The sequence below is a fragment of the Borostomias antarcticus genome (assembly GCF_949987555.1).
Source record: "Borostomias antarcticus genome assembly, chromosome: 9".
NCBI lineage: Eukaryota > Metazoa > Chordata > Actinopteri > Stomiiformes > Stomiidae > Borostomias > Borostomias antarcticus.
The window spans coordinates 19,066,031-19,138,119 of NC_140242.1; the positions used below are offsets into that span (position 1 = coordinate 19,066,031).

The following is a 72,089-nucleotide window of genomic DNA, read 5'->3' on the forward strand; positions in this document are numbered from 1 at the left end:
GCACTAACAACATCATCGGCGAGGAAGCTAGCACCAGCAGGCAGTTGCAGTTGCAGTTTGATGGCCTAGTGCTCGGTCATAAAGTCTTATTGACATGCTCGTGGTGTCTGGATGAAGTTTGATGCGTTGTGCATATTGAATTGTCATACGGATTTATTATTAGCATACTGTTCAGAACTGGCATTCTTTGTAAATAGATGGGACAGTTCTGCGCAGAACTGTTTTTTTTTCTCACGTCAAAATGTTGCCCCAGATATCAGATATCAACTTAGATATCAACTTTATTTACAGTACCTGACCCAGCAAAGACCATTCCTGTCCCGTGGCTGTTAGCTGATTGTATTGACGCAATTTATCCAGGTTATTGATCAGTGACAGGTCTTATCCTGATATCGATCTGTAACAGTTCCTGCGCTAATGTCATCAGGGAAGGTGAGGCCGTAGCTCTAAAGAAACACGCTGGTCAGGTGATTTATTCTGCCTTATAAATCTAGCCTGGTGACTGGACAACAGTTCACCTCAGGAGCTGACCAGCCAAGACTCCCCTCTCTGCATGGAATTATAGAGTATATTCCTGAAGATTGATGTGTAGGGTTGAAAAGGGAAGGTATTTCATCAAGAGGTCATTGGCAAAATTATATTCAGACCGTAAACACTGCATCTTTGCTAATGTAACCAAGTGATGCGTGAGAGTAGCTGGTGAAACTCACTCCTCAAAGGAGCGCTGATAGTCCCTCCAAGAGGGACGCAACTGTTAACATGTCCGACTCACTAGCAGGAGAGTTTGTCGAACGTGGGTTTGAATCCCGCCCTGAGCAAGCCGTCAGCATGGGTCAGATTGAACACAACACAGATGAGTTAGGGTAGATGAGTACAACGGTTACACTAAGCAGAGGTAGAAAGAGCTAAATTGGGGTGTTTGTAATCGTAGGGACCCCTGACCAATGCCTGCTGCTGTGAGGTGTTACACTGTAGGCTAGAATGTGTTTTGCGTTGTGAGCCTTTAGGCATTATCATGTCATTCTATAAGGAGCGGAAGGGCAAGAGAGGAATGGAGGAGGGGATGGAGAGGAAGATAGGGTGGAAAGGCCTCTAGCACGCCATCTGTGCAAGCTACGCTAGCGCGAGCTACGCAAGGTGACGTTGACGCGTCCTTGCTTAGCAACGTGTGTCATGCCAAAAATTTTAACTTTACGAGAGTGCAAGTGCTATTTGTACCAGGATTGTACCAAAATACTTGCGTTCACAGCTGCGTCAGCGTAGTATAAATCAGGCCTTGGATAAACATGTTTCTGTCAGCAGGTCGCTATCTCAGACTCATGATGATAAAAAAAAAAGTGTGTGTGTATGTTTGTGTGTGTGTGTGTGTGTGTATGTTTGTGTGTGTGTGTGTATGTTTGTGTGTGTGTGTCCTGTGAGAACAGGAGCAGGTGTGGGATAGATAGGCTGTCCTCTGCACACACATCATTATGCGTCTATTTAGACATATTTAGTCCAGGTGAGCCGGGGGCCCAGCGGACAGAGCGGTGGCCAGCCTATCAGGAAGGAGATAAGGGAGATCAGGCTAAGTGGCGTATCAGCAGACATATTAACAGACCCAGACCTGCGACCGGGCTTCGTTTAGAGACTGGGAACGCTGGTATTTCAGTGTGTGTGTGTGTGTGTGTGTGACCTTGGCAGGTTTGACTCCTGAGTGGGAGGAACCTCTTGTGTCTGTTCCTCTATGAATCATCCATCTTAATCAGCACCACTGACACCCCCCCCCCCCCCTTCTCCATCCCTCTACCTCCCCACTCCTCCTCATTAGCTCAGGGACTCTGTCCCACCACTGTTTAACAATGAGTCTAATAGAACCATTTACTTCTATCAGGCCGTATTGTCTTCACTGCTGTTAGCCTGGGGGGGAAGGGGGGGGCAGTGGGAGGCAATTCAGGTTGGGGGGGGTGGGGTGAGGAAGAGGCAGGTTGATGTAGGGTGAGTGAAGGGGCGCACAGACTTTCTAAACCCCCTGGTTAGGTTAGTGCATGTTAAGCACACATGTTAATCTGCTGAGTGGCTGTGTGGAGGAGGGGGGCAGAAGGTGGGGGCTTCTGATTAAAATCAGACGATTCTACTGGTGGGTGTGTTTGATTGTTAGCCCCGGCAGGGGTAGAAGGACGGGGTCAAACTGAGGGAGCTAATAGAACTGTCACATTTAATGTATCCTCTCTTTCTCTCTCTCTCTCTCTCTCTCTCTCTCTCTACACCAGACAGAGGAAGGGAGAGAGGGAGGAGAGGAGCAGAGGAAGGACAGATAAATGGTCAATTCAGGGGGAGAATGATGAGGCCTAAATTAAAAAGCTGGATAAGTAGGTGGGGTGGCACGGATGCTATGGATGATGAACAGAGCAGCTGATTGGATGAGGAGCAATTGGATCAGTCGCCTTTCAGATTGTTCTAGATCCTCACTAGGATTATATGTATAAATCACATGTGACACCCCACGCCCCTCCCCCAGCCCCATCCTGAGCCCCAGAACCAGTCCCAGATCCCAGCCCCAGAACCAGCCCCAGAACCATTCCCAGTCCCAGTCCCAGCTCCAGCCCCCAGCCCCAGCCCCAGCCCTAGCCCTAGCCCTAGCCCTAGCCCTAGCCCCAGCCCCAGCCCCATCCTGAGCCCCAGACCTACCTTCAGACACAGCCCCAGCCCTAGCCCCAGCCCCAGCACCAGGACCAGGACCAGGACCAGGACCAGGACCAGGACCAGGACCAGCACCAGCACCAGCACCAGCACCAGTCCCAGTCCCAGTCCCAGCTCCAGCTCCAGCTCCAGCCCCAGCCCCAGCCCCAGCCCCAGACCTACCTTCAGACCCATCCCCAGCCCCTAGCCCCAGCTCCAGCTCCAGTCCCTGCCCCAGATCCTAACCTGATACAGCCCCTCTGTGGTTTCCCTGACCTGGAGCAACAGATGTGAGCTCCATCCCTCCAACCCCGACGGTCCCCACTCCTCCCCCTCCTGTCTGTGTGGCCTGGGCAGAGCCGGCCTGCCTGCGTGTGTCTGTCCCATCAGGCTCATTCACAGAGACGCCGTTTAGCAGTAATTATCCCGGGCCACGCCCCCTCCTGTCCCCTTCATTGTGCCGGCGTGTCAGGGCGGCGGCCATCATTAATCAGCTCTTTGAGAACACTGCTGAACCCTGGGACCCTGAACGCCCACCGCTGGTCCGGACATGCTCTGTGCTCTATTCCCCCCGGTCAGTCGAATTAATACAGGAACACAATGCAGGAGGAGACAGGCTGGAGAAAGAGACATCTATGTGATGACATGGAGAGATCTGGCATCTGATTGGCCTTTCTTTTCTGTTTGGTACTGCTGGGACTTTGGGTCCTTGTCCTCGCAGACAAATGTCCAGACCGTTGTGGTTGGACCAGAAGTTCTGGTTGGAATGTTCAGACTGGTCAGGTTCTGATTGGAATGTTCAGACTGGCCAGGTTTGATTGGAATGTTCAGACTGGTCAGATTTTGATTGGAATGTTCAGACTGGCCAGATTCTGATTGGAATGTTGACACTGGTCAGATTCTGATTGGAATGTTCGGACTGGCCAGATTCTGATTGGAATGTTCAGACTGATCAGATTCTGATTGGAATGTTCAGACTGATCAGGTTCTGATTGGAATGTTGACACTGGTCAGGTTCTGATTGGAATGTTCAGACTGGTCAGGTTCTGATTGGATTGTTCAGACTGGTCAGGTTCTGATTGGAATGTTGACACTGGTCAGGTTCTGATTGGAATGTTCAGACTGGTCAGGTTCTGATTGGATTGTTCAGACTGGTCAGGTTCTGATTGGAATGTTCAGACTGGTCAGATTCTGATTGGAATGTTCAGACTGGTCAGGTTCTGATTGGAATGTTCAGACTGGTCAGGTTCGAGTATAAATGTCCAAACTGCGGTCTGGTAGTCTCATCCAAAGGGGTGTGTTCCAGTGCTTCTCAAGGATTCAAAGGTCTTTAGGATTTGTGGCAAATACATGGTCTGCTGTCTGCAGAATTCATCTGTAGGATATTTAATTTGTCATATGTTGTCATATTACCGGGGTACCATGTACAATGAAATGTTTAACCACCTTCTCAACCACCTTTCTTCAATCTATGAAAGGTTTCCACCTTGGTCATGTCATGATTCCACCTCAGAGGAGAAATGCTCCCCTGAAAACACGTCAGTCAACTCCGACATCTGATGGAGCAGCCAGCAGCCTCCTCCCAAGGAGGAGTTTGATGTCTTTAGCCCTAGTGGTGAAGGCATCTGACACAAAACAATTTCAGCCAATGTTACAATAAAGCTGTGTTTGTCCCACATTGGGAGACTGTAGCGACGGAGTAACCGAGAGAGTGTTCCCTGGTACGGTAGACCACCAGATCCTCCTCTCCACCCTCGAGGAGAAAGGCATCGATGGCTCTGCACACTCCCTGTTTGCATCCTACCTGACGGGCCGCTCCTACCAGGTGACATGGAGAGGGTCGACGTCGGAATCGCGTAGTCTGACTACGGGGGTTCCACAAGGGTCTGTCCTGGGTCCTCTCCTGTTTTCCCTCTACACTACATCTCTGGGCTCTGTCATTCGCTCGCATGGCTTCTCCTATCACTGCTATGCCGATGACACCCAACTGGTTCTGTCATTTCCCCCTTCTGATACAGAAGTGGAGACACGCATAGCTGGGTGCTTGGCTGACATTTCGGAGTGGATGACGACACATCACCTCAAGCTCAATCTGGACAAGACTGAGCTGTTGTTCCTCCCGGGGAAGGGCTGTCCGCACCGGGACCTGGCCATCACCATTGAAGACACAGTGGTGACCCCGACTCGGACTGCGAGGAATCTGGGTGTGACCCTGGATGACCAACTGTCATTTTCCTCACATGTCACATCCGTCACACGTTCCTGCAGATTCATGCTCTACAACATCAGGAGGATTCGCCCTTTCCTCACTAATGAAACGGCGCAGGTACTCATCCAGGCCCTGGTCATCTCCCGCCTGGACTACTGCAACTCCCTCCTCGCGGGGGCACCGGCGTCAGCCATTAAACCTCTGGAACTTGTCCAGAAAGCTGCTGCTCGCCTGGTGTTCAACCACCCCAAGTTCTCCCACACAACTTCCCTTCTCCGTTCCCTACACTGGCTCCCTGTAGCGGCTCGCATCCAGTTTAAAACTCTGGCGCTAACCTACAGGGCAATGAAAGGAACAGCCCCCTCCTACCTCCAGGCCATGGTCAAACCCTACATCCCCTCCCGACCACTACGCTCTGCTACCTCAGGGCGACTGGTTGCCCCGTCACTCCGAGGCTCCTGCGGTCGATCGACACGGTCACGGCTCTTCTCTGTCCTGGCCCCGCAGTGGTGGAATGAGCTGCCCACTGATGTCAGGACAGCAGAGTCGCTGCCCATCTTTCGTCGCAGGCTCAAAACTCATCTCTTCAAGAAGTACTACAACAATCCTCCCACCTAAGCACTTATTATATTATATTGCACTGTACTTTAGATTGTGATTCTTGCACTTTGCTTCAGCACTAGATTATGCTCTTAGTCACTTGTTTGTTTTAGAAAGAAGATGCACTTGTGAGTTCTGGCAAGTAGTAGTACATTGGCTCTTCCTACGTTAAATGCAATTATTGTTAGTCGCTTTGGATAAAAGCGTCTGCTAAATGACTGTAATGTAATGTAATGTAATGGTCCGCTGTCGCACTAACGAGGGTCAGACGCTAGCAGTCAGAAGGTTAACCTTTGTGTCACATTTGTGTATGAATGGCTGCCGGCTCAATGGCTGTTTTACTGCCCGGTGAATAGGGGAACACACCAGCCTGTCCAGCCTGTCAGCACTCTGGGACTCGCTGAGCATCTGTGGCGCTCTCTGTCTGAGTGGTGCTACACACCGGGAGGACTAAGCTAACAAAAGACGGACCTTTCGAGGATCTCCTCAGCCTCACCAGTGCACAGCTCTTCAGTGATGGAGCTCCCCTACTCATCTTAATGGACATGTTATCATCTAAACATTGGGGATCTTTATTTATCTGCATAGTTTACAACACAAACATCAAAAGATAAATGCAGTTATCGTTAAAGTAGCTCTGACTGACAGAATGTTCATAATGGTGGTAGGCCTATTATTGAACATATTGTATCTTATTAGTCAGATATTGTCTGTCAGGCAGAGGGTAGAGGTTTTTATTATAATGAGTACAGGTGTGTATGTTTGTCTTTGATGTGGGAAGCCTTCTCCAACGCTCCAGATAGGCAGCTTATCAGCTCTGTAGCCCCATGGAAAAATCACCTGGAGAAGGCCTTCGACTGACGGAAAGCTAGAGCTGCTGGGAAACCTGACGTTTATATCTGGGTTATCAGTTCACAGTGTGATAATGAATGATTATGACGCTCGTAGAGGGTGATGGGCCTATGATGTTGTGTACACTCAACAACCAATAAGGTTTATTGAACAACGATCAACTGATAAACGTCATAGATTTTATAACTTTGACAGTGTTTGTGTGTGTGTGTGTATCTTGGCATCTTAAAGGGCCGGGGGGGGTATGATTCAGGGGGAGCCTGGTTGAATATGGCTTTCATGGCCCAAATCGTGTCATTATAATGGAATTAAGAACAATCAAGTCATCAATTTTACTGGCAAATCTATACCACCTCAACATAAACCTAGCATTTATGACACCAGCTAAACCTGTTCCTCCATGCATTTCTTTTGACTTTGCTTTGTTTGGTTTTTTGAGGCACTGTGCAAGAGTGTCAGGAGCAGGAGAAAATGGACATTTCTTTACTTTTTTTTTAAGGGGCCCAGTGATCAATCAATCAATTAAAGCTTTATTTGTATAGCGCATTTCATACCCAGAGGCAACACAATGCGCTTTACAGAGAACAAGGTAGGTGGGCATACGACCCACCCCTACATATTCCAGAGGGAAGCAAAAAACCAGTAGACCTATCACCCGGGTGCCAGATAAGTGAGCTGTAAAAATTCTTCCCTGACCCCTCTCAACAAGGCGATCGAGCAAGCTCCTGGAGTATGTTTGTCTACCGGCTAAGAACATTTATAAAGCAATAAATTACATTAAATTACATTTTCAGAGTAAGAGAGGCTAAAAACATCATAGGAGAGACATGGCAAACACTGGTGTATGTCTGTGTGTGCGTGAATGTGCCTGGGCCCAGATAGAGGCAGGGGTAGGGGTAGAGCCGCGGTAGGAACATACATCATGATACATCTTTTCATGGGGCCCAAAATCCTGGGTGATGCCCTGTGTGCGTGTGTGTGTGAGAGAGAGAGAGAGTGACATTGAGAGAGATGGAGAGAAAAGAGGGAGAGAGAGAGTGTGTGTGTGGTATAGATAGTGAGGCCATGGGAAAAGTGTACCTCAGCCTCACCTGCTGCAACACAGGAGGCCTGGCTGTGCCAGTCAGATGCCACCGGACAAGGTCAGACAGCCAGCAGCAATCCCTCTGTCCCACACCCAGGATTCAGGATTGAAGAAAATGTTAACTGAACAGACAGTTGGCCTATAAAAGGTACAAGTAATAAAGTCAAATTACATTTAATCTTACTTTCAGTACCATCGTGTTTGCAAACCGGACAAAACATAATACCAGTGTCAATAAAAAATAGCTGGTTGAGATACGGGGCAGTGCCTTCTGTTATCACTTATCTTTTTCGGTATGCTTTTTTGTGCACCGGGTGCACGTGCCTGCCTGGCTGGAAAGTGGAGTGGTTCTTGGCGAGCCGGCGCGCACGCGGGCGGGGGGAGAGGTGAACGGGAGTGTTAGTTGATTAGCACCGAGGAGGTTCTATAAATGATTGCTGTCCAGCTGTCTGGGCTCCCTAGACTGCGCGTTGAAGATCAGCCAATCAGAGCTCGGCGAGAGAGGAGAATTCCTGAACTGGATGGTGGAGAAAAGTTTGAGCAGTAGCAGGTGGCCGCGCATTGCGCACGGGAGCAGGGAGCAGAGGGACCGAAGATATTTTAAAACAGATGAAAAGAAAAATTATGGAAAATAACTTGTTAATGAAGTGTCGATTGTAATGCTCAGCTAGTTAACCTAAACCACCATTAGACGATACTGGTTTTAAAAGGAGTTTCTCTAGATCAGACTCGTTTTAACAAATTGATAACAAGTCGGTTTTAGTTTATATACCATCTGAAGGACACTTGCTTCAATAGAGATTCTATAAAAATGACAGCGTTGGAGAAATCCAACAATTTTCGGATTGATGCCCTGCTGGCGCACGAGCTGCGCAGGGGTGACGACCGTGACGGGTCCCCGGGGCTTTACAGCGGGAACGCAGAGGACAGTCCCGTGTCGTGTGAGCGCTCGGAAACACCGTCCCCCCAGAGGACATCGAACACCGCTGTACATATCCAGGCTGGTATTATTATCCCCAAACCGGGTCCTCTGACCCTCCTCCATCCGGGCCTCACGGCGCTGTCTCAAGGCTGCTTCCCCGGTGTGTACCCGGCCCCACTGTACTCCCTGGCCACTCTGGGAGGGCATCATCCAGCCCTCACACGCCCCGGCTTTACGCAGATGGCACAACCGTATCCAGAGCACCTGAAGGCGGCCGTCATGGCCGGCTGCTTCCCCTTGGAACACTGGATTCGGGCTGGAATGATGAGATTCGGGGAGTATGGTGGTGGTGAGTAGCCGGCTTCACCTTGATCACTCTTTGTATTTTATTCAAATTCATAATTAATCATAATAATCGTCAAGTCACCCTATGCTACCATATAATTGTGTTATAACAGCTAGAGTCGGAAATTATATCACTCACCCTCCCTCTATAATATTGAATTTACCCTACAATATGAACTAGAATTATGTCCCTATCAGTCTAGGCCAAACAAAAGATTGAATAAACACCTGATATAGGCTTTGTCAATACAGTGCTAATGACTTTGATAGCTTTTTAATTAAGTTAATGGCCCAGTTATAGAGTCCCCTGCCGATTTAATATCTCCCTGTCACCTGTGTGGGTTACAGCACTTGAACCCTCCCATAAATCCGTATGACTCTGCTCGTTCCTGTCTGTCCTCCGCTGTCTCCCTGCCCCTCTTGTCTCTCCTCCTGTCTCCCTGCCCCTCTTGTCTCCCCCCCTGTCTCCCTGCACTGCGTCTCTGTCCCCAGCCTCTCCCCAGATGGGCCTGATGGGGAAGTGTCGTCGACCGCGTACAGCCTTCACCAGCCAACAGCTGCTGGAGCTGGAGAACCAATTCAAAGTCAACAAGTACCTGTCCAGACCCAAGCGCTTTGAGGTGGCCACCTCACTCCTGCTGACCGAGACACAGGTACGAACTGTGGGTCACAGACTGCAGTCAGGGAGAGGGCTTCCTATTGGGTAATAGCTAGGGGTTCTATCGTCTAATAGCTAGGGGTTCTAACCTTTGTGTGTGTGTGTGTGTGTATGCGTGTGTGTGCGTGTGTGTGTGTGTGTGTGTGTGTGCGTGTGTGTGTGTGTGTGTGCCTGTGCGAGCATGTGTGTGTATATGTGTGCGTGTGTGTGTGTGTGTGCATGCGCGTGTGTGTGTGTGCATGTGTACGTGTGTGTGCATGTGTGTGCATGCGTGTGTGTGTGCATGTGTGCGCATGCATGTGTGTGCGTGCGTGTAAACAGGTGAAGATCTGGTTCCAGAACAGGCGTATGAAGTGGAAGCGAAGCCGCAAGGCCAGGGAGCAGCCGGCGAGCCAGCCCGACTCAGAGAGCCTGACTGTGGGGAGAGAAGACGCCAAGCCCGGGGGGGGCAGCCGGAGCTCCAACCTGCAGGAGGAGGAGGATGAGGAGGAAGGGGAGGATGAGGAGGAAGTGATGAGAGTCGGCGTGGGCTTGTCTCGCCCTGTGGACTTCCTGAGGCACACAGCAGCGCTGAGCTATGGTTACTCTGAGGACGAACTGGAGCAGGAAGAGGCTGCAGGCCAGAGGACTGGGGCAGGGCGATGAGACAGGGGGCGGGGGCAGAGGAGGACTGGGGCGGGTCTATGAGACAAGGGGTGGGACCATAAGGGTGTGGCTATGAGAATGGATGCGCCAATGTGAGGGTGTTCAGGAGCCGTGTGTTCAGGAGCCATGTGCAAACCATAACCACCTGTCCAGCCCTGTCAGTATTGAGTCATTACAAATATGTACTTCCATAATTGTTACAAATACTTTGGGTAATGCCACCTCTAGTGTGCCATTATTTTGTTTTTAATCATACTTTTGTCATACTCTAAAGACTAGTTGTAGTTATCTGTGACGAGTACCTAAAACAACTCCTGTTAAAGTTACCACAAATGAAATATAGTTTTATTACTCATACAGCCACATTTCTAAAATATTACTTTAGTCCAAAAATCATATATTCTGAGCCATCCAAAAAGAATGATAGTATGTTGTTAAAAATATTTAAAATATTGCAGAAATAACACATATAGTTTGGGGTAGAGAACAAAGGGGTAGGTCTACACATGAACATGACATGTTCCAATAATATTTTGTCCATTTGCAAGAAGGTCAGAAATCCATTTATACAATATCCTACACAAACCACACCCATGAGGGATTCCCAGTAAAGTAGCACCTCTATAACTGACCCAAAGAGACTCTCACTACACATACACTGACTCTGTCTCTCACTACACTACTACTACTACTAGTGAGTAGCCAGCCTGAGAGAGATGCAGCACTTGACTTGTCCCAACACATGCCATTTAATCTAACCTGGAGCATAGTTCTATCAAACTTGACATTTGTCATATTGTTATTTAATGTATTTAAAACATTTTGAGTACAAATAATATATTTCTTTTTAAGGGTTGATGCTACTGTAGTAGTCTACATTAATGTGTGTATTGTTTGTTAATGTCTGTAGACGTGAAAGGATGCATTTTGAAAAATAAAATTATATTATTGAATGCATTGTTGTAACTGATAAAACATGAGTAGCCTACTGTCAGGCAGTATAACAGACCACACATTTCCATTTTCTGCTTGCTGACTGCTGAACAGTCCTTCGGAGAATCGACGATCTCCTCTAAGCTTTGTTCCTCATCTCCTTTAGCTGGCTACTTGATCATATTGATATACATACAATTAGCCAGCAGGTGGCAGTAATGTATAGGCATATGAGGTTGCCTAGTCTCTACAGCTCCTACCTGAGTTTTAAGGTTTAGAACCATGGAGGTATAAGAACACATTGGGGAACTTGTAAAAAGGCAATATTGTTTCAACTAGATATGTCCTGTTACAACACGGACAGTTATCTCAAACGTTTAACTATGGGTTTGCAGGTTTGTGTTAATGTTATATGTATTACATTATAAATAGTAATATATTATAATTATTATACAACATAAAACAATATCATTATACTTTGCGTGCCACTCTACGCTTTTGACCCTCGCGGCGTCCCGTACCGGCGGAACTGTTGCGGAAGTGAAAGAGGAAAATGGCTACGGAGACAAACGACACTGATTTAGCCGCAGGACTCAGTCCTAAACCGTCTGAAGAGGTGGGAACTTTGTACTTGTATGGAATTATACCAACACATCCAGCACTTAAATGTATTAGCTACACGTGAGGATTACAGAGTTGGTTTGTAACTGTTATGAGATAAAGTTTTACGACGGCTAACGTTAGTAGCTAGTGCTAGCTAGCACTAGCATTGTTAGCAACCGCGCTCCTCACATGGACAGACCCAGACCGCGCTGTCTATGGCGCTGTAGCTAACGGGACAGCTGGCTAACATTAGCAAATGAGCTTTGAATTGGCTAGCTAGCTATCCTGCCCAGACAACAGATATAAGCTCCACCAAACGTATTTACTAAGTTTGTATAGCAGTTGCCTATATCGCCGACCCGTCTCCCATTGTCACGACACTAGCTAGCGTTACATTGTAACGTTACTATTAGCTATGTAACTAGTTTGTCTGCAAACTGCGTTACAGCCAGCTAGCAAGTTAGCTGCGTCACATAGCTACATCTCCACATAACCTAGCGGTACCTCCTCTGCGTCTCCAGCTCTCAAGCCCCAGAGAGATGGAGCGTCCCCGGAGGAGCAGCAGTCGGAGCCCGTTTCAAGGGAGAGCTGAGCCTGAGGCCAAGAGCACTCGTGGTGAGTTCGCTTGCTATAGACTCATGCTCCTACTCACTCATTCCCATGCCAAACTAGTGCAACACAGAAGGTCTTACGATGTGAAAGTGATTAAGTAGCTTCTGATTAATGGCAAGTCTTGCTGTCTGTCTTTGTTGCTCTGTCTGTCTGTCTGTCTGTCTGTAGTGGATGCCTCAGACTCAGAGGGAGAGGAGGACAGTCCCAGGGGTAAGAGCACGAAGCAGGTCTGGCCCGGGGAGGGCAGCCCCAGGCCAGGCAGTGGCGGGGCGACCGGCCCCAGAGACAAGGACTCCGCCAGGGCCACCGGCGACAGCCAGGAGTCCAGCGGCTCCGACAGCAGTGATGAGGAGAGTGAGGACGAGGGCACGTTCGGCAGGATGAAGAGCAGGGTGGCTCACGTCATCAGGGTGAGGGGCCTTATACCAGCACATAGATGTGTAGAAATTACATCTGACCTGTACAGTGGCTGTGACTGAAACCATATGAGGTATTTAGTTTAATGAATTGTAGGTATTTGGATTTGTGCATTAGGGAGCCTGGAGTGCCTGTTTTCTAGCTGGGATTTGGCCATATTATACGGGAGTCTCTTGAGTGACATGATTGTTGTTGTTGTTCATGCTGGTGCTGCTGTTGTCGTTGTTGGTGTTGCGTTTCAGAGAGAGCCAGATGAGGAGAGCCAGGCCAGGAGAAGGAGCTCCTCCCCAGACCACAGGTGAGTGAGGGTCAGACTGCAGCTGCGGTGGTGGGTCTTCCTGGGGCTCTGGTCTCACTCAGACTGATGCAGACCAGGCCTGGAGCAAAGCCTGACACTCGGACTGAGTTGTCGTTTCACGTCATTATTCAGTCTGGCTTGGCTCCCATTGCAGCCGTTTTCCAAGATGGCCCTTAATTCTGTCATCGCATCCAAAGGACGTTGATTGGCCTGGTCGGAATTCCAGCCGAGAAATCCCTCTGGACGAGAACCATTCCAGACCTTAAATCGCATTTCGGAAATTAAAGCGGGCACGATCCTCCCCCTTATATTGCATTTTTAGATTTCTATTCTTGTACTTGCCTGCAGCACTAGATTATGTTCTTAGTCACTTGGTTTAGAAATGAGATGCACTTATGAGTTCTGGGAAGTAGGAGTACATTGGCTTTTCCAACTTTAAATGCAATTATTGTCACTTGGTTTATAAATGAGATGCACTTATGAGTTCTGGGAAGTAGTAGTACATTGGCTTTTCCTACATTAAATGCAATTATTGTAAGTCACTTTGGATAAAAGCGTCAACTAAATGAATAATGCAATGTAATGCATGTGATTCAGGGGCTGGAGCCAGGTTATCTGGAACACAGTTACAGTAATAAGATTGTCCACAAGTTGTAGCCGAGGGATGATCTGTGGTAAGTAACCCTCATCCTCTGGTCGTGGTCGTTACAGGGGGGATGATGGCCGGAGGTCCAGGTCACGGTCCCGCTCCAGGAGTCAGGATAGAGACCGCCGCTACGAGAGAGGACGCTACGGGAGGTAACAGCAGTATACCCACAACAATATACAACAATAACAACAACAATAACGGCAAGGTAACAACAATATACCCACAACAATAACAGCAAGGTAACAACCAAGTAACAACAATATACCCACACCAGCACCACAACGCTACACACACGACTTCACCACACCTGCATATGAAAACATAGTTTATTAGTAGATGGTATTTAAAGAAATTTAAATTAAAAAAAACAGGACAGAACATATACAGTATGATAAAAGAGAATAGAAAATAAGAAAGTGAAAATTTGAATAAAATAATTAAAATTAAGATTTAATTATAACAGGTAAAATTACACGATAAAAGCGAGATTAAAAAGTTTTTTTCTTAAGATCTTGTTTAAAAGTTCCCACAGTTTCAGCCATTCTAAACCCACTAAACCCACCAGCTGTCTCCCCCCCCACAGAGACCGGTACCAGGACAGGGAGAGGGACCGGCACGACCGCCACTCCAGCCGGGACAGGGAGGCGGAGTTCCGTAGGAGGGGCCGCTCTCTGTCCCCAGCCAATAGGGAGGGGGGGGAGGGGCCTCCGGCAGCGGCGGAAGAGCCGCCGACCAAGAAGAAGAAAGAGGAGCTGGACCCCATCCTGACCCGCACGGGCGGAGCCTACATCCCCCCCGCCAAGCTGCGCATGATGCAGGCGCAGATCACCGACAAGAGCAGGTACCGTCTCCATCGCTGTAACTCGTCTTCACCATCATCAGAGTCAGAATGGTTTATTGACATTTGTACTATACATACATAGGAATTTTTTGTGACACGTTGGTACTTTACAACAACACAACAATGGACAGTGCAAGGACAGGACCGGACAGGGCGATATACATAGTGCAAAAACTAGCAGTACGATTGGACTACAAAGAGTCAGTGCAATAGTTCCAACGCCATGGCTGGCCCGGTCGGCGCCATCTTGGAACATCATCATCACCACCATTTTGCTTTTTCTTCCTCATCATCATCATCTGATGTACAGTTAATGAGGTTAAACGGTGCTTACCTACAGTCTAGCTGTCTGACTTGACCCCTCCCCCCCCAGCCTGGCGTACCAGCGTATGAGCTGGGAGGCTCTGAAGAAGTCCATTAACGGTCTGATCAACAAGGTCAACGTGTCCAACATCGCTAACATCATCCAGGAGCTGCTGCAGGAGAACATCGTCAGGGGCAGGTAATGGACTACTGTGTGTGTGTGTGTGTGTGTGTGTGTGTGTGTGTGTGTGTGTGTGTGTGTGTGTGTTAGGGTTACAAACTGGCATGGCCTAATGCACATCAATAATGTGTGTGTGTGTGTCCCTCTCCAGAGGTCTGCTGGCCCGGTCGGTGCTTCAGGCTCAGAGTGCGTCTCCTATCTTCACCCATGTGTACGCCGCCGTGGTGGCCATCATCAACTCCAAGTTCCCCCAGATAGGAGAGCTCATCCTCAAGAGACTCATCCTTAACTTCCGCAAGGGCTACCGCAGGAATGACAAGGTAACTGCCCCCGAACTACCCCCACGTCCAACCTTAACCACTCTGTACAAGGGCTGCTGCTGCAATGACGTTCCTAACTATGTCTAACTACCCCTAACCACCCCCAGACTGATGTTGGTTCAGACAGTAAATTATACTCATGTGAGCTGTTGGAACTAGTTTTGATGTGAAACTTGTTTGCTTTTCAGCAACAATGTCTGACAGCGTCCAAGTTTGTGGCCCACCTCATCAATCAGAACGTGGTGAGTCCTCCCAGAACACACGGAACATCTAGAACTCACTGTTCTAGAACTCTCAACGCTGTTCTCTTAGCACTGCTCTGTGTGTGTGCTAGATGTGAAGTAATATCAGGAGACTGTTCAGAGTGTTCTTAGACTCTCTCTCTCTCCCCCCCCTCCTCTTCACTCTCCCTCCATCTTTCTCTTTCTCTTTCTCTCCCTATCCCCCTCTCTCCCTCCATCCCTCCCTCCATCTCTTTCTGTCCCCAGGCCCATGAGGTGCTCTGTCTGGAGATGCTGACCCTGCTGCTGGAGAGGCCTACAGATGACAGTGTGGAGGTCACCATCGCCTTCCTCAAAGAGTGTGGCCTCAAGCTGACCGAGGTGTCTCCCCGGGGGATCAACGGTACAGCAGATGCACCTGCTCCATACCTCACAACCTGACACTTAGAAACCACACACAACCTGACACTAGAAACTATATAAAACCTGACACTAAGAAACTACATACAACCTGACACTAAGAAACTACATACAACCTGACACTAAGAAACTACATACAACCTGACACTAAGAAACTACATACAACCTGACACTAAGAAACTACATACAACCTGACACTAAGAAACTACATACAACCTGAGACTTAGAAACTACATACAACCTGACACTAAGAAACTACATACAACCTGACACTAAGAAACTACATACAACCTGACACTAAGAAACTATATACAACCTGACACTAAGAAACTACATACAACCTGAGACTAAGAAACTACATACAACCTGACACTAAGAAACTACATACAACCTGACACTAAGAAACTATATACAACCTGACACTAAGAAACTACATACAACCTGACACTAAGAAACTACATACAACCTGACACTAAGAAACTACATACAACCTGACACTAAGAAACTATATACAACCTGACACTAAGAAACTACATACAACCTGAGACTTAGAAACTATATACAACCTGACACTAAGAAACTACATACAACCTGACACTAAGAAACTACAAACAACCTGACACTAAGAAACTACATACAACCTGACACTAAGAAACTACATACAACCTGACACTAAGAAACTATATACAACCTGACACTAAGAAACTACATACAACCTGACACTAAGAAACTACATACAACCTGACACTAAGAAACTACATACAACCTGACACTAAGAAACTACATACAACCTGACACTAAGAAACTATATACAACCTGACACTAAGAAACTACATACAACCTGACACTAAGAAACTACATACAACCTGACACTAAGAAACTATATACAACCTGACACTAAGAAACTACATACAACCTGAGACTAAGAAACTACATACAACCTGACACTAAGAAACTACATACAACCTGACACTAAGAAACTATATACAACCTGACACTAAGAAACTACATACAACCTGAGACTTAGAAACTATATACAACCTGACACTAAGAAACTACATACAACCTGACACTAAGAAACTACATACAACCTGACACTAAGAAACTACATACAACCTGACACTAAGAAACTACATACAACCTGACACTAAGAAACTATATACAACCTGACACTAAGAAACTACATACAACCTGAGACTTAGAAACTATATACAACCTGACACTAAGAAACTACATACAACCTGACACTAAGAAACTACATACAACCTGACACTAAGAAACTACATACAACCTGACACTAAGAAACTACATACAACCTGAGACTTAGAAACTATATACAACCTGACACTAAGAAACTACATACAACCTGACACTAAGAAACTACATACAACCTGACACTAAGAAACTACATACAACCTGAGACTTAGAAACTACATACAACCTGAGACTTAGAAACTACATACAACCTGAGACTTAGAAACCACACACGACCTGACACTAGAAACTATATACAACCTGACCCTTAGAAACGACATACAACCTGAGACTTAGAAACTACATACAACCTGCCATTACATGACAGAACTGAGCAGAATCAGTCCTTACTGCTAATGAAGGTTACTGTCGGCCTCTAGGTTCATCATCTCTCAATCTGTACATCAATGTATTGCTGGAGGGTGGTGTTGTCTTCAATACAAGCTCATCTTCTGTCTTTTGTCTCAGACGCAGTCTAATCAGTGTGTGTGTGTGTTTGTGTGTGCGCGTGCGTGTGTGTCTACAGCCATTTTCGAGCGCCTGAGGAATATTCTGCACGAGTCGGAGATCGATAAGCGCGTGCAGTACATGATCGAGGTGATGTTCGCCATCAGGAAGGACGGCTTCAAGGACCACCCAACGGTTCCTGACGGGCTGGACCTGGTGGAGGAGGAGGACCAGTTCACACACATGCTGCCCCTGGAGGACGAGTACAACCAGGACGACATCCTCAGTGAGACACACTCGTGCGCGCACACACACACACTCACATGCGCACACACTCACATGCGTAGACACACACATGCGCACACACACACACTCACACTCACATGCACACACACACTCACATGCACACACACACTCACATGCACACACACACTCACATGCACACACGCACACTCACACGCGCACACTCACACACCGCACACACACACACCGCACACACACACACACACACACACACATACATACATACATACATACATACATACATACATACATACATACATACATACATACATACATACATACATACATACATATATTTAGGTCCATAAATATTTTGGACATTAACACACGTTTCATCAGTTTGGCTCTGTACACCACCACAATGGATTTTAAATGAAACATTCAATATATGCTTTAAGTGCAGACTTTCAGCTTTAATTTGAGGGTATTTACATTTAAATCAAGTGAACGGTGTAGGAATTACAACTATTATTATTATTATTATATGTGGTATCCCCCCCCCCTTTTTAAGGGACCAAAAGTAATTGGTCAAACTAAAAAAATCATAAATAAACAAACTAACATAATCATAAATCAAATTGTCATTTTTTTTTAAAAATATTTGGTTGCAAATTCTTTGCAGTCAATGACAGCCTGAAGTCTGGAACCCACAGACATCACCAGACGCCAGGTTTCCCTGGTGATGCTCTGCCAGGCCTCTACTGCAACTGTCTTCAGTTCCTGCTTGTTCTTTGGGTGGTTTCCCTTCAGTTTCGTCTTCAGGAAGTGAAATGCATGCTCAATTGGATTCAGGTCAGGTGACTGACTTGGTCATTGTAGAACATTCCACCTATTTGCCTTGTAAAACTCTTTGGTTGCTTTCGCAGTATGCTTCGGGTCATTGTCCATCTCCAATGAGTTCTGAAGCAATTGGCTGAATATGAACAGATAATATTGCCTGAAACACTTCAGAATTCATCCTTCTGCTTTTGTCAGCATTCACATCATCAATAAATACAAGGGAACCAGTTCCATTGGCAGCCATCCATGCCAACGCCATCACACTAAACCATCATGCTTCACTGGTGAGGTGGTGCTTTGGATCATGATCAGTTCCTTCCCTTCTCCATACTCTTCTCTTCCCATCATTCTGGTACAAGTTGATCTTGTCTGAAATCTAATCTGTCCCTAGGATGTTCCAGAACTGTACAGGCTTTTTTAGATGTTTTGGCAAATTCTAATCTGGTCTTCCTGTTTTTGAGGCTCACCAATGATTTACATGTTGTGGTGAACCCTCTGTATTTACTCTGGTGAAGTCTGCTCTTGATTGTCGACTTTGGCACAGAATGAGATACGTCTAGCTCCTGGGGAGTGTTCTTCATCTGGCCAACTGTTGTGAAGGGGTCTCTCTTCACCAGGGAAATAATTCTTCTGTCATCCACCACAGTGTTTTCCGTGGTCTTCCGGGACTTTTGGTGTTGCTGAGCTCACCAGTGTGTTCTTTCTTTTTAAGAAGAAAACTGTTGATTTGGCATCATCTAATGTTTTTGTGATCTCTCTGTTTTTTATTTGATTTTTCAGCCTAATGATGGCTTGCTTCACTGATGGTGACGGCTCTTTCGATTTCATATTGAGAGTTGACAGCAACAGATTCCATATGCAAGTATCACACTTGAACTCTATACCCTTTATCTGCTCCTTGTAAATGAAATAACACCAGGGCTCTAAGCTAACATTTTTCACTAGGAGTACATGTGCTCCTAAATGAAAACATTTAGGAGCACAGAAAGAAATTTAGGAGCGCAACAAAAATGTCAAAATAACAAATTTTTATTAGCAACACACACATTAGGCCTACTGCCAACAACAATAAACAATAATAACCTGCTCACCATAGGAGCTCTCATCCTCTCCTACTATACTATTCCCACACACTTCATCTGGTGCATTGGTCCTAATGAAGACTGTACTATTCCCACACACTTCATCTGGTGCATTGGTCCTAATGAAGACTGTACTATTCCCACACACTTCATCAGGTGCATTGGTCCTAATGAAGACTGGCCCAATCCCAATACCCCCCCTTAGCCCTAGCCCTTGGCCCCACCCTTACATTTTGCGCGTTCACACGTAGGGTAGTGTGTCCCATTCCTTTTAGCTTCTAGGGCTAGGGGGCATATCGAGGGCTAGTGGACGTTCAAACAGCCCTCTAAAACGAGGGTTTTCAGATGCTGACTTGAAACCGAGGGGTAGATGAAAATTCACACAATGCTTTGCAAACTTAGGCAGGGATATGAAACATAGCTGCCGGTGCGAAGAAAGGCCAATATCACAACGCATTTCAGAAAAAAACGCTTTTTACGATGTCAACGGCATTTCATTGCGTTTTGATGTGGATCCGGCTACGGTGCAATGTTGAATCTAATCAAATCAATAGATTTTTGAGTGACTGTTGATTCGACTCCCCCCGGGCCTCACCGAATTCCTCTCTCTCCTTGGTTCCACTTTGGAACTAACCACTTCAAATACGATTGAATGGGCTTCATTTTCTTCATTTTGTTAAAGGAGTAGTAAAGGGAAAATGCATGTTTAGCCCTGTTTTAAGGTTACTTATGATCATATACAATGGTTCAGATCAAAACGTTGACAACTAGCACTTTTAAGAAAGTCTGATAATTGCTCTACCACCGTTTAGGTCATACAATGGATGTGGATGGGCACCGTGAAAAATCATTCAAAAACATGTTAAACTCTCGATTTCCCTTCCCAGAGCCCCGTGACACACACACTTGGCCATGGAACAGCTGAGCAGCCAATCATCCAATTACTTTTGGTCCCTTAAAAAGGGGGGGGGGGGGGGGGGCACGTATAAAATTGTTGTAACCCCTACACTGTTCAACTTATTTGGATGTTGAAACCCTCACATTAAACTGTGCATGCATACATACATACACACGCACACTCTCACACACAGACACATACACACACATACATATGATCCACGGGTGCTATTGATCCATGTTATATTGAAGCCCCTGCCGCTCTAACAGTATATCACTATCCTGCCCAGATGTGTTCAAGCTGGACCCAGACTTCCTGGAGAACGAGGAGAAGTACAAATCCATCAAGAAGGGTGAGTTGGAGCTCCTTCATTTTACAGTTCAGATACAAACCTCCAGTCAAGGACCTGCTCCTGGCTGGTCTCCTGGCTGGTCTAGTGGTAAATGGTAATAGGCCTTCACCAGATGAGAAACTAGTTATACACCCCCGGCCCTGCCCGCTCATGATACAACCAATATACAACCAATGTTGACGTTCAAAGATATAAGTGAAGAAGATAAATTCCGGACACTCAACATGTCCCTCTCGGTTTGGTGGGCAAGAGTGTTAGTCTGTGACAAAAACACCAGGTAGTCTAATCCACAATGAACCGGAGGATATAAAATGCAAAGAACATTTAGAACAGCGCCCCTTTATACTGGAAATGACTCTCATCACAAATATTTCTGGGCGTACTGCTTCGTCTGCCTGTCTGCTCTGTATTCGGACTTATCTGTGCACCTGCGATAAACCCCTCAAATTCTTCACATCAGCACTGCAACTCTTATCTGAACAGTTTCTTAGACACACAGGCCAATATCAATTCAACACAGTAAAATACATACATTTACAGACACATGGCAGCCCCAGAATCATCAACTCAAACAGTTGTATGGTTTGAAAAATAAGAACACTGCCTTGGCTGAAAATGGATTTAAAACAGAGAGGTGCTGATTGCGAGATGGGGTTTGTGTCCGTGTAGGCGAGAGACTCGCCTAAAAATAGACCTGAACAACTCCAAGGCGCCCAATCTCTAGGATAGTAAAGTTAAAAAGCCTCTATTCTTGCTGCTCTGCCGCAGCGTGCCTCGTGAGTTTGAGGGTGAATCCTGTCTGACCCCTGCTCTTTTGTATGACCTGTAACCCGTGACCTCTTGACCTGCAGAGATCCTGGACGAGGGCAGCAGCGACTCCGGGGAGGACGGAGAGGGGAGTGACGACGACGACGACGATGATGACGACGAGCAGGAGAAGGAGGAAGAGGTTGGAGAAGGTGGGTGTCCGCTGTTCAACTAGCTGTCCTGAGAGAGAGAGGGGGGGGGGGGGGGGGTCCGATGCTGAGAGAGAGAGAGAGAGGATGCTGAGAGAGAGAGAGAGAGAGGTCCGCTGTTCAACTAGCTGTCGTGAGAGAGAGGGGGGTCGGGTCCATAGTTCAACAAGCTCTCTGGAGAGAGAGATGTCCACTGTTCAACTGTCCTGCCCTCAGAGAGAGAGAGGGGGGGGGGGGGGGGCGGTCAGAGACCACACTGGTTAGGGCAGTGAGAGAGAGGGGGGTGGAGGAGAGAGAGGGAGGGAGAGATGGGGGGGGGGGGGGGGATTCAGGGTTGATGGTGTCCTGCTGTGGTTTCATTGGTCCTTGTGGGTTCTATCTACCGGTCATCTCTCCCACAGGAAATTCAGCACATACCAGAGAGCATGAGCAGGGAGGGGCGTTTCCGTCGGTCTATGTGCCTGCGTGTGTGGTTGCGCCATGTCTTCCTGTCCCGTCTGCCTACGTGTCTGTGTGTGTGTGTGAGAGGTGATTCCCCTCGTCCGGCCTGCAGACCGGCCACCCACCCAGCCTGTCTGAGCTCCCCCAGCATCCTCCTCTCCTCTCTGTTTCAGACGGGGAGAAAATCACCATCTTCGACCAGACGGAGGTCAACCTGGTGGCCTTCAGGCGGACCATCTACCTGGCCATCCAGTCCAGGTACTGTCCCACCTACTCCTCGTTGTGCCCTATTTATTAGAACTCACCGTGGGAGCTGCATACAGTGCGGCCCTTCTCTCATATTCAAATCAATAACACCACTTCGGTCCGTCTCGGGCAGCATCCGGTTTGCCGCGACGCTAATTTTAGAGGCGCTAGTTGGCTAACTAACGTCATAAATGACAAGCAGCTATTTCTTGAGCCTCCCAAGGACAGAGCAGTCGAGATGGGTAAATAATACTCCCACCACCGAACAACAAGGACCCAAAGTTGGTTTGGACATTTTGAAAAAGGTTTTCAACTCGCTAGCGTTTGACTATTAGCTCAGATAGTTGTATTCTGTGCCGCTGAGACAGCAGAACTTTACTTAGACCAAGTCGTAGCCCTAGTGACAGTGAAGATGTCATTGAAAGGGTCTCTAGTACAGCAGCCTGCCCTCAAATCAAGCTATGCCATCCAGTTATGTGCTACACACTATAGATTAGTACAGTACAGAACATTACACCATAACCCCGCCCCCCTTCAAGCTACATTGCAACTTCTGCTTCGTAGCCTACATACCAATTCTGTCTCTGTTGAGTGGGGCTGGTGCTAGACACTCCAAATGGGGCTCAGGTCCCAGCATTCCAAATCGGACGGATCCCAGACAGCCAAATCTGAGGGTAGCGCGGTGCTGCCTGACTGAAGTGGGTTATTCTACCGGCCAGCCCGGCTCCAGAACTAGCACTCTCCCCTGGGTCTGAATCAAACCTCCACACACAGATGGTAGAAACCTCTCCCTAGCCAAAATAAAAACGCGCCCGCACACACACACACACAAACAGAAACACACACACACTCTCTCACTCCCACAAACACCACAAACACACAGCCTCCCAGGATGGTAGGGATATTTAAGGCGGTGATTGAAGAGGTCCCACACCTCTAGACGAGGCAGAGGGATTCATATTCAAACCATTATTTATTCTCGAAAAGACAATTGAGGTTTCCCTCATTTACAATGTCGCCGTGATTACAAACGCAATAAAACAAATGAACACATTAAAACAAATGGGTGGGTTGTAACGATGTGTGTTGGTGAGAAGGAGATGGGGAGAGGATGTAGGTTAGAGAGAGGAGGGGGGGGGGGTAGAGCAGGTCCATCCATCAGTCCTCCACCCAGGGGCAGGCTGGCCAGTCAGATGGCACTGATGCTGAAAGCCTCCCTCCTCCCCCTCCTCCTCCTCCTCCTCTGTGAAACAGCCAGTCAGCCAGCTCACTGATAAAAGCCTCTACTTCCTATACTCTCCTCTACTCCCCTCCCACTCTCTCCCTCTCTCTCTCTCTCACACACACACACACACACACACACTGTTTCAACACTGACTGAGATGCTCCTCCCCTTGCTGCTAATAGACATGTCCTGGTAGTGCTTGTGTGTGTACTCCACCTCTTTTCCATCCATCTCCTGGCCAGCTATGTGTGTATGAGCACGGGGATGATGTGAGAGAACCACAGAGAATGTTGGGCAATAGAATGAGAATGTTGGGCAATAGAATGAGAATGTTGGGCAATATAACTTTTAGAGGACGGTGAGAATTTTCTCATCTGGAATGCCAGAGAGACGAGTTAGATGCGTTGCGTTGGGTGTGTGTGTGCGTGTATCTGTGTGCGTGTATCTGTGTGCGTGTATCTGTGTGCGTGTATCTGTGTGCGTGTATCTGTGTGCGTGCGTGTGTGCGTGTGTGCGCGTGTGCGTGTGTGTGTGTGCAGCTGTTAGCACCCAGATGCAGTATGTGTGTGGGTCAACCACCAGGCCCATGGTGTTCTTCACAGCTTTGCTCTAGGTCTGCAGCTCTCTTAGTAGAGCTGGACCCCTCTCTCTCTCTCACACACACACACACACACACACACACACACACACACACACACGCACACACTGTAGCATGAATGTAGAACTGAAATCCTGTGAGGAGAAATGGACGTTGTGTGTCGGGTCATTTGTTTGATTGATTGTTTGTTTGTTTGTTTGTTTAGGGACTTAAGCTCTTCTAAATGGCTGCCAAAACAAACATGATTATGAACACCTCAACACTGACCCTCCTGTCTGTCTGTCTGTCTCCCCAGTCTGGACTTTGAGGAGTGTGCCCACAAGCTGATCAAGATGGACTTCCCAGACAGTGAGACGGTGAGTACCTCCAGCTCAGCATCCCCACGGTGGACCCTGTCTGTCTGCAGACCCTGTCTGTCTGCGGACCCCGTCTGTCTGCGGACCCTGTCTGTGTCTGTCCGAGGACCCTGTCTGTGTGTGTTCCCTGTCTGTGGTCCCTCCAACCAACACCAATGTTAGATTGGTGTGCCATGTTTGTTGGTGACTGTTGGCTTCGGTTAAACAGATTTTGCAGCTGAATTTTAAACTTCCTACATTCTAACAGCAACTGCCAATTTTAGAATGTTGGGAGTTGGTTGGTGTTGATCTATAAATTCTCATTCTAACCAGGACTACTGTTGCACTGAAGCCAAGTGAAGCTGAAATACCATAGGAGTGACTCCCATGTACTGTCACAACAAGCCACATCCCCTTGTCCCCTCTTCCTCCTCTTCCTCCTCCCTTCCCTTCCTCTGTCCAGTTTGTTTATTTGGTCTAGGGGCCAGATCTAAATATTTACCTCTAGTCTCAATGGAGACCAGCCAGGCTTAGTCACTGGGGATCCATTTGTCATCTACACTTCCTGGTTCAGCGGCTCAAGCATAACACACACCACCTCCGGCCACAAGCAGACCATAATGGTCCATAGTGTTCTCTTGTTGTGCGCACTTTGTCTAGAACATTTTCGTCCGGAACCTTCCACAGACTAGTGCACCCTATTTCTAGAACTTTGCTCGTTGTAGAACTAGGGATGGCAGTACTCTGCTCTCGATCTAGAACCCTTCATTGCGTTCCCTGGTACTACCTGCCATGGCTCCACTGATCCTAAGTAGTCTGAATCTAGAACCACACTGAGCGGTCACAGCAGTGGGCGTCCGCGACGACCTGATCTGGTCTGCGCTGTGGACCTCCTGACCCGGTCAAGCGTCCCTCTGTCAGTCCAGCCCAGCTCTCCCTGGCTGTAGTAGGACGTACTACTCACCTACATGTTCACATAACAACAACCTGGATCCCTGAATAGCTGTGGTCCTCCGGCCTACGTGCCTCTGTGGGTGTGAGTGAAGGGGAAGTTGGCTTCGGTGGGGTTTCTCACATCAGCTTGTAGTGCAAAAGTATGGAGACACAGGGGTGCAGACTTGTCACCTTTAGGTGAAAATAGCTGTTTTTAATCCAAAATAGATCATTTGTTTGATCTGTGTATGTATGGGTTTGCATGTTTGTCACCTTTTTCACCTGTGATCGGTTTGCACCTCTGGAGACATCCGCCAGTAGAAACAGCCTAGTGGTTTCATTACGATCAGCCCAAAAGCTGGTCTGATGTGACGTAGTCGGCTGTGATGACGCTGCTAAGCTAAGTGGTGCTAGTTTATCACCCTCCTCCCTCCCTCCCTGCTTGCTCCATCTGTTAGCGGCTGGTCTGAAAGGAGCCAGTGAGGTGTGCATCATGAGGACTCGGTGCCAGCTAGCCTGCTGGCCCCGAGGGCCAGTTGTATAACATATAGCGAGCGAGCTTGCTAGCTGGCGCTAATGGCTTTATGGTTGCGTGGTAGGAAGCCTAGCGGCTATATGGTCTAGCGGCCGTATGGGGGAGGAGATTCTCATCTGGTCGGTGCCCGGGGGACTACAGGAGGGGTGTAGTTAGTAGGGCCGGTTATTGTTAAGGACCTCACAATACATCACGTATCACGATACGATTGTGACCTCACAATACGTCACGTATCACGATACGATTGTGACCTCACAATACGTCACGTATCACGATGCATGGGTCACGATAGGATTGTGACCTCACAATACGTCACGTATCACGATGCATGGGTCACGATACGATTCTATCACGACACGATACATTGCGATAATACATATTGTGACACATTGCAATGCTCTACATAATTGACAAAAAAAATTAAAATACAGCTGAAAATACAACTCCATCCCCCGCTCCCTGGAGGTGACACTGAAGGCGGAGGGAACGTGAGGACATTTTATATCCACTTTAAACTTGAATAATGTATCGATCATTTAATTATATCCTTACTTAAATATATCTAAATATATCCCCTGTCTTGTATGTTTTTGTTGTGAAAAAAAATAAAAATGTATTATATATATATATGAGAAAATCAATATAGTACACAGCCATATTAGAAAGTGTGTGAGAGAGTGGTAGAGGGAGAGAAAGATGAGGAGAGAGAGAGAGTGGTAGAGCAAGGAGAGAGAGCGGCAGAGAGACTGAATATAAGAGCAGGCCACGGCAAGGGGTGTCCAAGGCTGATGACGGGCTATGCTGCTCCGAGCTCCTGCCATGTGTCTGACAGGGCTGGTGATGTAGTGCGTTTCAGTAACATATGGCGTTTTAATGAGCATGTTGTGTTCTTTGGGCATGATCGTGTAAGATGGAGACGTATCCCTCCAGTCCCCCTCCGCCCCAAAGCCTGGCACGTTAGGACAGGACAAGGTTAGAGGTACGTTAGTTGTTGGTTAGAGTAGTGTTGCACGGTGTATCGATACTAGGAAAGTACCGCGATACTCTGTCGTCAAAAACGGTACAATACCCAAATTTAAAGTATCGATACTTTAAGAAAGACAGTGTTTTAATAAGAGCCGTATATGTTGAGTCGCGTTCATACCACAAGCTGTGTTTGTTTGTAGGCTAATAGCGCTCTGCTTCTCTTTCCCAAGATCCCCGAGTCGCGGGGCAGTATGTGTGTTTGTGGGTGTGCGCGCTCTCTCTTTCTCTCTCCTCGCTCTGTCACTCTGCAGCGAGCAGTGCAACAGTTTTCCCCCCTCATATGCACGCAGCATGTTCGAGAGGACGGTAGCTAACCTGAGATGGCTACAAGTACAAATGTCGACCGTCCACAGCTTGTCGATAAAGCTGATGCGCGCAGCGAAATCTGGCATATTTTGCTTACAGAGCCGACAGTGAGGGCAAGCCCACGGACATTACAAAGCCCATCTGTAAGTAAACGATGCTACAAATCTATACAAACCAACGGAGCCAATACAACCAACCTGGCAAAGCATCTTGCAGACAGACATGCCGACTTACACAAACAATTCAAAGAGCGACAGGTTAGCGAATATGATAGAAGATAAGACACACACAGCAGCAACACCAGTACTGTATACAACCAAAGGATATTTAGCCTACCTTATGTTTGAATGTATGAATGCACAATACATTTATTGCACCAGATGATAGCTAGAGAAGCTAATTTTCATCCGTAGCATGAGACTTTTAGCTAGCATAGATGCAGCCTAGCTCTCTGCCTGGCGCATGTGACAAAAAAAAAAATACCTGCTCCGACCTCCTAGAGCGAGAGAACTGTTAACCGTGAGACCATTATCTCTTCTGATAATTTGGAATAGCAAAAATGCTTCAATAGGCCTGGGTTAATTAATAATAATAATTATAGGCTTTTCAGGTTCTTCTGATTATCTCACAGTTTGCAACAACAACAGGCATAATTTATTGATTTCTCCCCACACAGACAAACAGATGCCAGCACAATCCCAAACCACCCAGTCGAGGCAGCCTTCCCTTCCAGCTGTGTTTGAAAGCTACAGGAAATATGATAAAGACTCAAAAGATGCAAAAAGACTGAACAGAGCACTAAAGAAGGCCAACAATTTAAAGTTTCATGTTCTGTCATCTATTATTCCATTACTTTTCCTTATGTTTTAGATTTTCACCGTGGTATCGTTTCGGTATCGAGATATTTTGGGCAGGTATCGTATCGAAGTCATAATTTTGGTATCTTGACAACACTAGGTTAGAGGTAGGTTAGCTGTTGGTTAAGGTGGTTGTTGAGGGTAGATTGTCTGTTGGTTTTGGGGTAGGTTAGTTGTTAGTCAGGGTTAGGTTATGGGAATGTTAGAGTAGAACATAGAGGTAGGTTAGGGATAGCTTGGAGGTCAATTAGTAGCAGGTTATCTGTAGGTTGGGTTGTGCCTGTGAGCTGAACACATCCAGTCAGAACCTGGAGATGCCGGACCTGTAGTCAGTCAGACCCAACTGTTTTACTTTATTACCATAGTTACTGAGGTGTCTGCGTGTGGGTGTCTGTGTATTGAATGAGGTGATGGGCTATAGACAGCCACACAAAAAAAATTAAAACAGAAGGTTTACAGCCAGACATGTTGTAGTTTTAGACAGCTACGCTAACGTTCTAGCCGTGCCCTGTCAAAGATGGTGTGGGCGAGACAGAGGGGCTGACAGCAGGATTGTTGCTCCTGTCAGTTTTTAACATTCCCCTGACTGTCAACAGTGAATCACTGGGTCTCTCTCTCTCTCACACACACACACACACACACACACACACACGCACTCAGTCACACGTGACTCAGACCCGTTTGACGTAAGCGCTGTCGCCCCTCAGCTTCGCTGGCCCGTGGAGACGGGAGGGGGAACGCAGGACATGTAATATTCATGTTTGATTCGGGAAATTCAGATCCTCCCCAGATACAGGGGTTAATGGAAAAGTATATTTCTGTGATGAGCCTTTTAGTGTAGACCTCTCCCCTTCCTGGAATCACTATTATTTTATTTATTTAACCTTTTAACCAGGTAAAAGAAGCTTGAACTCAAAGAGCTCTTTTTCGAGCAACACCTGACCAAAATGGCAGCATAAAACGCAACAACAAAAAACTACAATCAAAGACAACCCGATATAGGACAGACAGACAGAGAACAAAGAACATAAAATCACTGATGTTACCTGCTGGCTGAGGAGGGGAGAGGAGAGGGGAGAGGAGAGGGGAGAGGAGAGGAGAGGAGAGGGGAGAGGAGAGGAGAGGAGAGAGGAGAGGAGAGGAGAGGAGAGGAGAGGGCGAAGGAAGGAAAGGAAGGATTGTTGCCGGATGCCAGTTCTTCCATCCAGTTTTGTCTTCCTCCCCCTCTCTACCCCTCTCACCCCAGGTAGACACCAGGTGTAGCAGCTCATCTCATCCCACAGAGAGGGAGGGAGGGAGGGAGGGAGGGAGGGAGGGAGGGCCGCAGCTGTTCTGATGGCTCTTCATCCTTCCTCTGGATCATTCCCTGTTTTTGGCTAGTTGGCGAAGATTTAAAAACAAGTCCCCAAAGCCCCCCCAGTATCCTGCTGCCCCGGCCTCAGACTCCAGGCCCCTCAGCCTGTAGCCTGCCAGACCCCCCCCCCCCGCTACCCTGAGTGGACACCCCCTCTTTTTCCCACCACCAGACTATCTAACGTATATTAAACCTGGTGTCAGGGCTAGACTAACGTATATTAAACCTGGTGTCAGGGCTAGACTAACTATCGTATATTAAACCTGTTGTCAGGTTTAGACTAACATCTTGTGTCTGTCCTCACAGAAAGAGCTGTGCAACATGATTCTGGACTGCTGTGCCCAGCAGAGGACCTACGAGAAGTTCTTTGGTCTGCTAGCAGGGGTAAGGCTGAGAACATGCGTGCGTGTCTGTGTTAAAAAAAGTCGACTCGATGGAGAGTTTTGACTCTTTAAAATGTTAGTGTGTGTAGGGCTGTATTTTGATGTGTGTGTGTGTGTGTCCGTCCAGAGGTTCTGTGTGCTGAAGAAGGACTACATGGAGAGCTTTGAGGCGATCTTCATGGAGCAGTACGAGACCATCCACCGCCTGGAGACCAACAAGCTGAGGAACGTGGCGCGGCTGTTCGCTCACCTGCTCTACACGGACTCCATCCCCTGGAGCGTACGCAACCTTACCTCTACTCTCACTGGATAGACTCGGGGCAGACTGCTCTCTCATTGGCTAGACTCTGGGCAGACTCCTCGCTCATTGGCTAGACTCTGGGCAGACTGCTCTGTCATTGGCTAGACAAATTTCTTATAGGCTAGATTCAGGGCAGGTTCCTATCATAAGCTTGTCTAAGAACTTGTCCTCTTATTGGCTTAGAGAATAAAATGCTGACTGTTAATTGGTTCATCAACAGCTTATTGTTAAGGGGCCTTCCCTGTCTGTCTGTCTCTGTCTCAGGTGCTGGAGTGTATCAAGGTGAGCGAGGACACCACCACCTCCTCCAGTCGTATCTTTGTGAAGATCCTGTTCCAGGAGCTGTGTGCCTACATGGGCCTACCCCGCCTCAATGAGAGGCTCAAAGACATGTACGTACTGAGTAACACTACCTCTGACACAGTTACACACAACACACCCTACTGCTTTATATACAACACATCCTTCTGCTTTCATACCTGCAAACTAGTCGCCTTTCGGCTACAATCGCCGTTTTTTTTTTGTCAATTGGGTCATTCATATGAATCATGCATATCCGGGGAGTTTTCCAAAAAAAGGGGGGGGGGGTGAGGGGAGAGTGACTGCGTTTGATGTTCCGGCTAGAATAAACCTTATTGGATAATACTAACTGGTTAGCTTGGCATAGATATAAGTACAAACTTGGATGCTACAAGCTAAATGTTCTAGAGTGGTGGGTCAATTCAGAACGTGAAATAGTGACTAACCACAGCAGACAAGGGTATAAATACAGCTCCTGTTGTTTGATGTAACGTTGCTTGATCTCCAGTTGAATAACGTAAACGTCATGTCAACAGCGGCCAACATCCATTCCAATTGCGGGAGTTTTCTCCCAGGATCTCCTCATACAGCGTTTTTTCATACAGCCCAAATATCTCCAAAGCTGCTGCTGCTAATCACTTGTTAACGATAATAATCAGCTGTAGTTTGGATGTTTTTGCGGTTTAAAATTAGGATAGAGGACACTACTAGTTGCCCCTCAAGCAGAAACGAAACTTATGTCCGGTAGCTTTCTTTCAAGGAATTCCAAAATAAAAGTCACGGGAAACAATTACACAACAAAAAACACAACTTTATCGGCCCAAATAATTCAGATCAGGGCATCCTTAAGAGCTATCATGTCTCCCTGTCTCATTCTTTCCTGCATTTCAGGCAATGGAGGTTGGTTGTCTTTTTTTGAGAGGCAACGGGGAGAATAAAGTGTAAAAAAGTAATTGTTTGGTTGCTTAAGTAAATAACTAACTTTTTATGAGATATGTTCTCTCATTTTAGGGAAAAAGAAACTGAAATTCTGATTAAAATGTTTCAACTGTGAATCTGGATATCTACATAATTGTATTTGGGGTTGTAATTGGGATGGATATACTATGCACTTCGCAAGAGCCATGTATCTACTTGCACACAGAAATTCTAGTTTCAAAACGCTCCAAAAAGCGTCATTTGCATATTAAAATCACTAGGGACCCCCCTACCATAACTTGGTTTCAGACCTGTCACCTTTTTCACTTTCGGGAGTTTGCAGGTCTGTGCTTTATATACAACACACCCTACTGCTTTATATACAACACACACCCTACTAGAGGTCTTCTCGGGTCTAAAATGTGGACCCAAAACTGAGATGGACCCGAGACATTCGTTCCGAGATCCGACTAAATCCGATCATTTAAAAAAAAAAAGTATACCAGACCCGAATTTGTCCGAGAGCAGGAGTAGGACAGAGACCCGAGACCCGAGTCGGATCTGGTATTTTACGGATCCGACAGGTAGTAGTAGCAAGTAGCCTAGTAGCATTAATCGCTTAGGCTGTCACGGCTGTTGGCTTGCATGCTGTTGCATCACAGTTGGATGGAATTGCGATTCATCCTCTCAATCTCGACAGGATCAATCGCTGTTTTATCAGGCTGTGATGTGGCAGCATGGAAATGAAACGGCCGTAAATAAATAAGGCTACACAAAGCTGCCGCTAGGTTTGACCTCTTTATATTCATTTTCTTTCAGCTTATTTTTCACAAGGTAGCCTACTGGTGGTGGCTGCCATGTCTCCGCTCGCGTCGCGGCCGCGGTCTCACTGAATTCGCGTCGTGTTTTTCTCGGGTATTACGCATAATGATAAACAGACCCGAGGTAATAGAATCGGATCCACCCGAACCCAATTGACCATAATAAAAGCGTGGAAATGTGGACCCGGACCCGTACGGGTCTCGGGTCTGGTTCGGGTCCTCTCGGATTTACCCGACCCGTGAAGACCTCTACACCCTACTGCTTTATATACAACACACACCCTACTGCTTTATATACAACACACACCCTACTGCTTTATATACAACACACACCCTACTGCTTTATATACAACACACACCCTACTGCTTTATATACAACACACACCCTACTGCTTTATATACAACACACACCCTACTGCTTTATATACAACACACACCCTACTGCTTTATATACAACACACACCCGACTGGACCATTTTGTAAATTTGTAACTTTGAATTGAGTATTAGAGTTTATCTGTAGCTTAATCTTGGAGCCGGCAGCAACATTTCAATGTCACTGTATATTGTAACATTACATGTGACTAGGGTTGCAAAATTCCGGGAATATTCAATGTTGGAAACTTTTCATGGAAATTAACGGGAATTCTTGAGAATTTATGGGAATTAACGGGAATAAACTGGGAATTTTGGGGTTATTTATACCAACTGTATTTACCTTGTCATAAACAGACATATATAAACATTTTGTTTCGTCATAAGCAGACATGCAGGCAAACATTTCTATTTTTTTTGCTTAATCTATATAATATAATATATATTATATAATAATTTGTGAGTAGAACTTTAATGGATTCTACAGCCCTCTTAGTGTGCAGGATTCTAGGGATTAGCTGTGCATGTGATGGAAGAAAGCATGGCACCTGTGATGGATGAATGCAAAGCACAGGGTTGAAATTCAACTGGATTTGCATTAAATCAGGTTGTTTTAACCAAGATCATGCTGCAAGATCAAGAATTGCATTTCATGTTTTTCCCTGACTAGGCTACATTTTAAGTTCCCTGCTATTGGGGTCTGCGGTAGTGTAGCGGTCTAATGCATTGTGTTCCGGTGCGGCTGCCCACCGGGAACCGGTGGTCTCGCCAGATCTGAGTACCGGATCCCAGAGTGGCCTATTGGGCCACCGCTCCCCGAGGCTGGTTAGTTTAATCTCAGTTTGAGAGTTCATCACACAACAGCAACCCTGTCTGGTGTTGGAATTACGGTTGTGAGCTGAGAGAGTCAAGGAGTTGTCTTTCACATTGCCAACCGGCCGGGTTTGTGATGAATCTTCAAGTTAGTAGGGGGTAATTGGTCAGGGTCAATTGGCTTCCAAATTGGATGAAAACAGGATAAAATCCTTAAATAAGTATATAAAATAAAATTTAACATTTTTTGAAAAGAAGCTGTTATAGGCGAAAAAAAAGATCAACATTTCCCAAGCTTAACCTCCAATGAGAAATTCGACTAAATTAAAATGATCTTGAATCCTCTACTGTAGGGTCTGCTATTCAGTTACTGCTCCACCAGGACTCTTACCCCTGTGTGTGTGTGTGTGTGTCCTCCAGGACGCTGCAGCCTTTCTTCGAGGGTCTGTTTCCCCGTGACAACCCCAGGAACACTCGCTTCGCCATCAACTTCTTCACGTCCATCGGCCTGGGGGGACTGACGTAAGAACCACCCACTCGGCGCTTCTCCCCTGCGAGTCGTGTGATTAAACCGTTCGGTTGGAACTGGCCTTCTGAGCTGACTCTCGCCCTCCCTGTCCCTCTCTCTCTCTCTCTCTCTCTCTCTCTCTCCCTCTTCCTCCTCCCCTCTCTTTCTCTCTCTATCCAACCCCCTCCCCCATCTCTCCCTTCCCCCCTCCTTCTCTCTCTCCCTCCACTCTCCTCCCTCCTCCTCTCTCTCCCTCCATCCTCCTCCTCCTTCTCCCCTCTCTCCACCCTTCTCTCTCTCCCTCCACCCCTCTCTCTCTCTCTCTCCCTCTCCCTCCCTCCATCCAGTGATGAGCTGAGGGAACACCTGAAGAATGCCCCGAAGATGATCATGACCCAGAACCAGGAAGTGGAGTCGTCTGACTCTGACTCCTCCTCTTCCTCCTCTGACTCCTCCTCTTCCTCCTCGGACAGCGACAGCAGTGACTCCTCCAGCGATAGTGACTCCTCCAGCAGCTCGGGTACACGCAGAGGCGCACTTTACACACACACACATACAAAATACATGTTCCCCGTGAGCATCATAGGGTATGCTAATGTCCCCAGTGCCGTGTGTGTGTGTGTGTGTGTGTGTGTGTGTGTGTGTGTGTGTGTGTGTGTGTGTGTGTGTGTGTGTGTGTGTGTGTGTGTGTGTGTGTGTGTGTGTGTGTGTGTGTGTGTGTGTGTGTGTGTGTGTGTGTGTGTGTGTGTGTGTGTGTGTGTGTGTGTGTGTGTGTGTGTGTGTGTGTGTGTGTGTGTGTGTGCGTGCGCGCGCGTGCGCGTGCGCGCTTACAGGGCTAGTTGGTGCCGTGGGGTTTCATAGCAGACCAGGGACATGTGATGTGACAGCAGAGTCTGTCCTGCAGAAACACATGTTCTCTGGTGGAATCAGATCACTGCCTTCACATCACATCAGTTACACACCGCATGGTTCCCTTCACATCAGTTACACACCGCGTGGTTCCCTGGTTCCCTTCACATCAGTTACACACCGCGTGGTTCCCTGGTTCCCTTCACATCAGTTACACACCGCGTGGTTCCCTGGTTCCCTTCACATCAGTTACACACCGCGTGGTTCCCTGGTTCCCTTCACATCAGTTACAAACCGCGTGGTTCCCTGGTTCCCTTCACATCACATCGGTTCCCTGCAGACGGACGAGAACATCACGCAGCCAGACGCAGGCTTGGGTTTCACATGGGCTTACCTGGGATGCGTGTGTCTGTGTGTGTCTTCGTGTATTTGCAAGTGTGTGTGTGTGCGTCTGCATGTGTGTGTGTGTGTGTCTGCATGTGTGTGTGTCTGCGGATCCCCACAGTTGGCATCTTCATCGTCATCTGGCTCCCCCCAGTCTGAGCAGCTCTGCAGACCTGCCACCCTGCGCCCACCCTAACCCCGGCACGAACCCTGTGTGTCAACCAGGGCTGGCCAGTTAAATCCATACAACATTTTATTCCGCCATACTGTATCAATTTTCCGCCATACTGTATCGATACATACAAGGAAATATACAGAACAAGACAGGGAATAGATATAGATATATAACATTAAGGATATATGATTCATCAATACATTATTTGTGTTTTAAATGGATTTAAAATGTCCTTCCATTCACTCCGCCCTCAGGGTCCCCTCCAGGGAGCGGGGGATGGAGTTGTATTTTTAGCTGTATTTTACAATTTCCAGTAAATTATATATTGTATCGTATCACAATGTATTTTGATATGTATGGTATCGTGAGGTCCTTGCCAATACCCAGCCCTATTATCAACCATGCAATTCTTGGTCAAAATACGCAGGTACGATATGCCAACTGAAACCATTGTAATTGAATGTAATTTAACTTCAACAATCAATCCAAACAATACGGTATATTATTGGGATTGACGCTGCAACCTTTGAGCTGGTGATTCAGTAACCCCCCCCACCCCCACCCCCCGACCCAAATTCTGTCACTCGGGACCGGCACGTGCACTTCTGCCGCTCTAGCTGAAAAGCAATTATGCCGCCTTTATTTGCAACGTAGGCCTGCCCTACCAGCAACAACACACACAGGCCTGCCCTACCAACAACACACACACAGGCCTGCCCTACCAGCAACACACACAGGCCTGCCCTACCAGCAACACACACAGGCCTGCCCTACCAGCAACACACACACACAGGCCTGCCCTACCAGCAACACACACACACAGGCCTGCCCTACCAGCAACACACACACAGGCCTGCCCTACCAGAAACACACACACAGGCCTGCCCTACCAACAACAACACACAGGCCTGCCCTACCAACAACAACACACACAGGCCTGCCCTACCAACAACAACACACACAGGCCTGCCCTACCAACAACAACACACACAGGCCTGCCCTACCAACAACAACACACACAGGCCTGCCCTACCAACAACAACACACACAGGCCTGCCCTACCAGCAACACACACAGGCCTGCCCTACCAACAACAACACACACAGGCCTGCCCTACCAACAACAACACACACAGGCCTGCCCTACCAACAACAACACACACAGGCCTGCCCTACCAACAACAACACACACAGGCCTGCCCTACCAGCAACACACACAGGCCTGCCCTACCAGCAACACACACACAGGCCTGCCCTACCAACAACAACACACACAGGCCTGCCCTACCAGCAACACACACAGGCCTGCCCTACCAGCAACACACACAGGCCTGCCCTACCAGCAACACACACACAGGCCTGCCCTACCAACACACACAGGCCTGCCCTACCAGCAACACACACAGGCCTTCCCTACCAGCAACACACACACAGGCCTGCCCTACCAGCAACACACACACAGGCCTGCCCTACCAGCAACACACACACAGGCCTGCCCTACCAGCAACACACACACAGGCCTGCCCTACCAACACACACAGGCCTGCCCTACCAGCAACACACACACAGGCCTGCCCTACCAGCAACACACACACAGGCCTGCCCTACCAGCAACACACACACAGGCCTGCCCTACCAGCAACACACACACAGGCCTGCCCTACCAACAACAACACACACAGGCCTGCCCTACCAGCAACACACACACAGGCCTGCCCTACCAACAACAACACACACAGGCCTGCCCTACCAGCAACCACACACACAGGCCTGCCCTACCAACAACACACACAAGCCTTCCCTACCAACAACACACAGGCCTGCCCTACCAACAACACACACAGGCCTGCCCTACCAACAACACACACAGGCCTGCCCTACCAACAACACACACAGGCCTGCCCTACCAACAACACACACAGGCCTTCCCTACCAACAACACACACAGGCCTTCCCTACCAACAACACACACAGGCCTGCCCTACCAACAACACACACACAGGCCTGCCCTACCAGCAACACACACACAGGCCTGCCCTACCAGCAACACACACACAGGCCTTCCCTACCAGCAACACACACACAGGCCTGCCCTACCAGCAACACACACACAGGCCTGCCCTACCAACAACAACACACACAGGCCTGCCCTACCAGCAACACACACACAGGCCTGCCCTACCAACAACACACACAGGCCTGCCCTACCAACAACAACACACACAGGCCTGCCCTACCAACAACACACAGGCCAGTATGCCGTAGGGATGCAAACGCAAATACTGTAGTGCAACACTAGTCTGGCGTAACAGTGCTCAGTGTCAACATCTATGCATGACGTGGGCATCAATAATACCACCCAGGTCTGCATAGTCAATATAACCTGGTTCCACATTCTCTACAGCAGAGATGACAGCACATCTATTTTCCAAAAAATCCAATTTCAGCTCCTCAAGCTAAATAATGCCACTGCAAATCTCTCCTATATACACTCCATTATAAACTTTCTCATGTGTGAAAAACACACACATTAAATGTGTGCAAGTAGCAGATTCAGCAGTATCAGCAGATTCAGCTTAACGACTAGAGCAAATAGTCTGAGCCTCCCTTTCAGACGCGTTCACAGAGGGCCTTCATCGCTGCAAAGGTCTCAGCTGCATCTTCCAGGCCTGTTTAGATTCCTGCACGCCTATTGGGATTCTCAGCTCACGTTCTATGGAGATCGTTGCCAGTCCATGATTAAACCTGTCCTGGTTCATTGAACTGCGGATGTATAATACTGCGTTGTCCTGTAGGCTGCAGCTGAATGATCAATATATTTTAACAAGTGTGCTTGGTCCTTCAACAGTCTCCTCTTTTTGTATTGGCAGCCAGATGCCTGTGGTTGTTCAGACATACAGTGCAGTAGGCTCTTGCTTCCATGTTTCCTTATCAGTCATGGCTGGTGAGAGTTGGGGTGGAGGCGGCAGGTGCAGCCTTATTGACACATTCCTCAGCAATTGATGCACCCATTAATTTTTTATGCCTCCGCCAGGCCGGAGGCATTATGGTTTCCGGTTGTCCGTCCGTCCGCCCATCCGATGTTTGTTAATGCAATCTCGGGAACGCATTGACGGAATGTCTTCCCCTTTGGTACAAATGTTCACTGGCACTCAAGGATGAACTGTTTAGATCATGGGGGTTAAAGGTCAAAGTTCAAGGTCATTGTGACCTCACAAAATGTGTTTTTGGTCTGATGAACACTATCTCAAGAATGGCTTGACAAAATTTGTACATATTTGGCCAAATGTCCAGTTGGAATTAATTAGATTAATTGGATTCGATTTTGGTATTCAAATGTCAGAGGTCAAGGTCACCTTTTGTGACATCACAAAAGGCACTTTTGAATGCTAACGCTAGCTAGCTGATCCTAATGATAATGCTAACGCTAGCTAGCTAACGCTAATTCTTACACTAATGCTAGCTTTAGCTAGCTAGCATTAGCATTAAAGTTAGCATTAGCGTTAGCTAGCTAGCGTTAGGGTTAGGTTAGCAGTTAGTCAGGTTAGTTAGGTTAACTGCAACTGGCATTGTTGGGCGGAGGCATTTAGCCGCTAGGCGGTTTTTCTAGTTTTTAAAAAAAATAGTTGGCACCTGGTTGGCTCACATTTTGCCGCCCTTGCCAAAGTGCCACTCTTGGCAAAATTGTGCCTAGCCCGCATCTATGGACACACCGGCCCTGCAATCACTCAACATCCACTGATAGCCTAGCTACTTTATTACCAATCCTAACCCTCCCCGACCCAAATACTCACTCACTCAACACCCACTGATACGGGAGCCTAGCTCTTTATTATCCACCGAGGCGGAACGCCGCAAAACTGCCTCACCATGCATTTTGCACATTGTGCAATTATGATGTTGACATTAGCCACCAAGGAGCTTGGCTTTTCCATTAGGCCTATATGATACGGGCCTATATAAGATGATTAAATTATTGAATCATTAAATAAATACATTGCAGAAGCTGCATTAATAATGAAAAGAAAAGGCACAAACCGGTGCGTAGAAATTCACCAGAATGCAGGAAATTAAGCTTTTGCAGAATGCAGGAAATCAACACTTCATTTCCTGGGGGAGGACTCGCCGACCCCCCCTTCCAATGCTCAGAAGAAATGCATGCTGCTGATACTCTGAATATTTTCCCATGGTTGTCAGGTCTGGCTCTGTCATTGGCTGACCTTTATACACCACAACTGACTGGTGAATGACTGTCTTGGGAGTGTCCAGTGTTTAAACGGGTTTGTGAGAATTAGGTGTAGTCCTTCTAACCCGTGTGTGTTGTGTCTCTGGTGTTCCAGACTCGGACTCCGATTCCAGACGGAAGAAGAAGAAGAAGAAGCCGGAGAGCAGGAAAAAGGAGAAGACCAAGCAGAAGAGCTCCCGCAAGCCCTCCAATCAGAAGGCCCCACTGGAGGAGCGGGCCAGCAAGAAGCAGGACAACCGTCGCCGCGACGACAGCAGCGAGGAGCGCGAGCGGCCCCAGGCCTCCCGCCACCAGGGTCGCCCCGACGACGGTTCCCCGCCGGCGCCCGCCCGCGAGCGTGAGCGCCGAGGTCAGGGCCCGCCTCCTGCCCGGCAGCACCGAGACGACGAGGACGAGGACAGACAGACGGACAGACGCAGACACGGGGACAGAGACAGAGCCCGGCCGCGCAGCGCTGAAAGGGAACCGGCCAGCCGAGAGAAGGAGAGGGAGAAGGAAAAAGAGAGGGAGAAGGAAAAAGAGAGGGAGAAGGAAAAAGAGAGGGAGAAGGAAAAAGAGAGGGAGAGGGAAAAAGAGAGGGAGAAGGAAAAAGAGAGGGAGAAGGAGAGAGAGAAAGAGAGAGAGGGGGAGAGGTCGGAGAGGTCAAAGTCAAGAGAGCGCAGCCGCAAGGAGAAGGACTCCAGAGACTCTGCCAGGAACGGACTGGAGCGCCGAGAGGACAGGAAGGGGGAGGAGAGGAGGAGGGGGGAGGACAGGAGGGGGGAGGGGAGGGAGGACAAGGAGAACCGTCACTCCGACCGCTACAGAGAGTCCCGGAGGAACGAGGAGAGGAGCAGGGAGAGCTCCCCACGCAGGAGGAGATAGCTGGGAGATGGAGGGAGGAGGAGTTGGAGGCGGGAGGGAGGGAGGAGTTGGAGGGGGGAGGGAGGGAGGAGTCGGAGGGATAAGGGACGACAGCCCCACTAGAGGGAGACGGGGATGACGGTCGACCCTGACCGTTATACCAGTACTGTCGACCTGCGGCCGTCCTGGATCAAGAATCCTCTTCTTTTACCCGGTCAGTCTGGCCGACTGAACTCAGCCCAGAGCTGCTGTGTGTGGGCGGAGCCTCGGCGTCTGCTGTCAACGTGGACTGAGTGTGCTGCCTCCTGCAGTACCGGCCGTAGCAGGAGTATGTCATGCGTTTCTCCTCCAGTCCCAGCTGTAGCACAAGTATGTAATGTTTCTCTTGCAGTACCGGCTGTAGGAGGAGTATGTCATGTGTTTCTCCTGCAGTCCGGCTGTAGCAGGAGTATGTAATATGTTTCTCCTGCAGTCCGGCTGTAGGAGGAGTGTGTAATGTGTTTCTCCTGCAGTCCGGCTGTAGGAGGAGTGTGTAATGTGTTTCTCCTGCAGTCCGGCTGTAGGAGGAGTGTGTAATGTGTTTCTCCTGCAGTCCGGCTGTAGGAGGAGTGTGTAATGTGTTTCTCCTGCAGTCCGGCTGTAGCAGGAGTATGTAATATGTTTCTCCTGCAGTCCGGCTGTAGGAGGAGTGTGTAATGTGTTTCTCCTGCAGTCCGGCTGTAGGAGGAGTGTGTAATGTGTTTCTCCTGCAGTCCGGCTGTAGGAGGAGTATGTCGTGTTTCTCCTGCAGTCCGGCTGTAGGAGGAGTATGTCATGTGTTTCTCCTGCAATCCGGCTGTAGTAGGAGGGTGTGTACAGTAATGTGTTTCTCCTGCAGTCCCGGCCTCTCCAACTGTTGTAGTTTTTCATACCATACAGCTGTAACCCGACGAAATGCGTGAAGTCGGCGTTTTGGCAGTCGAGCAAAGGACCAGACAGGCTGTATGGTGGTGACCTTGTACATATGATATCACATTTCTGAGGGTTTTAAACGGTGGGTTTAAAAAGTCTGCCAGCGTCAGAACGCCTGTGTCGCCATGTTTGTATTTGCTGCAGCATATTTTGTATTAGTGGAGCCTATTTTTCTGTTGATGGGGGGGAAAAAAGAGGAAACATAAATAAAACTCTCAACTGTTCTTTCTGTCCCCTCTTTGTTTTATTCAAGACCGCTGTGGCCTAGTGGCTCTGGATATTTCAAATAAATGTGTAACGCTCTGAAGAAGGTCTGAGCGAGAGCTCACAAAAAAAAACTCAGTGGGAAGTGTGTAGAATCACTTCCTTTATCCTGGCATCTGAGGTGGACCAGCAGGTTAATGTGTTTAATGCCCAAAAATGATATTTCCTTACAAGCCAGGCTCCTTCAAAAAAAAAAGATTAATCTTAACAGGGCTTCCCTGGTTAATTTCTAAAAGAAAAACACGCTGTGATTAAGTGTTTTCCCGTATATGTCACACTACTCTCAAATGTGAAAGTCCATCTGCTGTGTGTGTATCTGTGACCCACTTGAGCCTTATTAGCACAACCACTGATGCTGGACGCATTCAGACTAGGCTACTGCTGGTGTGTGAACGACAGGACTGACATTTGTCCCAAAACAGGCTCCCCTTACAGGAGAATTATCTACACACAAGAACTGTTTTAGAAACCAGCGGGTGCCTCTGTCTGTTCTCTCAGTTCAGCGCATCGGTGTTCAGAACCAGAGAAACGTCCTGCATCACTCGCAGCTGCCGTCTACCTCCAACGACCTTAAGCGTCTCTGCCCAAGGTTGCACCAGGACGCACGGGGAGGGGGGAGGGAGGGAAAGTGGGTCGTCCTTTGTAGTGTTGTCGGGGCAACGGAATGGAAGACCGCTCCTCCGGGCTGGAGTGGAGAACTGTCAGTCCAGCGCGCCTGAAGGGGGGATTGGGGGTCGCAGTGGAGGGGAAGGAGGGTGAGAGTGTGGCGGAGAGAGTTTGAAGTGTCTACTGAGTCGTCTTATTGGTTAATATTTTGTGTCATACATGCCCCTCCCTTCCCTGTCATAGCTCTTGTCCATAATCAGTGTTGGCGAAGCTATACCCTGAGAAACCTGTTAAATTAGCTGCCACTTCACATCAGCAGATGTGGCTCTACGCTGAATCTACGCTTCAGAAAACTGTAGTTTTGCATGTTAAAGAGAGTATTTCACTACAATTAAATGAAAAACGGATCTGGTCTAAAGTGGAGATGCCATATTAAGACTGCTAGAACAGATTCACACTCTGGATGCCGCCTTTAACAGGCTGTCCAATTGAGAACAGTGATGAAAGAAACGGCTGTCTTTGAAAATAATGGAGGAATTATTTGATGTCACTGGCTGCTTAAATTGTATTTTTGGGGTGAAAAATGTAGAGGTAAGCTAGTTCCAGTAGTTCACGACACCGCTAAGCTACAGAGCAATAAACTTCTGAAAACACTAATGAGTTTTTAAGTAACAAAGCTTCTGCAAGTGAAGCTACTCCCATACACAATTCATTCTATTTAAATGGAGTGCATGTGAACAGGGGCAGGGTTCATTTTGACTGTCTCATCATTAATACACCATGGAATCTCCAGAGAACGTGGGGGGGGTTTGGGGGATGTTATGGAGAGAGTCATCAGCTGGAGCCAACCCAGAGAGAGAGAGAGAGAGAGAGAGATGGATGGATAGCTAAGATAGGGATAGAGAGTGATATGGATTGATAAGACGGTGAGACGGATAGATGGAGAGGAAGAGAAATGGATAGAGAGAGAAAGAGAATGATGGATAACGGGAGAGATAGGCGGAGACACACACACACACCCACGCGCACACGCGCAAACACACATTCCCAGGCAAAGATTTCTTGTTAGCGGGTCTCTCTGTCTGTAAGCAAGATAGAGAGAGAGGCGGACTGGAGGAGGCCCCTGGTGTCGGTCAGGAATGTGTCACCTCCGCAGCAGCAGATAAATTTAGCTGCAGGGGTAAAAGCCTGCTGTTTCTCTCACATCCAGTCTAATTGTCCTCTGGATAAGATGGCAGCCTAGCGTCTCCCTCTGTGACATCCCAAGCTCTGGACTCAGCGTCTCGGGGGGAGGGGGGGGACGCACCCATTTAGAATATGAGATGAGAACCCAACAGATGTTTGCCAGTGTCCTCCTGTCCTGTCCGCTGCTTGACGCATGATAACCTCTACTGCATCCTGGGAAGGGCGGAGACACGAGAAGGTAATGAGATAAGGGTGGGTGTGGCGAGGGTGAAAACGTTTCTCTGCTTGGGATGTGTGTGTATTTGTATGTGCTTGTGTATGTCTGTACATGTGTACATGTGTGTGTGTTTGTGTGTGTGTGTTTGTTAGTGTGTGTATGTGTGCATATGTGTTTGTGTGTGTGTTTGTTGGTGTTTGTGTGTGTGCGTGTGTGTCTGTGTGTGTGTGTGTGCGTGTGTGTGCGTGTGTGTGCGTCTGCGTGTGTGTGTGTGTGTCTGCGTGTGTGTCTGCGTGTGTGTGTGTGTCTGCGTGTGTGTGTCTGCGTGTGTGTGTGTCTGCGTGTGTGTGTGTGTGTGTCTGTGTGTGTGCGTGCCCAGGGCAGTATGGAGAGGAACGCTGGATGAGACTGACAGGGCAGAGGTTTAGTAGCATGGTTCACGTAATAGGTTTCTCCAGGCCTGGGGAATACCACACGCGTTCACACACACACACACACACCTCCCGCCAGGCGCAGGTAGGCAGGACAGGTAATGGGACTATACATCATATAGCCTATATTCCTATAGTCCATTAGAGAGATCTGCATTACCTCCACACCGGAGGGAGGATGGATAGAGACGGTCTCTCTACCGGGGAGGAGGATGGATAGAGACAGTCTCTATACCGGGGAGGAGGATGGATAGGGACGGTCTCTCTACCGGGGAGGAGGATGGATAGAGACGGTCTCTATACCGGGGAGGAGGATGGATAGAGACGGTCTCTATACCGGGGAGGAGGATGGATAGAGACGGTCTCTATACCGGGGAGCCTGTCTGTACCGCAGGGAATCAGGACTGGATGGATGGATAAACTAACCGAGGCTATTATATTACTGCAAGGTTGCTTGAGTGTGGTGGATTATACTTCCTGAGTGTTTTAATGCAGAAGTAGTGCTCTGTGGTGTGTGTGTGTGTGTGTGTGTGTTGTGTGTGTGTGTGTGTGTGTAACATTGTTAGAAATTGTATAACTGTATGAAAAAATATAATTAAACCAAATCGTATAATTATTAGATTTATTGCTTTTTAATTCATTTATTTTACACATCAGGAAATGTTCTCCCTACTTATGACCCCATTTCCTGTCTGTCATGCTAGTGACCCCTCACCTCTGCCTCTTTCCTGCATGTGTGTCGGCGGAAAGAGGTCTGAGTCTGCCCCCTCACTGTTCTATCCTTTAATGCGTTGCTATTGTTTGGGCGTCTAATGTTGGTCACAATTCTTATGTAGGCTAGGAGCAAATGTGGAGGAACTGTTTCCTGATTTTCGATTCATTTTTTGATGACAGGTAGGCTGTCAATTTACCTAATTTATTTTAGCCTATTGAATCGTTATGGTCTTTCCTACCTGTGTGTCGGCCGAAGAGGCTAGGAGCAAATGTGGAGGAGCTGTTTCCTGATTTTCATTTTTCCCTTTTTGATAACAGATGACAGTTTAATACATGATTTGAGACCAAAAGGGAGAAGTGTCCGTCTCATCTGTTAAAGAAGAAATAGGCCCACACAACACAGACAGACGCCGGCCACGTGTGTGTGTGTGTGTGTGTGTGTGTGTGTGTGTGTGTGTGGGGTGTGATTCGTGCCAGCGTAACAAACACTCAGTGCTTTCGTCGCCTGCATTGCGTGTATAAAGGTACTTTGGCGAGCTGATTAATAGGCGTGCATATACGCACGCGTTACGAGTCGCTCGCATTCTCAGAGGGTGACGTGTAAAAGGTGCCGTGCCACTTTTGCGCACATGCATGTAACGTTTGCACGCTCGTGTTAAGTCAGCGGGCACTAGAAGCTGCGAGCGGGGCTCATTTGTCCATATTGAATAAAAATCAATAATATTTATTTGCACTCAATCAAATTCCAGGACCCTCCTTGCATAACTTTTCCTAGATATGTGTCGTTTTATCTCCACTATCGCTACATTTTCAAATAGGTTGTGGCTGTTCGAACTGGTGCTGACGGTGCTGCAGCGCCCTCTATTGACAAGAAACACGTGTATCTGAACATTTGTTTTAAATTGCGAAGAAAGAGTCATTCAGATATTAGGCTTTATTAAAAACAAGTTGCTTAACATGTGCGAATTCCATTTATTGAGAATGCATTCGCAATGGGCAAGGACGAGATTAGAACCAGCTATGATTTAAAGGCAACTGATCTTACACGTGCGGCCGCTAACACGTCTGCTGCGCAAGCAAGGCACTGGCACGTTTGACACGTCGCTATGCAATTTCTGCACACATTACAAGCGAACGTACGTACGTTCATCTATGATTTTACCAAACTGTCATGTGTAGTGTTGGTGTCGCATATGTGAGGCGCATCTAACCTGTAGTGTTGCCGTCACGCACACGATGCGCAATTCGTGTAAACAACATGTGCACAGCGTCTGCGTGACAGGTACGTTACAGCTATGAGACGTCTGTCTCTCCATTGTTTGTCAATGGAAATTATACACGTGCGTTTAGACGTTTGATGTCATCGCGTCTTCTTAAGTAGGCGCAAGTCAAGCGTTTCAGTATGGTGTGCTGGCACTAATCACACCCCATAGTGTGTGTGTGTGTGTGTGCGCGCGCGTGTGCATGTGTGTGTGCATGCGCGTGAGTCTGTGTGTGTGTGTGTGTCAGTGGTGATCACACACAGCCCAACCGTAGTTTAGCCTAAGGCTGAGGGAGGAACTGGGAGTGAGGGTTCCGTTTCTGCAGCCTGTGTTTAACTTCCAAAATAGAGGCTTATATGGTGATCAGCACTACAGCGTACAATTTAAACTCCTTTCGTCGCCCAGCCGAGGAATGTTTATCCTATATGAAACAAATACCCCGCTTATTTGCGCGCTGGCATACGCTTGTATCTTAACAAGCAGCTGTCAATAAATAAGTCCATCAATCTGTCAAACAAAAGGCCTGCATTTCCTCCTAGTAGGCTACATAGACTATAAGTAAGCTTTTATGAATTAATGTTTCTATTTCTTCATTTATTCGGGGTTTTCCTCTGAGTTGACTGAATGTAGGACATGGAACCGTGTGCTCGGGTAGGCTTACAGCTGCCGTCCAGACCGCGCGCGGGTGAGCATGCGTGGACGGTCTCTCTGGGCTGCTCAGAGCGCGCGGCTCATCGCTGCTGTCAAACCTACCGATCGCGAGGCAGCGGAGAGGAGAGGAGAGAGAGAGGCAACGCTTTGGCACGACCGACCGGCGAGAATAAACAGGCAGACCGTTACTTTCCCGACCCCAAGGGCTGTCTACAGGTAGGCTAAGTCAATAACAGGTTTTTCCCAGTTTACGGTAGATGATGGTATCACATAAAACCGTCTCTAGAATGTACCACTTACCATTGAAACCTAGACAAGTAGCCTAAAGCAGTTGTAGTCTCGTTGCGAGTCCGTCACTCTGACTGTCGGGACCTCTGATGTCAGTTTCTAGGAATTCCTGTCCAGTATTTGGTTGAGTAGCCCATTAGGCTATAGGCAAGGCTCATTTCCACTGAAGATTTGAATAGTTCATAACAATTATTACATGCATTTGAGAGAAGATAGTGTGTGTTGTAAAGAGCCGAACGGGTCTAAATGTGTCTATTGTAGGGTAGGCTACTGTTGGAAGTCAAAACCAGCGCTCTGAGCGTCCAGGGTGTCTTCGGTGTTCACATCGGTGTTCAGAAACCGCACCTGAACTTTTTTGGCGGGTTGTTCTCTCGTCTGCGAACCAGCACGTCACATTAGTAAGGCCAGTAGGCTACAGGATATAGATAGATGTCTTGGAGCAGTGCCCGGTCGGGTCTTCTGAATTATTCCTCATAATCCTTTATAAATCCTTAATACCAACGTAGCCAAGTAAGCGCATCTTGTCCGATGTGTTTTGAGAGCAGAGTCAGAGTGGTATTTAAGTAAGTGGATGTCTAATCAAGCCTACCGTAGCCTGTACATTAATTAGGCTACTTCACGGTGGGGCAGTTGCCATGGTTAATCTGTCTCAGTAGATCGTAGTCCTCCGGATTGGGAGCTCCTTAAACTTTCATTTGTTAAAGTAGCCTAGCCTACCTACAGGTGCAGTTAAACATTCATGTGTGCGCGCGCGCGCGCGTGCGTGCGTGTGTGTGTCAGTGCTGGTGTTGGGTGTGTTTGAGTAGGAAACAGTGATGAACTGGGCGTGACACCAATCTGTTATGCAGCAGTACAAAGTTACGCTACATTACTCCCTCTGATAGACGCATGCACGCACACACGCACGCACACACACACATACCCTACTGTCACACAGCCAGTATAGTGACAGACACACAGCCAGTAATGTTGTGTCCTGCTGTCTTCTCCTGATGATGATGAAGATGATGATGGTGATGGTGACGATGATGATGAGGGTGGTGATGGTGGCGGCGGGGAGGAGAGTGTCTAAACACATACAGTGTAAGACATCATTTCAGATCAACTTTCTCCACTAGGGGGGGCACTCCTGGGTGAAACTGGAACTTATCATCATTCATCTTAACCACAAGGGCCGGATTCCTGGACAGAGGAAGCCTCTAAGTAGGAAACCATTTTAATAAAACATCCCCATTGACTTTGATATAACTGGGACCGGGAAAACCAGCCCACAATGTAATCTCTGAAACCCGGTACCCTGGATGACATCACCAGGGAGGTGTGTGTGTGTGTGTGTGTGTGTGTGTGTGTGTGTGTGTGTGCGTGTGTGTGTGCGCGCGTGCGTGTGTGTGTGTGTGTGTGTATGTCCTCTGTAGCAGTCATGTCCTCTGTAGCAGTTCTGTCCTCTGCTCACTTACTCCAACCAGCTCTCTATGGAGAACTATCAGATGCATGACAGGGATTGGTGTTTTTGCTCTAATGGATATTGATGACAGAGTGTACTAGCTGTACCACTGATTGATCTCAGTGATGCTCTTATACTGTATGTGTGTGTGTGTGTACGCGTGTGTGTGTGTGTGTGTGTGTGCATGTGCGTGTGCGTGTGTGCGTGTGTGAGTGTGAGTGTGTGCGTGTGTGCGTGTGTGTGTGTGTGTGTGTGTGTGTGTGTGCGTGCCTGCGTGCGTGTGTGTGTGTGTGAGTGAGTGTGCGTGTGTGTGCGTGTGTGTGTGTGTGTGCCAGGCTGCCCGTTGCGGAGGCAGCTTGCAGAGCAGCATGTCCAGTAGCAGGTTACGTCATGGCAGATTAGCTGGGAGACCTGCGGCGGCCCACACACTGGGGACTGACCACAGGTGGGAACTACAGACTATAATAAGCTGTGTGTGTGTGTGTGTGTGTGTGTGTTTAGAAGTGCACTGTGTCAAACTGTGAGTGTGTGTATGAAGAAGTCACGGAAATGTGTACTGCAGCAGTAGGCTATGGGTAGCAGAGTGTGCATCTCTAGTAGAGAGGGTGTGTGTGTGTGTGTGTGTGTGTGTGTGTGTGTGTGAGAGAGAGAGAGCTCCAGTCTAAGTGTGATGACAAGTAGAACTGTTCGTTTGTCTGATTAAGGAGTGAGCCTGGTGTGAAGGTGATGAACCACAGTGATGCTGCTTCTGTGTGTGTACGTGTGTATGTGTGTGTCTGCGCGTGTGTTTCAGTGTGTGTGTGTGTGTGTGTTCCTCTCAGTCTGCTCGCACCGTGGGAGGCGGGTGTTAAGGCGAAGCGCCTCTGTGCTTCTCCGGAGGTCTGATTCTCACCGTTTCTTGAGCTCCAGCCATAATAACCAGCTGACTGTGACCAGACCTGACCGCCCACGACCCGGTTCTGCCAGGCGGCCCAGCTGTGCTAAATAAGAACGCGTTCTTAATGGCCTGCCTTGTTAAATAAAGGTTACATAAAAAAAATTAAAAAAAAGCTTACTCACCATCTCTACAGCAGATGTCCGTGGTGGACTGGCACTGGCGCGGCGGCCATTTTGCAGACCGCTCCCTCAGGCGTACCGCCATCTGACACAGAATCTATCAATTCCCGCCCCCAACCTCTTCTTCTTCTTATCTAAGCTGTCCCCTAAGGAGAGAGGAAGCAACGCACCAAAAGAACCCTTTCAGAAGCCGTTATCTTAGAGCCGAGGCGTCCGGCGGCGTGTAGCGGCGGTCCCTGTGGACATGCGTCCTGCCAGGTAGGTCCCTCTCTGGGACGGGGCAGGTACAGAGGGGCTCTGCTGCCCCTAGCACACCCAGGGTAATTAGTCCCATTCTGTCTCCTATGATTAATGGTGTTCCCGTGGATGGGAGACCGGTGGCTGTGAGTGTGTGTGTTTGTGTGTGTTTGTGTGTGTGTGTGTGTGTTTGTGTGTCTTTGTGTGATGTGTGTAAATGTGATTTATGGGCTGTGCTAGCTGTGATGCTGTTTTAGCCGCACCTGCTGTTTCACTCAGCATCGGTTTATTGGAAGCTCATTAATTTCCATGTCATGTGATAAGGAAGTGGTGACACTGACAGTTATGCGATTGGCTGGCCCATGGTAACACTGTCAGTCCACATAGCTATCAGACAGCATGTCTGGGAGATGGAAGAGGGCTGTGATGTTAATGGAGTAGACATAGTGTGTGTGTGTGTGTGTTTGTGTGTGTGTGTGTGTGTGTTTGTTTGTGTGTGTGTGTGTGTGTGTGTTTGTGTGTGTGCGCGTGCATGTGTGTGTGTGTGTGTGTGTGTGTGTGTGTGTGTGTGTGCGCGCGTGCGTGTGTGTGGACCCCAGGGTGTGTCTCCTATATGAGCAGATAGAGAGCGATACTAGACTCATCCTCTCGTCTTTCTCTCTCTATCTTCTCTCTACTTCCTCTCTTCTCCTCTCCTCTCCTGACCTCCCTCTCCTGACCTCCCTCTCTCCTCTCGTCTCCTCTCCTGACCTCCCTCTCGCTCTCCTACTCTCCTCACCTCCCACTCAACGCGCCTCCACTCCTCTCTTTTTCACACCTCTCCTCGCTTCCCTCTCTCCTCCCCAACTCCCTCTCTCTCGCTGTCCGACTCTCCTCTCCTCACTTCCCACTCTCAACGCGTCTTCCCTCCTCTCTTCCTCTCACATCTCCTCCCTCTCTCCTCTCTCCTCCTCCCCCCGTGTTGAGTCTCTGAGGAGACAGCCAGGAAAGTAGGGTGCAGAAAAGGTCGGACACTCAGCAGCGCCCAGGAAGGAGACAGCAGAGAGGGGGAGGAGGGGGAGGAGGAGGAGAGGTGCGAACTAGAGAGGAGGAGAAGGGGGAGGAGGAGGAGAGGTGCAAACTAGAGAGGAGGAGGAGGGGGAGGAGGAGGAGAGGTGCGAACTAGAGAAGACGAGGAGGACTCTCTCTCTCTCCTGAGGCAATGACCCCCCCCCCCCCCCCCCAACCCCCCACCCCTCCAACAGCAAGGGGTAAGCACACACAGGTCCCTTCACTTCAGACACATTCAGAGCAGATCAAGCCCAGGGTCACTGGAGCCTGAAGGACACACACGGTGTGACTCAGATGACCTCAGAGTGTCAGGGTTCGAAACAACCTCTGACCCCCCTCCCCGCTGTCGCTGTCCACACCCGTCAGTGTTGCTGTTGTTGTTGTTCTTTGCGTTGTTGACTGAATGCTAATGCTGCTCCCTGCCACACGCGCTATGCTAATTAGGGCCTTCTCTTCCAGTCAGGGTCAGCATTCACACCAGGCACCTTAGAAACGTCTAGACTCTCTCTCTCTCTCTCTCTCTCTCTCTCTCTCTCTGTCTCTCTCTCTCTTTCCCTCTCTCTCTCTCTCTCTCTCTCTCCCTCTCTCTCTCTCTCTCCCACTTCAGACGCACGCTGGCTCTGTCCCGACAGCTCAGACACCGGTCATGAGTAATGGGAATATTTATTCGATTCTGAGTAGAGTTGGGAAACAAAGCCAGGTTTTGTAGAAATGCCCTTGTGCGCCGGCTGAGTTTGTGATCTGACATGACAGCCGGCTCCTCCTCCCCTTCCTCTGAAGATAGGCCAGCCCGAGGCCTGGGGGCGGAGCTTCAACACGCACGCACCCCATGAACCTCTGACTCATCTCCGCACACGCAGCCAGAGAACAATCTGCTGAGCATCCAACACCGTCAACCCCAGAGGGAGAGGGTATACACGCACACACACACACACACACACACACACACACACACACGCATACATACAAACACACACACACATATACACACATTCATACACACACACACACACACACACACACACACACACACACACACACACATACACACACACACACACACACACAAACACATATACACACATACATACACACATGTGCACGCACACACATGCGCACACACACATGCACACACACACACACATGCACACACACACGCCAGAGATGTGCTGGTGTCAGATTCATCATCTGTCTGCAGGTAGAAGAGCAACAAAAGCCTCACTTGTGATCAGGCTCTCAGCTCTGCGTGAGGAGTGTTTAGTAAACGCCAGCGAGCGAAGTCGGCCAAAGACACAACGGGCCACTTTGGCTCCATGACAGCTGGGAGAAACATTATATTAGCCAGTAGATTTAATCCTGTCAACAACACCATTACCACACACACACACACACACACACACACCCCTAAACACACACACACACTCATACACACACCCCTAAACACACACACACACACACACACCCCTAAACACACACACTCATACACGCACCCCTAAACACACACACACACACACACTCATACACACACCCCTAAACACACACACACACTCATACACACACACACACACACACACTCATACACACACACACTCATACACACACCCCTAAACACACACACACACACACTACGCATCAGAGAAGTCGCTGACTGACAGAAAGGGAGAGAGCCGCTGTTCGTTTGGGATGTTTTATTCAACCACAACCTCCGCTGGGCTGGGCTGAGCTGACCACATGTCGGCGTGCGGTCTGTGGTCTGTCCCCGACCTTGACGGTGTGGGGGCTGCCCTTCCTTGACTGCTGTGCGTCTGCTTTTCAAGGTCACCAGCGGAGCTTTTAAAATAGATGGATGAACCACTAGAGTATAGCCAGGGGGGTGGGGGAAGGGTAGGTGCAGGGGGGGGGAGGGTTGGTGCAGGGCCCAGGCACAGAGGAATGACCCTGCATCCTTCTTCCTGCTTCCTCTACCCTCAGCTACTGCAGGTCTGTGTGTGAGTGTGCATGTGCGTGTGTGAGTGTGAGTGTGAGTGTGTGTGTGTGTGTGTGTGTGTGTGTGTGTGTGTGTGTGTGTGTGTGTGTGTGTGTGTGTGCGTGTGTGAGGTGTGAGTGTCTAAGGTAGCATTACAGGGATCATAGGAGTTCCATTAGCTGGAGTGAGCTACTGCTGAATGTTTGATGACTCGGCAGGATTAAAAGGGAAGAGTTGTAACCATGCCTGGTTTACCGCCCTCCTCCTCCCCCTCCTCCTCCCCCTCCTCCTCCCTCTCCTCCTCCCCCTCCTCCTCCCTCTCCTCCTCCCCCTCCTCCTCCCTCTCCTCCTCCTCTCTCCTCTCATTATCCTCCTCCCCCTTTCATCTCTCTGAAATCACTACCCTAGTCTACAGACTGACTGACTGACTGACTGTTCAGCAGCCAGCTAACCCTAGTCTACAGACTGACTGACCAGTCAACAGCCAGCCAACCCTAGTCTACAGACTGACTGACTGACTGACTTACTGACCGGTCAGTAGCTAACCCTAGTATACAGATTGACTGACTGACTAATCAACAGCCAGCTGTCTACAGACGGACTCACTGGTGAGCAACCGGATAACCCTAGTCTACAGACTGACTGACTGGTCCACAGCTAACCCTAGTCTACAGACTGACTGACTGACTGGTCAACAGCCAGCTAACCCTAGTATACAGACTGACTGACTGGTCAGCAGCTAACCCTAGTCTACAGACTGACTGACTAACTGATCCATAGCCAGCTAACCCTAATCCACTGACTGACTCACCGGTCCACAGCCAGCTAACTCTAGTCTACAGACTGACTGACCGGTCAGCAGCTAACCCTAGTCTACTGACTGAATGACTGACTGACCGGTCAACAGCCAGCTAACCCTAGTCTACAGACTGATTGACTGGTCCACAGCCAACTAACCCTAGTCTACAGACTGACTGTCCGGTCCACAGCCAGCTAACCCTAGTCTACAGACTGACTGGCTGGTCAACAGCTAACACTAGTCTACAGACTGACTGACTGGTCCACAGCCAACTAACCCTGGTCTACAGACTGACTGGCTGCTCCACAGCCAGCTAACCCTAGTCTACAGACTGACTGACCAGTCAACAGCCGGCCATCCCCACAGGGATTATCTGTCCAGTGAGGATGCATCTCAGTAGGATTAGGACACAGCTGAGATTAGGACACTAATCCCGTCCAGTTCCAAATTAGAGACAAAGGCCCCTGTGCAAGTAGGTTACCCAGCAGGCTTTGCTGTACGGGCTGGTGCCGTCAGACGATTGGTCCAGGCCTGGATTACCAACTTGGACATAATTATGAGCTCTAATCCCTCTGCATGAATGTGTAACAGCTGGACACATAAACATGGCCCTTTTAAAGGGCTGTTATGATACGAAAATACCCCCCACTCTAACCCTAGTCCAGCTCCCTGATGTGGTGGCGTGCTGCTAAATCTCACTGACCTGTAATCCAGCTGGTGTTTTTAGAGGAAATATGAAGCGTATTACTGTACATTATGGAACACACATGATCAGCAGACCTACTTCTGACCCTCATCTGGGAGATGTGTGTGTGTGTGTGTGTGTGTGTGTGTGTGTGTGTGTGAGAGAGAGAGAGAGAGAGAGAGAGAGAGAGAGAGAGAGTGTGTGCTAGCTAGAGTCTGTGTGTGTGTCTAAGAGAAAAAGAGAATAGTGTGTGTGAGAGAGAGGTGGAGAGACAGGGTGTGCATGTGGGAGAGAGAGAGAGAGAGTGAGAGAGAGAGAGAGAGAGAGAGAGTGAGTGAGAGAGTGAGTGGGAGAGAGAGAGAGAGAGAGAGCGAGAGAGAGAGAGAGAGAGCGAGTGAGAGAGAGAGAGAGAGAGTGAGAGAGAGTGAGTGAGAGAGAGTGAGAGTGAGAGAGAGAGAGAGTGTGTCGTCACTGAAGTGTGTCCGGCTGCCTCTGAAGGTCTCAGTTCCTCTCCTGACCTCTCCTCTCTCCTCCACCCGGCCCGTCAGTGGGCGGAGACAGGAACCAGGTCACCACGGGGTCACACCTCAAGGTCATCTCACTCCTCAGACGTCTGTCCAGCCGACCTGGTCTGGCCCTGCCCATCCTGCTCCCCCACGCCTCCACTGCATCACCTCCTCAGTCCCTCACTCTCTCTCTCTCCCCACCTCCTCCTCCTCCCTCTCCATCACTTCCTTTCTCCCCTTCTTCCTCTCTCCCTAGCTTCCTTACTACTCCTCCCTCCTTCTCTCTCTCCCCCACCTCCTCCTCCCTCCCTCACTCCTCCTCTCTCCCTCTCTCCCACACCTTCTCCCCTTTCTCTCTCTCTCTCTCTCTCTCTCTCCCCCACCTCTTCCTCTCTCTCGCTCTCTCTCTCTCTGTCCCTCCCTCTCTCAGTCTCATCCCTTCATCCGTCACAGTGACCCCATGGTCCCGGGGCACATTCCCGGGTGGTGGTTAGTAATGAGGTCACGTTCTGCCCTTGTCAGGGGAGGACAATGTGTGTGTGTGTGTGTGTTTGTGTGTGACTCAACCAACCCTCCCTCACCCCTGTGCCTCACATATCCTCACCAGACCATCTGTTCCCCTCGATACCAGCCTGTTCTCCTACGAGAGACAGAGGTGTGTGTGTGTGTGTGTGTGTGTGTGTGTGTGTGTGTGTGTGTGTGTGTGCGTGTGTGTGTTCTCCCTAACCTACACGAGACCTCCAGTAGGCAGCCCATAGCTATCATCATCATCATCATCATCTTCCTCCTACGGCACCTTAAATAGCTCCTATACATTGATACCCTGCTCTGTGGATGGATGGACGCCCAAGGTGACTGCTGGGCTGGGAAACAGATCTCTCTGCAGTCGGATAGCGTTACACTGGAAGCACGGCACCAGGCCGGCCCAGCCAGGCACTCTGGGCTGGACGCTATAGCGCAAGGGCTCCTGCTGTGGGTGGACCGCTAGCAGCTCCGCCGCTAGCCGTTAGCGCTGCAGTGGGAGAGTGGTGAGCCTGTTAGCGTTTAGCATCCCAGTGGGAGAGTGGTGAGCCTGTTAGCGTTTAGCATCCCAGTGGGAGAGTGGTATGAGACAGTTAGCATTTAGCATCCCATTGGGAGTACTAGTGCTAGTTAGCGTCATAATATTGGGTCTCCATAAACACACACGCGCATGCACACACACACACACACACACAGAGTCTGCAACCCAAGAACAGAGGCTGATTTTGTAGTAACAGATAGGGGAAGGCCTGTAATGTTCATGTTTAATAGCGATGTACAAACATATAAGAATGAGACAAGTCTACACAGCACACACACACACACACACACACACCCCCACACCCCACCTCCACACACACGCACACACACACGCACAGACGCACACACACACACCCCGCACGCACGCACGCACGCACACACACACAAACGCACACACACACACACACACACACACACACACACACACACACACACACTGCTATATTCCCCATGGGAGATCTGAGCTCACTCCAAACATACCGTACAGCACAGCACCTGTACAGTAGGCAGGGAAATACAGATATTACATTACATTACTGCACCTCTGTGACAGAGACAGCTTGTTGTTGTCTGAGCTGCAGCCATTCTAGTCTGGTGTGAACAACCCCGTCTCCCAGGCTGATGATGTCATGATGTCTCCGGTCTGATCGACTCCTCGGTCTGAAGTTCTAGTGCAGCATTATGTCTAGAGGATGTTAGTGCTTCACCAGCTTTGGTGCTCCTGAGTCACGCTGAACACACACACACACACACACACTTTCTCTCTCCATCTCTCTCTCGCATACACACACACACACACACACACAAACACACTCTCTCTCTCGCATACACACGCACACACACACAAATATGCACACGCACACACACACTGGGTGGCAAGACAAGCATGTGTGTGTGTTTTCCAGGGAGGCTGCCCACAGTGAAATCACCCTCACAGAGCGTGTTGTTGCCAGAGCGTGCCAAGGGTAACCGTGGTAACCACAGAAACAACTGACCTAACTACGTAGTTGACGTAAACATCAGTCACCTTCTCAGACACTGTTCCTCCGAGGCACACACACACACCTACGCACACACACACTCCAGATCCTGTGGCTGGGAACAACAGCTCTCTGTGTTAGGCTGTCAGACACGGGGATGTGGACAGCTGCTCGAACAGGAAACTCCCAGCCTGCTCATGGCCGTCTCACCGGACAGCATTCCTCCCAGTTACAAGGGCATCTACTAGTGATTGACGTGTAAATCCAGACTCTATGTCCTGTGTGTGTGTGTGTGTAGGGCTGGGTTTAAAAAATCGATTCATCGATTCTGAATCAAATGATTCAGAATCGATTCATGAATCCTAAAATCAATCTTTTATTTAATGAATGAATGAATAAATTAAGGAATGAATAGTTCATTAATTCATTCAATGATTCATTCATTCATTCATTTTTGGAAATCAGTATCGATACACAGCCCTAGTATTGATGTGTTGCATAACTTGGCAGTAATGTAATTAAGGTTACAGCTAAAAAAAAAAAAAAAAACAGGTTTTAGTAACACTAACCGAATCGATATTGAATCGAATCGTGATAATCGATTTTGAACCTTGTGAATCGGAATCGAATCGATTCTTGAAATTCGAACTCGATACCCAGCCCTATGTGTGTGTGATTTTTTATTTTTTATTTTATTTAAACCTTTATTCATGCTCGAGAGGTGGTGAGGTTGCCCTCATTTACATTTATGACGAGCGAACAATACACAAACAATAGCAAACATTTTTATTGATACACAGGAGGGTGTATAAAACAGTAAAACGGTTACATGTAAAATCAATATTAGAATAGTAAAAAATTGACTAAAAGCAGTTGCAAACAGATGTACAATGGTGTGTAATCATGGATTTAAATTTTGAAAATGGTGGCATGGAGACCAGTTTTAAAAAGCATTGGAGGGCATTCCAGGAGTGGGTACGTGTGTGTGTGTGTGTGTGTGTGTGTGTGTTTGTTTGTGTGTGTGTGTGTGTATGTCCTGAGCGATGGAGGCTTTGCGGCTGCTATGAAGTGAAGCTGTTAAGAGCTGGTAAGACTCGATATCTGGTCTCTCTCTCGTCCTCAGACTCCTGGCTCCGTCCTCTCCTCCCCTTGACCTTCCCGGGAATTCTGGGTAACGAGTAGGGATAACGCAGTCAAGCCTTCACCTCCATTGTTGGTCGCACACACACACGCGCACACGCAGAAACAGCGTCATCACAGACCAGTGCCCTTGCTGCTTGGATCGTGGCTTAGGAGGCGTTAGAGCGTCAGTAACCCAGGGTCGGGTGTTGATCCACCCACCACAGCCTCAAGAAGACCCTGCTCTGTGGCCACCCTCCCCTCCACTAATAGGAGGGGAGGGTGGGGGGGGGGGGGGGGGTCCTGTTTTGTGCTCACTCTCATGTCCTGTCTCTGCACTGTCCCGTCTGGTCCTTGCACCCTGTCTATATCTGTCCATCAGTGTTGTGCTCCAACTGATTAGAGCAAATTCCTAGTATGTGTAAAGACCAACCTGGCAATCTGATTCAGATTCAGGGGGGTGTCTGGTGGTCTGAGAAGGGGGCTGTGACGTCCTGAGCTGTGTTCAGCCTGGCGGTGATAACAAGGCCCGGAGCGTCCTCGCGGTTGTCTGCATCCAGATCATCTGGGATCGGCTTGGCTCCTTAGACATCAGAGGCCGGCCGCGTGCCGCTCACAAGGTGCTCCGCCTAGTTAGGCGTCGGTGATCGGCTCGCTAGCCTAACTTGGACATCTGTATCGGCTGGCCGCACTGCCTAACTTGGACATCTGTGATGGGCTCGGTGCACCAGCTATCCAGGCGTGTGACGGGCTTAGCCTCCCGGGCCGGCGAAGGGAGGAGTTTGAGGGAGAAGGAGGAAGAGATTGAGTGGGAAGGTAGGGGAGAGGGGGAGCAGGGTGAAGGAGGAGAGAGGAGGGAGAGAGGGAGGAGAGAGAGAGAGAGAGGGAGGAGAGAGGGGGAGGAAAGAGAGGGAGGAGAGAGAATGAGGAGAGAGCAGAGAAAGAGGGAGGAGAGCAACAGCAGAGAAAGTAGAGAGAGAGAGCAGAGAGAGGGAGGATTGAGAAAGAGAGAAAGAGGGAGGAGAGAGAGAGGGAGGAGAGAGGGGAGGAGAGGGGTAGAGGAGGCCGGGGTGAGGGAGGAGCAGAGAGAGGACAGCCAGGTTCACCTCCTGCCTGGGGCGACAGTCTGCCGTGATCTAAGCCTGTTATGGGCCGTGTTCTGCTGAGCTGGGCTGCTGTGAAGCCGACGGCAGAGCCCAGGGCGGGCTCCAGGGTTTCAGGGGAAGACTCCAGGGTTTGAGGGGAAGGCTCCAGGGTTTGAGGGGAAGGCTCCACGGTTTGAGGGGAAGGCTCCAGGGTTTGAGGGGAAGGCTCCAGGGTTTGGGGGGAAGGCTCCAGGGTTTGGGGGGAAGGCTCCAGGGTTTGGGTACTGTAGAGTGTTGTGCTCTATTCACAGTTTCATTGAAAGAAGAACCTGTTATATACAGTATGTGTTATTTCCTCATACAGGATCTCTATGAAAGTGGCCTCTTTCTACAAATAAGAGGTACTGTGCCTGGTGCTATTCTGTACAGGCTGTACTTGATGGCAGCCTGCCCTTATACGTATGTCAGATGCTATAAGATTAATCATCCATCCATCCATCCTACACCCATTTTTATTTATTTATATATAAATATATTTTCCTGTTATCTTTTTTTTCTGTTCCACCAAGGTCAGTGTGTAGACTGCAGAGGCGTTCTGTGTTCTGCAGCGTTGCGGTTGGAGGAGGGGCCTCTGGGTTCTGCTGGGAGGTCTGGTAGAAAAGCTCCTCGGCCTCCCAGCACCATCCCCTGATGTGCGAGCGCTCTCCCGGCCGAGGCCTCTGCGCTGGTGAGCAGGTGGGGAGCGGCGCGGTTCCGGCCCGTCAGTCTGAGTCCCACTGCTGTGTGTGAGGGGCCGGGTGAGGGGGATGGGGGTGGGGGACACCCAGGGACACAGGCGACTGTAGCCTGGCTGTGTGTGTGTGGGGGGGGGGGGGGGTTGCTCCAGTGGACATCGTGTCACCCCCGATGACTGTCAGCATGTGAGTCAAGTCAAGTCAAGTCAAACATTTAAAAACAACAGTGGTTGACAGTGGTCTAAAAGGCACTAAACAATAAAACAATAAAATATAATGTAATAAATAGCAAATAACAAGAGACAAACAGGAAATATAAACATAAAATAGTGGGGTGCTAAGCTCTTGTAATGAGTGTGTGTGTGTGTCTTTGTATGTGTCATACTCAAGCATTCATTCAGATGGGAAACCCTTCATTGTTTGTGTGTGTGTGTTTGTTTGTGTGAGTGTGTGTGTGTGTGTGTGTGTGTAGACCCTGGGGTGTGAGATGGTGTCTCTGTCTGCATGTAGCGGTGCAGCCAGAGGCCCAGAGGCCGGTTCTAGACAGGAAAAGAGGAGGCGGAAGACGGGAAGTCGTCGTAGCCAGTCAGTATGCACCCATAAGAGCGGCGGTATTATGAGACTCTCTGCTCAAGTGTGTCAGTACACGGAATTAAAGCGCCGCAAGGAGGGCACATAAATCTACCCGTCTCCAGACTCACCGGGAGTTCGCGGAGAACTCGGCGAGAGCGGGACGAGAACCGTAGGAACGCTGGGTTCTCGGCGGGCCCGGTGGGACCCCCCGCCCCTGCAGCAGACAGCCCGCCCAGTTGACCCAAACACTGCGGCAGCAGTCCGCCTCTCTCCCCGTCCTCCGCGCTCGCTCCCCTCGTCTCCTAACTAGGCCAGACACACAAACACACGCGCGCACACTCCCGCTCCGCACGTCGGGAGAGGACGGTGAAGGAGGTGGTGGAGGAGGAGGAGGAGGCGGGAAGAACGCGGTCTGGAGTGTGCTCCGCCGACGCGTCCAAGTTCCAAGGGCCGTCCGTCTTCACTCAGACAGAAACCGGAACATTCATACCTACTTCACTGTCCACTCTGAGACGGCTAGGATGCCGAGGAATGTAGCGCACATCAAAGCCCCTGCGATTTTATGAGCCATTCAAACCACAAGGCTTATTTACAGCACTTGAAGCCGCTGACAGAGGCGGCAACAGTGTCCAGGGTCCTCACTGCACAGCGCTGTCGACATGGAGGAGTGCTGAGGTAGAGGGGAGAGCGAGCCGGCCGCTCAGATGAACAGGTTTGCTGACAGATGAAACACATGAAAGGGTTTGAGGCGCGAGGCGAGATTACGGAGCTGAATAAAGAAAAATTGGTTCAGTGTACAGAGTAGTTCAAGTCAGGATAAATATGCAGGGCCAAGGATAAGAGCTGATAAAGTAAGGGAAAACGTTTTCTTAAGGGTTGCTACGGTAAGGATTTGGTCATATAAAAGGTATGAGTGACAGTTGAATAGCACAGGTTTGCTCAGGCAAGGTAGTATTTACTCTATAAACGGTTTGCTGAGGTAAGAACGTCAGTGAGCAGATAAAAAGGTTGTTATGATAAGGGTGACAGTTCTGAATAGATATGTAAAGTTGTGCTTAGGGTGGCTGTTAGTTGCCAGGAGTTTAAATTAGACGAGAGTGGGCTACATTTGTGGGAGCTGCCAGGGATTTCTGAGAATGTGTAATATTTGTGTAAAGGTTTTCTGTGAAAGGGTATTTGTGGGAAGGTTTTCTGAGAATGGTTGATATTTCTGTGAAGGGTTGCTGAGGCAGAGTGGGTTAGTGTGTGAAAGCAGGAAGGTTGGAAGACACTGTTGGTTCTTTATTGATCCGTGAAATTGCTGGGTTACAGCCATACTATACGAAGGACGACATAGAAGCATGATCAAGACTAAATACAAACATACAATAAACACAAAATATATTAGAAATACAAATATACAAGAGTGCAACAAAAAAAACAATACAAGGAGCAGCAGGGAAGTAACAGGAAGTAGGTTAGAGGAAGCAGAGAGACTGATGCTGCCCTCTCAGATTACTGAATCTCTCTGTGGCAGCCTGGATTACTGACCACACACACACACACACGGACACACACACGGACATACTGTAGGAAACCCAAACAAGGTCAGCTTTTGTCTATCACAAAAGCATTCTCCCTGTCACCCACAGCTGGTATCGCATGCTAGCGGAGCTACAGTTGGCCTGGCATCACGCCTGGTGGAGCAGGCCTGGTGGAGTAGGTCTGGTGGAGGAGGCCTGGTGGAGGAGGCCAGGTGGAGGAGGCCTGGTGGAGAAGGCCTGGTGGAGAAGGCCAGGTGGAGGAGGCCAGGTGGAGGAAGCCAGGTGGAGAAGGCCAGGTGGAGGAGGCCAGGTGCAGAAGGCCTGGCGGAGGAGGCCTGGTGGAGAAGACCAGATGGAGTAGGTCTGGTGGAGGAGGCCTGGTGGAGAAGGCCTGGTGGAGAAGACCAGATGGAGTAGGTCTGGTGGAGGAGGCCTGGTGGAGAAGGCCTGGTGGAGAAGACCAGATGGAGTAGGTCTGGTGGAGGAGGCCTGGTGGAGAAGGCCTGGTGGAGAAGACCAGATGGAGTAGGTCTGGTGGAGGAGGCCTGGTGGAGAAGGCCTGGTGGAGAAGACCAGATGGAGTAGGTCTGGTGGAGGCCGGCACAGATTTGTAGCATTTGCAGTATTAATGTGCGGCGGCAGCGTGATGTTTCTGTGTGAGAAAGGCTGTTCTCAGAGTGTGTGTTTGTGTGTGTACAATTCCCAAGCCTCTCCACGCCGGTTCAGCAGGGGAGGGGGGTGGGGGGGGGGTGTACGAGCGGCCTGTAGAATTCCCAGGCCGATACAGCTGATGTACCAGCCTCGGTCAGCGCTCCTCCGCCCGGGGCAGCTGCTCGTTAATCACCATGACAACTTCACTAGTTCACAGGAACCCAAACTCACTCGGTTGAAATGGGCTGCTTCTCAGGGCTGCTGCTGCTGATGCAGTAAGTAGATTAAAGCTGTGGGCTGCCGAGTGTGTGTGTGTGTGTGTGTGAATCGACTGTGTAAACTGTGCACTTTTTGTCTATGTGTGTGTGTGTGGTGCTGGCGTGGTGCGTCTGTATTGCGTAACAGCCGTGGTCAGGGGGTCCGTGCTCGCTGGGCACGCCGGCCGAGCGGCAGATGGTCAGACAGGCCGCTCACCCCGGCCGCCTCCCCTCCCCCCTCCTCCCTCCTCCCTCCTCCCCTCTGACATGCCTCCTCCCCCTGTGACCCTGCAGGTATGAAGACCCCGCTGGGCCCCGCTCACTTCCTGCAGAACGGGCGGGTGGCGTTCCCCTACGGGGCGTGCTTGGAGCTGAGGGAGGCCGCGCCCCCCCCCCCACCGCCATGCTGAGGGCCCGGCTCCGGAGGAGCCCAAGCCGCCCTCCTACTCGCTGTGCGGCGTCTGCAACCTGCAGCTGAGCTCGCCGGCCCAGGCGCAGGTCCACTACAACGGACGCTCGCACCTCCGCCGCGTCCGCCAGCTCAGCCACGGGGAGGCCCCGCCCCACGCTGCCGCCACGGCCGCCACCACAGCCTCGGCCCCGCCCCCGGCCCCGGGCCCCGCCCCCGTGGGGCACATCGGCTCCGGTCTGACGTGCGGCATCAGCACAGGTAGGAGGAGGGGGAGGAGATGGAGGCATAGGGGGAGGAGGAGGAGAGGAGGAGGAGGTCATGTTTTCCCCCTGGCTAGACTCTCCCCTGCCCCCTGGTCAGTCTCTCGCTGGCTTTAAAAAGCGCTGCTGTCTGCCTGTGACTGGTGATTCATCTGAAAACTGGACAGTTTAACCTCTCTGGGTCTGCTACAGACTCACACAGTTCCACACCTGTGTGTGCGAGCGCGCGCGTGTGTGTGTGTGTTTTGCCGTGTTTGTGGAGGGGGGGGGGGGTTATAACGCCAAAGGATTTTGAGGGTAGTTGACTGGAAGCCAGATTGTCTTTTGTCCTAGCAGCGTCATTGCATATGTCTTGATTTTCTGTGTGTGTGTGCATGTGTGTGTGCGCGCGTGTGTGTGTGCGCGCGTGTGTGTGTGTGTGTGTACTGTAAACAGTCACTGGCTCAGCAGAAACATGATATGATGGGAGTGTGCAGGCTGGCTCCTCAGGTCATAGCAGCGCTGAGAGTCTGGCCAGCCGAGGGCGTCGCCGTGGAACTATGCAGTGGAACCATGCAGTAGAACCGTGCAGTGGAACTGTGTAGTGGAACCGTGGAGTGGAACTGTGTAGTGGAACCGTGCAGTGGAACCCGGCGATGTTCTGCACCCGTCCGTGTCCTGTGCTCAAGCGTAATTTACTGTATACTCAGTCGACAAGCGTCGTACGACAAATGTCTGTCAACAGAAAAAAATGTCGACCGACATTTAGCATTTATACTCGAAGTGTCTGATCACCTCCTTGCAGACGTGTGGCGACGAATGTGACGGCGTCTGCGACATTAGAACGTTTGGTAGGTGCAAGACTTTAGCTTTAGTTTAGTTTATTTGACAATAGAACAATTAAAATCACAAATGATTACATCATAGCTTAAGAACCATTGTCAAGGACAACACAATAAAGTCTCGGATTTATTTCTATTGTGGCAGCATCCAACAATCAGCAACCACAATAACTACAAATTATATAAAATAAACCTCCTTCAACAATAACCCAATACAACTAGAGTCAAAAACACAACAGCAACTACAATAACTTTACCAGGACATTCCTATGATTCTATATCATCCATAAGCCAGTTTATCCATCGGCCAGATAACCTTTAAAAAACATGTTGGTGTGTAGAAGAGTTTGAACAGAGCCAGGGTCCCGTACTGTGGTTTGATGAGGCTTTGCGGACAGAGTCATGTTTAGTCGCCCACTGAGAGGATGATGTTGAATGGATGAGGTCGGCTGAATATCGCAGCAGGAACCAGCAGAGTGATGTCTGCGTACGTGACAGAGGGGATGACAGACGACATGTTCGACCTTTAAGGACAGATGGGCGGGTCACGCAGCCCGATATCTGATGGCTTTTCATGAGGGCGCACTGTGTGTGTGTGTGTGTGTGTGTGTGTAAATTGTGTAGTCTCGGTGAAGTTGAAAGAATGTGCGTGCGTCAGTATAATGCAGGGTTGAGTGGGTGTGTATGCGCATCATGTCCGTGTTTTGGGCGTGTGTGTGCGTGTGTGTGTGTGCATGTGTGTGTGTGTGTGTGTGTGTGTGTGTGCATGTGTCAGTAATAGAGAAGAGGATCTTATACTGTATCTAGCCTTCCATTAGTGGCTGGTGGGAGAGATGGTGTGTGTGTGTGTGTGAGGGGGGGGGTCTCTCCTAGCTCTGACAGCTGCTGCCCCTGCCGGGGGCTCGGAGGGGCTTGTGTGGTGCCCCTCTGTCCTGCTGTAATGCCCCATTTTTAATACCCCCCTCCTTCTTAATACCCCCACCCAACTGTGACGAAAGCAATGAACGATGGTGCTCTAAACCTCCTGATACACACTCCCTCCTGTTCATAAGCACACTGTCTACACACTCTCTACACACACTCTACACACACACTTTCTACACACTATCTACACACACTCTACACACACACTTTCTACACACTCTACACACACACTTTCTACACACTCCCTACACACACTCTCTACATACACTCTCTACACACACTCTCTACATACACTCTCTACACACACTCTCTACACACTCTCTGTACACACACTCACTACACACACTCTCTACACACTCTCTATACACTCTCTGTACACACACTCTCTACACACACTCTACACACTCTCTATACACTCTCTCTACACACACTCTACACTCTCTCTACACACTCTCTATACAGACTCTATACACACACCCTACACTCTCTACACACACTCTCTACACACTCCCTACACAATCTCTTCACACACGGTCCTTACACAGTCTCTACACACACTCTCCTTACACACACTGTATACACACTGTACACACACTGTACTCACACTGTACACACACTCTACGGTATCATGCTCGTATGGCGCAATCCCCAACAGGGCGGGGCCTCGCGGTAGTGAGCCATCTCAGATGAGCAAAAAAAACACTTTCACTGGCGAGTCGAAGGAATGCAAATTAATAATAGTCACAAATAATAATAATATTATTATTATTATTATTATTATTATTATTAATAATAATAATAATAAGGCATTTTAACTTACCGTCAGCATAGCCTCCTGTGTTCTTGCAAGTAAGCACTTGTGTGGACTATGTCTGATGTTTTCAACCCAGCCATAACACACAAGATGAACAACACTTGTACATTAAACTGTGTTAAACTGGACATTGTTGCTACTATTATTGGAACTCCATCTGGTGTGTTTTTCCTTCTATACCATGTTGATACTGTTGGTATTGTGTGAAGCCAAATCCGTTTGGAAATAGCGCCTCTCTCAAGCGGGGGTGTCGTACACTCCCAGGCTTCGAGGCTAGAGCAGATTGTGCTTCAAGTGAACAGATTATGTTTACCGTACATCCCGCTGCAAAGACTTATCTGTAAATTGATCTGTATATCTGCAATTCGTTTAACTTCGTTTACGAAATGCTGGAGGTGACATTACATTTAAAAAAGTAGATAGAAAAGAAAAGAAAATAGCCTATAATTCAAGTTCAAGGTGAAGTCCATGAAGGGACAGCTTACGTCGATTAACACAGACCCTCGCCTGCACAAACCTCCCTCGCCCGTTCCTTTAACCGGCAGCGTTAACGGTTCATCACCAGGTGATGCAACTCTTGTTCTTACTTATCGCGCGACGTGAGGCGGCGTCTGGGGATGACGGACAGCAGGGCGCCCTGGAGATCACCCGCCACCTCCAGGCCCCGCCCTGCTGAGCACTGCGCCCTAGCGACACAGCGCAATCACTCTCTACACACACTCCTCACACACACCGTCTCACTCTCTACACACACTCCTCACACACACCGTCTCACTCTCTACACACACTCCTCACACACACCGTCTTACTCTCTACACACACTCCTCACACACACCGTCTCACTCTCTACACACACTCCTTATACACACCGTCTCACTCTCTACACACACTCCTCACACACACCGTCTCACTCTCTACACACACTCCTCACACACACCGTCTCACTCTCTACACACGCCGTCTCAGTGTGTGTGTGTGCTCAGGGCTGCAGACCACCCGGGGGCGGGAGGAACCCGGCCGTTCACGCTACACCGACCGTGAGAGAATAGAGCCCTAATACCCTCACACTGGTCACTCAGGAGCAGCAGGACAAAGGCTGAGTGGCACTGTGTGTGTGTGTGTGTGTGTGTGTGCGTGTGTGTGTGCGTGTGTGTGGTTAGAGAGTGTGAACATGGGTCAGTGAGTGTAGTGTCAGTGAGTGACTAAACACCATAGGCTTCGCAATAACCACACAACTGACCCTACAGACACAACTGACACTACTGATACTACTGACCCTACAGACACCACTGACACTACTGATACTACTGACACTACAGACACCACTGACACTACTGATACTACTGACACTACAGACACTACTGATACTACTGATACTACTGACACTACTGATACTACGGACACTACAGACACTACTGATACTACTGACACTACAGACACTACTGATACTACTGATACTACTGACACTACAGACACTTACCCTATAGAGCCTGAGCACAGCTCAGAGGTGTTGTGTGGTGGTTATTGATGTCATTACTCTAGCTCTGATCACTGTCCTGTCTGAATGGTTCAAACATTCAGTCTTCTGACTGATTCATCAAATATTTATTTATTAATTCATTCATTCATGCGTTCATTCATTTTAAATCCCAGTGTTTGATCAGATTGTCAGTTAAGTGATTATCATGGAGTGAGTTCCAGTTGGGTTCATCTCCAGCTACATATTTAATCACAGCGGGTGTCTGTTACACTTAAACTTTAACGAGCGGTGGTATTATAGTGTGTACTGTGAGCTGGACATATGTAATTACAGCTGCAGTGTACACACACAGGTGTGTGTGTTGCTGTGTGTTTGTGCTTGTGTGTGTGTTGCTCTGTGTGTGTGTGTTGCTCTGTGTGTGTGTGTGTGTGTTGCTCTGTGTGTGTGTGTGTGTGTGTGTGTGTGTGTATCAGTGTCACAGTAAGTGGGTCAGCTCTCCCTACAGAACCTCAGAGTGGAGGTTCATAGTCGCTACCGCTGTCTGATGATCAGAGACACAGCAGCCACAGGACAGAACAGTACTGTATAATAATATCTTATCATATCTTATCTTATGATATCTTATCTTATCATATAATGGACTACACGACAATAGAATAGATAATGGAGTAGAGCCATACAGGAAAGGACAAAGAAGAACAGAACAGAATAGTATCAAACAGAACAGAATACAACAGAACAGAATAGAACAACAGAACAGGACAGGACAGGACAGGACAGGACAGGACAGGACAGGACAGGACAGGACAGGACAGGACAGGACAGGACAGGACAGAATAGAACAGAACAGAACAGAACAGAATAGAATAGAATAGAATAGAATAGAATAGAATAGAATAGAACAGAACAGAACGGAACTGAACTGAACAGAACAGAATACAACAGAACTGAACTGAATACAACATAACAGAATATAACAGAATAGGACAGTGCAGGACAGTGCAGGACAGAATAGAACATAACAAGACAGAATAGAACAGAACAGAATAGGACGGAATAGGACAGTGCAGGACAGAACAGAACAGGACAGAATAGAACAGAACAGAATAGGACAGAATAGGACGGCGCAGGACAGCAGTGCTTCAGGACTCAGAGGAAACGTGTCCTCTGCTCTTCCCTCAGTTTTCTCGGGGTCAGACACACTACAGAGTTCCCCTGAGGCTGCCTCAGGATGACAGGCCTGGCTGGAAGGCACGGCGCCAGCCCTGGATGGAGGGTCCACTTCTACAGGACAGGAAGGACAGGAAGGAAATTCCCTTTATTGTCATACAGCAGTTGACACACCCACCCACACACACACGCACACACACACCACACACACAAAGCGGTCAGCCAATGAAATTTGATCTCTTTGCCTTTGACCCATCCATGCTGTCCTTCCTCCAAGGAGCTCCAGGAGCAGTGGGCAGCTTTCAGCGCCCCGGGACCAAGTCCAAGTGCTCAGTCTAGTTCCAGGTCCGGGACAGTGGCCAGGATCCCAATACAAACCAGCAACCTTTATGGTACGGGTCCAAATCTGCTGCTCTACCTCTGGCCTATGCCTGCCACCCCAGTGTAGTCCTCTGCGAGTCCGCGTGAGGAAATGTCCACTAGATGGCAGCAGTCCCCTCCTGTAACCTACAGGCCTTGTAACACACAGGCTGGTCTCCTGTGTCTCATTGGTTCACAGTAGGTCAACACCAGTATAAATAACTCTCTTCATGATGGATGGACGTAACACGATGATTTAATTTTCCTGGCTGTCTCCTGCCACCGCAGGCTCTCAGGCTGCCGGTATGTCTCCGTGTGGGGATTGATATCTGTCAGGTTAGCCTCTGAAGAGCTTCGGGCTGCCGGATGGCCGGTCGGTCAGCCGGTGAGTGCATGCGGCCGTTGAGTGACATTCTACCGCCTCCTGATTGGCTGCGGCCCCAGGGAGCACGCTGTCAGTGTTCCATCAATTACTGTTATGATGAACAGGTTTTTATAAAAGCAAGTCACACGCACACACACGCACACACATGCACGCACGCACATACACAAACACACACACACGAACACAAACACACACACATACAAACACACAGACATACACACACACACACACATTTCTATTTGCTTTTACCATAAACAATCTCCTGTTTGACCAATAGAAACTATGCAAATGACGAGATCCAATTTTTTTGGGAAAATACACAATTTATAGTTCTTTGGCATCTGTCTGAAGGGTGATTTGGGTTGGGTTTGCACGCTATGGGAGCCTAAATTGGCCCCATTGTAGTAGACAAAAAAAGCATAGGTAAATTACTGAAATGATTCAAAATCGTTCTTTTGACTTGAGGCTGCAGAGTAGTGCCAGTCAGATAATCAGATGTCCTTCCAGAATCAGCACAGAGAGAGAGAGAGAGAGAGAGAGAGAGAGACAGAGAGAGAGAGAGAGAGAGACAGAGAGAGAGAGAGAGAGAGAGACTGTAGGTCCCTGCAGGAGGTAGTGTTGTGTACTGACACAGGCTTCCTGGGCCTGGTGCCCAGCTTGTATCCTGGGATTCAACACCCACCTGAATAAAAGCTGTTTTTTGTTTGATGATGGACTGAATACATTCATTTATTGTTCACCAGAGAAAATAGAAGCGTATAATTCAAGATTCAAGATCCCTTTTATTTGTCACATGTAATGTACGGTGTACAGTCACTGTAACCAGGGAGTAGCTAAAGGACTGTATGACTTTAGGAAGGGCTGGCTATCTAACTAATTCTGAGCTAGATGGGCAGTGTAGGAGGATAGAGGCAGGGGGCGACAGCAACCCTTTAAACTAGCATATAATATTGAATAAACATATATATCATAATATATAATAATACAAGCTATAACTCAGCTAATCACACTATAATACTCAAACCCAATACTAGATTAGCGGTTAAACTAAACAATACAGACAACTAAACACACAGCAATGTATCAAATATAAACAAACACATTTATTCATACAAATTATATATACATCCCAATATACTCCCTCCCGCCGGCCACACACACACACTCACTCACACACACGGTACCTGGCCTGAAAAGGCTTCGAGTCCCGGACTGAAAAAGAGCGCGTTGAGGCCTGGTTGGAGCTCGTAGGTGATTTGAGAGGAAGGCAGCAGATTGGGGGGGGGTGACGTAGCAACTGGAAGGGAATGGGGCGTCTTCGTAGTAAACGAAGAGGTGTGAAGAGGCGTGAAGAGGTGTGAAGAGGTTCAGCTCCGGTGATCCGGTCCGCTCCGGTGGTGTTGGCGATCGGTCGCAATTCACCTCGGAGGCGACGGCTTCGTTTGGCTTTAGTCTTCTTTCTCGGCTAGTTATGCGCCAACGTTAGTAGCCGGCGGCTAGCAAGGCTGGCTAACGGGAACACACAGCTAAACCGGCTAGCGCTGTTAGCTCACTACAAACGCTGAACTCCCGCGGTGATGCGGGTAGCTAGAGATCTACTACTAACAGTCAGGCAGGTCTCCTAGACAGCATCACACAGTAGGCTACACAGTAACGAGTCCACCTTGAAGAGGCTAATCTTTCTATACTTCGCCGACTTTCTGGCTGATCGGGACGTGACCGCTCTTCCTCACCTAACACACAGACTACCTCAGGGCTCGTGCCATAAAACAGAAAACATGCGTCAAGTCACGTACGCCAATCAAAACCACGCCCACTAACCTGGCGCTTGCTAAATACTTAACATATCTTATATAAATCTTAACTGAACTTATATATACTAACAATAACAATGTACACCTTCATAAGTGTATATGAAATGTATGGCAATGATAAGGAAAATAACAGGGGAAAATAGAGCTGATTTGGGGAACTAAGACTAAGATTGTGGGCCTTCATAACAGCCGCCCCATGAAACCCTCGGTTTCATTTAACTATGGAAGGCACACTGGCTAGGCTGCTCTAGCAGCGTGAGGTATGAGGCGACAGTGTCCTTTGTGATTTGAGGGAGCTCGATCAGGCGTGCCACAGGTCGGGTGTAAGTGCGACCACCAACGTCCACGACGGCCGTCCGCACCCTTCCATCCTGACCCGGCAGGACCTTGGTCACTCTGCCCGTCTGCCAGGCGGCGCGTGGAAGGGACTGGTCGATCACCAGTACCACGGCACCTTCGGACAAGTTGTCCCTCTCCCTCGTCCACTTCTGCCTGACTTGCAGGGTCGGCAGGTAGTGCAGTATGAACTGCCTCCAAAACTGGTCCGCGAGCACCTGGCTGTGCCTCCACCATCTTCTTCCGGTGAGCTCTGCAGGGTCGTAGACTACCTGAGGCAGTGCAGAGTCTCGCCGCCCCATCAGCAAGAAGTTGGGCGTAATGGGATCCAGATCTGCTACATCACTGGAGGTATAGCCTAGGGGCCGGGAGTTCAAGATGCCCTCAATCTCTGCTAGTACAGT

The 72,089-nt window shown here is 48.9% G+C and overlaps 2 protein-coding genes across 2 annotated transcripts; both read left to right on the plus strand.

Annotated features, from left to right (window-relative positions):
* Positions 1 to 8,214: 8,214 nt before the first annotated feature.
* Positions 8,215 to 9,973, plus strand: LOC311312872 (motor neuron and pancreas homeobox protein 1-like; the record flags this gene model as incomplete). Its single annotated transcript, XM_084442880.1, has 4 exons — positions 8,215 to 8,671; positions 9,163 to 9,323; positions 9,650 to 9,795; positions 9,886 to 9,973. The coding sequence occupies 4 exons, from the start codon at positions 8,215 to 8,217 to the stop codon at positions 9,971 to 9,973; spliced, it is 852 nt and encodes a 283-aa protein (XP_084299006.1).
* A 1,495-nt stretch (positions 9,974 to 11,468) lies between these two features.
* On the plus strand, positions 11,469 to 40,634 carry cwc22 (CWC22 spliceosome associated protein homolog; the record flags this gene model as incomplete). Its single annotated transcript, XM_084443607.1, has 21 exons — positions 11,469 to 11,522; positions 12,031 to 12,124; positions 12,290 to 12,531; positions 12,781 to 12,836; positions 13,548 to 13,634; positions 14,069 to 14,326; positions 14,700 to 14,828; positions 14,962 to 15,130; positions 15,319 to 15,372; positions 15,619 to 15,754; positions 17,552 to 17,758; positions 20,825 to 20,887; positions 21,739 to 21,846; positions 22,458 to 22,542; positions 24,649 to 24,709; positions 30,006 to 30,083; positions 30,210 to 30,362; positions 30,648 to 30,775; positions 34,030 to 34,131; positions 34,465 to 34,637; positions 39,865 to 40,634. The coding sequence occupies exons 2-21, from the start codon at positions 12,049 to 12,051 to the stop codon at positions 40,632 to 40,634; spliced, it is 3,135 nt and encodes a 1,044-aa protein (XP_084299733.1). The 5' UTR covers positions 11,469 to 11,522; positions 12,031 to 12,048.
* Positions 40,635 to 72,089: the final 31,455 nt, after the last annotated feature.